We start from the raw sequence: 72,089 nt of genomic DNA, 5'->3' as shown, positions 1-72,089 counted from the left end.
TGGAAGTTTAGATTAATAAATTAAAAATAATTATTTTGTTTAACCTATATGGGTTTACACTACATAGATTAAGTCTTAAATAATACAAGCAAAAATATATTTTTCCCACACTTAAAATTATATTTTCTCATATCAAATCTTGTAATTTTGTTAACTTAAAATAAACTGATATTTTCTAAAGGAAAAATGATATTTATAAGTACTTTTAGATAGTTTCAAGCTTTTGTTGTTTTTTATATGCAATTAAAAATAATACATGGAAATTTTTTCTAAATAGCTAAATAAATTATTTCTATGAGATAAGAATAATTTCTTAAGAGGTTTAATCAACTTAGGAATTTAAAGGAAATAAATAATGATGAAGAAATTATATTACTAAATCTTTATTTTGAAAATGATAGAAATAAGCGTATAGAAATTATCGTTTTTAACGTCACTTTTTAACAACGCTCCCACGTATGCAGGTCGCATGCAAATGCACTTTTACGTTAAAAATATGTCTATTATTCAACCATATAATTTTTACTTAAAAACCATGCATGGATAATAGGTAGAATTGACATTATTCTTTTGTGATTCTATGTGAAACATGTGCATGTTTGGAAATTATGGGTAAATTGCACCATGTGTGCATGGTCCATGCACACATGAGGTATATGAGTTGGGCACAAGAAAATCTTATGTGATATTAAAGAATGTTATTTGATTATGATTATAGGCTCGTTGTGAAGTTTGTTCAAATTTTTGCCTTGCTCGGACCTGAGGTAAGGAAGCTAGATAAAATCTTTATATTTATGCTATGAAACGGTAAGGTTGGTTTGTATAAGGATAAATATATGCTATGTATGATGATGTACCATGTGATATGTAGTACGAAATGCTATTTTGAGATGATATGATGAATTTGATGAATCCTGTATTTCCTTTGTGTTGATATGATTGGATTGCATGTATTTTGTATGCTGCATGAATAAGCAAATGGTTGTTAGCGTGTTGAACGCGCCACAACAAAGGGGTTACTAAGTGTAGAGTCCCATAACTTTACTTAGCTAGTTAGATAGTAGTAGTAGTAGTAGTAATAGGTAGTAGTAGTTATAGTATGTTTATTACTGTGGATTTTGGTTCAAGCCGGGACTTAGTTGAACACTCGTAGCAACACTTATAGATTTTATAAGTTTAACCTATAGTTTAAGAATATTAATTATAACATAAGGTTTGATTAATATAGGTGATTATAAAGAAGTTATTTATTATTCTATAAGGTTTAGATAGAACTAATAAGATCATGACACTTGTCGTGTGCATGTTTATTGAGAAATTAAGCATTTTTGATGAATAGTTTTATAAAAGAAATATTTGAAAACTCTAGAACCTGCCAGCAGGTTTAAAATCGTTATAGGACTCAGTCAAAGCTATTTACCCAATTCAAATTAAGATGAAAAAGTGCAATTATGTGTAAAATGTTTCAGGGTATGCCGATATATCGCAGCAATAGGGGCAATATATCGCCACACGGGGAATACGAAAACACGTGAACTTCGCACAAACACATAGACGAACACTCGGGGCATAAGCCCAGGCGATATATCACCTACAACAGGTGATATATCGACCCTAGGGAAAATTTTCAAACGTTTTTGAAACCGAGGTCAATTTATTCCTTAACCTCTTAGCAAGCCTCTGAACGTTTTGACCGAGTCTTAAGCCTCTGCTGAACGAATATTCAAATCTTTTTCAAGTAATATTCATTATTTTTATTCAAGCTAAAAGAAGATCTTTTGACTCCTTGAACTCTATAAATAGGACCTAGTACCCAGCCATTTCTCTCATTCTTCAAGCTGTGTTCAGAGCCTTCAAGCTGCTAGGTTTACTATTGAGTGATAAAAACTTGGGTTAGGTTATAAGTTTTATCATTTTAATCTTTATAAACACTTGAGAAGTAAGATAAATAGTGTGTTTTTCTATATCGAGGTGTAGTTCGGTTCTAATACATTCAAAGGTATTCCTAATCTTAAGTTCATCCCAGTTTAATTATTTAGTTTCCATTAGTTTTCTTTACTCAAATCCTAACTCGCTGTTTTCCATTCTTGGTTTCTTTCAGTAAGTTTCATCTTGGTGGTTTAGTTCATTTCTTTTTCATCTCCTTCTTTTAGAAATACTCACCTTCTCATTGTTGGTTTCTAGGAGTGTTCCAAATCCCGTCCTTGTTCTCATATCCCGGTATTGGTAAGGAAAATAGGATAGAATTTTATATGTTTATATGATATGTTTATATGTTATGTTATGTTATGTAATGTTATATTATGTATGTTGATAGGCCTTGGGCATATGACATGTATAGCTAACAAGCCCCAATAATTTATGGGTATATGACTTACTTAGCTAGCAAGCCCCACAAATCTATTGGGCATATGACTTGTTTAGTTAACAAGCCCCAAGTAGTATAATGGCCATTGTAGTAGTATATGACATATGTTTATAGTATATGTTTATGATATAGCTTATGTGTATGTTTTATGTTTTTAGTAGATTTTCCTTGTTGGGCATTAGGCTCATTCCTTTATTTTTATGTATGCAGGAAAATAGTTATGGCGTTGGAAGGATTCTTGGCTGCTTGGGGTTATGTATTGAGGAAGAATGGATTTGGGGGACTGCGTGAACGATTCGAGGACGACATTATTTTCAGTCTTTTTAATTATGTTTCTATGTATTTTCGGCACTTGTTTTTGTAAACAATTTTAATTAAGTTAAATTTATGTTTTATTTTTCAAACAATGGGATCCCATACCCTGAATTTATGTATTTCAACATTTACTTAGAGTTTTTAATAAAGTTTGTAAATGTTTTCTTATGTATGTTTTTGTGAAAGTAGTGTCTATGTATAGTAGTTTTAATGGATCAAAGTCTTAGATTTAGTTGGGTCATTACAGTTGGTATTAGAGCAACGGTTCATTCGCATGAAGTTTTCCTTGATACACACGCTCAATCTCCGAATCTAACCACCAAGTAAGTGTTTATGTTATAGTTATTATGTTTATATGTATAGCTAACGATTTTAGCCTTTATGTTTTCAATTAAGAATGAGTGGAGCATTAACTTATGAGGATATCCGAGCCATTAAGAACTTAAAAAGAATTAGAGAACCAAGAAACATCGTAGGAGTGCTAGAAAGAATCACTCAAAAACTACTTTTATTCAACAGGGAGATAGGTCACCTCCAAGAAACTAAGCAGATCATGATGAGATCAACGGAGCAATATGTTTTAGTAATTAGACTTTTAAGAGATTATCCTATCGTAATTGCAGCTTTAGAAGATATATGGGAGACGATAGATGATGAAGATGAGTTACCGGTAGCTATGAGATACTATTTTCTCATACTTAGGTTCACTTCTAAGATGGAATTCCAATTTACCAATGAGCAAAAACATAGAATCTTTACAAATCTTCCTCGAGGGCATTTTGAGGCTCAAGATAATGATGACTATGAAGAAATATATGACGATATGTTAGATGAAGGATCAGATGTAGAAGATCCCAATTTTTATTTTATTTATTTGCATTTGTGATTGTAAATAGTGAATTTTTTTTTCCAAATTAATATCATTGTTATTTTATGACATGTATGAGTTTGATTTTCTTTTGCAATCATAATAAATAATAAATTTAATAAATAATGACTAAGTTTGGTGAGGGTAGATACAAATCAATGGACCGGGTTCCATATTGAGAGTTAGGGGGCCATAGTAGTGGGAACGATTTTACTAATCCCAACCCTCTCTCAATATGGTTAACTTTGGAACAACGACGAGTTTCGAGCCTAGGAATTAAGTCATATAGGATGATTAGAAACAGACTTAGAAAATAATAAAGATGGCTCATTTTTTTTCTAAGTATAGAAACCCACTCTAATAATAAAGAAGGCTTATATAACTTTAATAAGAAATCATAATTTATAAGTCTGAGTTATGTTTGTTTAGATTAAGTTTTTGCCTTAGAGCCTATTAGGGTAAAGTTCTAACATGTTTTTCTCAACTGTTAGAACTCTACTGAAGATGTCGCTCCGAAGGTCTGCTCGCACCAATGCTAATGTTTCCAACGCTGCTCCTGAGAGCAATGAAGCCCCTTCGATTCGCAGAAGGGGAGTGCATGCTACTTCCAACCGAAATGCACCGTCGCCACCGGTTGACAATACTATGGAAATTGCTAGACTGCGATAGAAAGTTGAGGAATTATTGCAGCAACAGTGACAACAGGCTCAGTCTCAGACTCAACCTCCGCCTCCGCCGCAACCACATCCACAGCAAATGGCTCCAGCACCCCACCAAGTTGGTCCATATGGGGGATGCCCAATGGCGAACTATGCGCCATACCCAGCTTAGCACATGGAGCCAGTTTATGAGCGGTTTCGTAAGCAACACGCTCCGAACTTTGAGGGACTACAGACCCCTTCGAGGCGAAAGAATGGCTCAGAAATGTGGAGCCAATCTTGACGCACATGAATCTCAGCAACACGGACCGTATATCCTCTATTTCATCTCTGCTCAAGAAAGATGCTAGAATATGGTGGGACTTAGTTCAGCAGACTCACGATGTCGCCACAATGACTTCGACCAGATTTGTAGAGCTGTTCCACAAAAAGTACTATAATTCGACAGTCATCGCTTCAAGAGTCGAGGAGTTCGCTGGTCTGAAGCAAGGGAGTTTATTAGTGGCAGAATATGCTCGACAGTTCGACCGATTAGCAAATTTTTTGCCGGAAATGGTTCCAACTGACTTTATGAGGGTGACCAAGTTCGTTAGAGGACTTCGACTGAAGATTGAACTAGGGGTTAAGCTAGCCAACCCAGGAAATACTACCTATGCCGATGTTCTAGAAACGGCAATAGAAGTAGAAAAGCTACAGGCGAATGTTAGTAAAGAAGAAGCCAGTAAGCCTGAGCCTAAACAGCAGAGTCAACCTCAGACTAGTCAGAACAACAACCACACCAACAACAGCAATCAATCCAGCAACAACAATAATGGTCAGAAAAGAAGGCATCATGACAATAAGCAGTCCGATAGCGATAAAAGGGCTCGAACGAATAATGGAAGTAATAGGCCGGGTTATGTAGAATACTCGCAATGTGCTAAATTCCAGAAGAAACATCTTGGTGAATGCCAGGCAACACCAAGGGATGCTACAACTATGGCCAGGAAGGACACCGGAAGAGAGACTGTCCCTAGCTCAAGTCAGAGGGGAAAAAGGAAGACAAGGTGGTTTCTGCCAGGGTATTTGCCTGAACCCAAGGAGAAGCTAATGTTAGCAATAAAATGGTTACAGGTCAGGTTCTATCCTCAATAATATATGTTCTGTATTATTTGATTCGAGAGCCACTCATTCATATATCTCGTTAGGAATGATAGAAAAACTAGACAAACCTTGTGAAAGATTTAGAACTAGGTTTGTAATAGAGTTGCCTTCGAGCAAAGTAGTTCTATCATCACGGATAGTACGAGGCATATCGATCAAGATTGAGGATGTAGAACTAGAAGGAGACCTGATAGAACTAGAGATCAAAGACTTCGACGTGATACTATGAATGGACTGGCTAGCAAGGCATGGCGCAACCATTGACTACAAGCGTAAGAAAGTGACGTTTGAGACTCCTGACAGGCAGAGACTGTGCTTTTTAGGACAAGTTTCAGGACTGCGCACACCGCTTATATCATCTCTCAAAGCCCAGAGGATGATAGAAAACGGATGTCAAGCATACTTAGCCAGTGTCACAAATGTGGAAAAGGAAACACCACGTAAGGATGGAGACGTTCGCATTGTGAATGAATTCCTAGAAGTATTTCCCGATGACTTGCTAGGGTTGTCACCGACTCGGGAAATTGACTTCACAATCAAATTAGTACTGAGGACCGAGCCTATCTCCAAGGCACCATACTGAATGGCACCTATCAAACTCAAGGAGTTAAAGACTCAGCTACAAGAACTCCTAGACTTGGGTTTTATTAGACCAAGCCACTCGCCATGGGGAGCACTAATTCTATTTGTTAAGAAAAAGGACGGAAGCTTGAGGATGTGCATAGATTACCGCGAGCTGAACAAGGTGACGATTAAGAATAAGTACCCGCTACCCCGGATTGATGACTTGTTTGATCAACTCTGAGGAGCGACCGTGTTCTCAAAGATCGATTTACGGTCCGAGTATCATCAGCTCAAGGTGCGGGGAGAGGATATTCCCAAGACAGCCTTTAGAACTCATTGTGGGCATTACGAGTTTTTAGTTATGTCTTCGGTGTTACTAACACTCCAGCCACATTTATGGATTTAATGAATAGGGTCTTTAAGGACTACTTGGATAAATTCATCATAGTGTTCATTGACGATATCTTGGTGTACTCAAAGGACGAAGTCGAACACGAGGAACATTTAAGGTTGATCTTATTACGACTAAAGGAACATCAACTTTACGCCAAGTTCAAGAAGTGCGAATTTTGGCTTACGCAAGTAGCATTCCTCGGGCACATTGTATCCAAGGACGGAGTTGCATTAGACCCATCTAAGGTAAAGGCTGTGAAGGATTGGTCAACACCAAAGAACGCATCAGAGGTAAGGAGTTTTCTGAGATTAGCAAGTTATTATTGGAGGTTTGTATAGGGCTTTTTTAAGATAGCCAATCCACTCACCAACCTGACTCGGAAGCAGCAGAGATTCAATTGGACTGATAAGTGTGAAGAAAGCTTCCAATTGCTTAAGGATAAGTTGTGCTCAGCACCAGTACTCTGTGTACCAACACCCAATGACAAGTTTGTAGTCTAATGTGATGCGTCTAAGCAAGGGTTGGGTTGCGTGCTGATGCAGAATGACAAGGTGATAGCCTATACCTCAAAGCAGTTGAAGGAGTACGAGCAACGCTATCCAACACACGATATGGAGTTGGCAGCAGTGTTCTTTGCGTTGAAAATCTGGCGCCATTATCTTTATGGAGAACGGTGTGAGATTTATACGAACCACAAAAGCTTAAAGTACTTCTTCACTCAAAAGGAGCTCAACATGAGGTAGCGCATGTGGTTAGAGCTAGTAAAGGATCATGACTGCGAAATCCTATGCCACCTGGGAAAGGCAAACGTAGTTGCTGATGCGCTAAGTAGGTAGAGTTATCGAAGTATAGCAGCACTGGAATAGAAAAGCCACTACAACAGGAGCTGATTAGTGCTGGAATAGAAGTAGTCATCGGTAAGTTGGCTTACTTGTCAATCCAGTCAAGTCTGTTAGAAGATATACGGATTGGGCAAGGGCATGATGACACATTAGTAGCAAATATGGATGCAGTTAGAAAGGGGAAGGCCACAAATTTCTCAATATCAGGTCAAGGGTTATTGAGATATAAGGACCGGGTATGTGTCCCAAATGATCAAAGGATTAAGATGATGGTTTTAGAAGAAGCGCACAGTACCCCGTACTCAGTTCACCCAGGGTCAACCAAGATGACTCACAACATCAAAGCAATATATTGGTGTCCAGGAATGAAGAAGGATATAGCAGAGTATGTGTCTAAATGTTTAGTATGCCAGGAAGTGAAAGCAGAACATCAGCAGCCTGCAAGCTTATTGCAACCACTAAGCATTCTAGAATGGAAATGGGATGATATAGCCATGGATTTTGTGACAGGTTTTCCACGAACAAATAAGCAGCATGATTCGGCTTGGGTAGTAATAGATAGACTAACCAAGTCAACTCAATTCCTGCCTGTTAAGACTTCATACACAGCGGATCAATACGCAGACATCTATGTCCAAGAAATAGTACGGTTACATGGAATCCCTAAGACAATAGTATCCGAAAGAGGATCGGTGTTTACATCGAGATTTTGGGGAAGTTTACAGCAAGCCATGGGTACTAAGTTAAGTCTTAGTATAGCTTTTCATCCTCAGACAGATGGTTAGTCCGAGTGTACATACAAATTTTAGAAGATATGTTGCATGCTTGTGTACTTGATTTCGGAGGATCATGGAATAAGTATTTACCGTTGATCGAATTCACCTATAACAATAGCTACCAGTCAACGATTGGGATGGCACCTTATGAGTTGCTTTATGGAAGAAGATGACGATCGCCGTTACACTGGGACGAGGTAGGAGAAAGGCAACTTCTTGGTCCCAAAGTTGTTAGAAAAGCTCATGAAGCAGTAGCGCTAATTAGAAAGCGTATACTCGCTGCTCAAAGCCATTAGAAAAGCTATACGGATGCCAAGCGACATGATGTAGAATTCAAAGTCGGAGATCAAGTCTTCCTTAAGATATCCCCTACGAAAGGTGTGAAGTGGTTTGGGAAGAAAGGCAAGCTTAGTCCCCAGTTTATTGGTCCTTTTGAGATATTGGAAAAAGTGGGAGCAGTTGCATATAGATTAGCCCTACCGCCAGCTCTAGCAGATAGCCACAATGTGTTCCACATCTCGATGATGCGTAAGTATGTGTCAGACTCATCTCACATCCTTAAGTACGATAGGATAACACTCTAGAAAGACTTGAGTTATGAGGAACGACCGGTTAACATCCTAGATAGAGAGATGAAGCAGTTATAGTCCAAAATTATTCTGATAGTCAAAGTCCTATGGAGCAATAGTTTTGAACGAGAGGCGACATGGGAGTTGGAGGAGGACATGCAAGCTCGATATCCGGAATTTTTTGGTAAGTAAATTTCGAGGACGAAATTCTTTTTAGTAGGGGAGAATTGTAGAGTCCCAGAACTTTACTTAGCTAGTTAGATAGTAGTAGTAGTAGTAATAGTTATAGTATGTTTATTACTGTGGATTTTGGTTCAAGCCGGGACTTAGTTGAATAGTTGTAGCAACACTTATAGATTTTATAAGTTTAACCTATAGTTTAAGAATATTAATTATAACATAAGGTTTGATTAATATAGCAGATTATAAAGATGTTATATATTATACTATAAGGTTTAGATAGAACTAATAAGATCATGACACTTGTCATGTGCATGCTTATTGAGAAATTAAGCATTTTTGATGAATAGTTTTATAAAAGAAATATTTGAAAACCCTAGAACTTGCCAACAGCTTTAAAAACGTTATAGGACTCAGTCAAAGCTATTTACCCAATTCAAATTAAGCTGAAAAAAGTGCAATTATGTATATAATATTTTAGCGTATGCCGATATATCGCAGTTATAGGGGCGATATATCGCCACACGGGGAATATGAAAACACGTGAACTTCGCACAAACGCATCGACGAACACTCGGGGCATAATCCCAGGCAATATATCACCTACAGTGGGCGATATATCGGCCCTAGGGCAAATTTTCAAATGTTTTTGAAACCGAGCTCAATTTATTCCTTAACCTCTTAGCAAGCCTCTGAACATTTTGACCGAGTCTTAAGCCTCTGCTGAATGAATATTCAAATGTTTTTCAAGTAATATTTATTATTTTTATTCAAGCTAAAAGAAGTTCTTTTGACTCCTTGAACTCTATAAATAGGACCTAGTACCCAGCCATTTCTCTCATTCTTCAAGCTGTGTTCAGAGCCTTCAAGCTGCTATGTTTGCTATTGAGTGATAAACACTTGGGTTGGGTTATAAGCTTTCTCATTTTAAGCTTTATAAACACTTGGGAAGTAAGATAAATAGTGTGTTTTTCTATATCGAGGTGTAGTTTGGTTCTAATACATTCAAAGGTATTCCTAATCTTAAGTTCATTTCAGTGTAATTATTTAGTTTTCATTAGTTTTCTTTACTCAAATCCTAACTCGCTGTTTTCCACTCTTGGTTAGGTATTTAAGTTCTTTGAACTTAAGGTTTATTTCAGTAAGTTTCATCTTGGTGGTTTAGTTCATTTCTTTTTCATCTCCTTCTTTTAGAAATACTCACCTTCTCATTGTTGGTTTTTAGGAGTGTTCCAAATCCCGTCCTTATTCTCATATCCCGGTATTGGTAAGGAAAATAGGATAGAATTTTATATATTTATGTGTTATGTAATGTTATATTATGTATGTTGAGAGCCTTCAAGCTGCTAGGTTTACTACTGAGTGATAAACACATGGGTTGGGTTATAAGCTTTATCATTTTAAGCTTTATAAACACTTGGGAAGTAAGTTAAATAGTGTGTTTTTCTATATCAAGGTGTAGTTCGGTTCTAATACATTCAAAGGTATTCCTAATCTTAAGTTCATTTCTGTTTAATTATTTAGTTTCCATTAGTTTTCTTTACTCAAATCCTAACTCGCTGTTTTCCACTCTTGGTTAGGTATTTAAGTTCTTTGAACTTAAGGTTTCTTTTAGTAAGTTTCACCTTGGTGGTTTAGTTCATTTCTTTTTCATCTCCTTCTTTTAGAAATACTCACCTTCTCATTGTCGGTTTTTAGGAGTGTTCCAAATCCCGTCCTTGTTCTCATATCCAGGTATTGGTAAGGAAAATAGGATAGAATTTTATATATTTATATGTTATGTTATGTAATGTTATATTATGTATGTTGATAGACCTTGGGCATATGACTTGTATAGCTAACAAGCACCAATAATTTATGGGCATATGACTTGCTTAGATAGCAAGCACCACAAATCTATTGGGCATATGACTTGTTTAGTTAACAAACCCCATGTAGTATAATGGCCATTCTAGTAGTATATGACATATGTTTATGACATATGTTTATACTATATGTTTATGATATTGGTTGTGTGTATGTTTTATGTTTTTAGTAGATTTTCCTTGCTGGGCATTAGGCTCATTCCTTTATTTTTATGTATGCAGGAAAATAGTTATGGCGGCGGAAGGATTCTTGGCTACTGGGGGTTGTATATTGAGGAAAAATGGATTCGGGGGACTGCATGAGCGATTCGAGGACGACGTTATTTTGTGTCTTTTTAATTATGTTTCTATGTATTTTCCGCACTTGGTTTTGTAAACATTTTTAATTAAGTTAAAGTTATGTTTTATTTTTCAAACAATGGGATCCCATACCCTGAATTTCAACATTTACTTAGATTTTTTAATAAAGTTTGTAAATGTTTTCTAATGTATGTTTTCATGAAAGTAGTGTCTATGTATAGTAGTTTTAATGGTCCAAAGTCTTAGAATTAGTTGGGTCATTACACTAAGGATATAAGACGTAACCCGAGTTACTAAGGATATAAAGACGTAACTCATAGGGTAGACACGTCGAGGTTATTCAAGGACCAGAGCCTCCTGTTTACCTTAAGATGTGACATGGACAAGAGAGGGGGCCATGTTCACAAAGATATGATGATGATGTTTATGTTGATTGTGATATTTGAATATGTTAATGATATATGATGCATGATAATGAGGTATGATGATGATGTTAAATATGATGTATGACGATGTATGGATTGTTATATTATTTTATAATATAATGTTATATTATATTATATTATAATATAATGTTTTAGATTAAATAAATTTTACAAAGAGTGTCACATATTGTAACATATAATAGAGAGATAAAATATTTAGATATATGAGAAATATCCAAGTATGTAACATATTTGGTGTTACAAATTCAGCTACAAATTTCTAACTTCCAAATTTTACCCTTTATTGTGTAAATTTGTTGTTACACAATATTGAGATGAATTTCATAAAAACCATATGTGAAATGGCTGTTAGAGATATGATTTTAACTCCAATAATGTGTTTTGAGGGTTACAAAATTATTTGGGAGGGTTTGGAACCGTTTGGAAAAACAACACATTTTCAAGTGCTAAAATTGGTCAGTGGCAGTGGCCACCAACATTCTGTGGCCGCGGCCTGTGGGACAGAGAGTAGTGGCCGCGGCCACATGTGTATTTCTGACCAAATTTTCTATTTTTCCATCTTTGTTGAATGGTTCAAAAAGCCCAAATAACTCCCAAGTCTCATTTTTAATTCCACAAAAATCCAATTAATCATTGGTAATGGCCAGGGCGCGACTTGGCCACTAGTAGCCGAGGACAGCTTAATATTCACTGAGCTCGGTTTAAGCGGGCCGGAGTCAGTGGGATAACGGAGGGTGCGGCCTGAGGGCACTAACCCTAGTTATCATATGTGATTGGGTGTGTGATATGAATTGATATGTTTAGTATGTTGAATACTTGACTACTCTGAGTGTTGATGTGATTGAGAATATGTGATGCAACATGAGATATTGACTTGTCTGTTGATTGCTTATGCTCTGTTGTTGTGTTTTCTTGCTGGGCCTTGGCTCACGGGTGCTACGTGGTGCAGGTAAAGGCAAAGGCAAGCTGGACCAATCCTGAGGTGGAGAGCTGCGGGGTTGAATGTACATAGCCATCTGTTCGATCACCATGATCGAGGAGTGGATCAGGACAGGGAATGCCTAATCGTTTGTTTTGCCTTAATATGGCTTGATATTGTATTTAAACCTTATATCTTTTGTAAACGGTCTTTAATCTTAATATTTTTGGGATCTCGTGTAAACAAAAATGTCTCTTTACGAAAAGTGTGACTTTTGAGACCAAAACGTTTTAACCCTAGTTCCTTTATAGTTTCAAAATCACGTTTTTAATTAAATGACTTAATTAGCAAGTCTAGCACTTTATAAACACACAATGTAACGGTCTTGGCTATCCAGGGCGTTACAAAAACATACATCATTTGTGGAAAACGTCTTACTTTCATTTAGTTAAAATACCCAAAAATTTATATAAAAAAAACTTTTAATTACTTAATTATTTTAGAAGCATGCGTATTGTTATCCCCAAAATTTCAGTTCAATGACGTGGAAATTTGAAGTGACAGGTGGCAATGCATGTGTACCAAGCTGCGCATTAATGGTTAATAAATATGTCAACCAAGGGAAGTGCAAAGGTTAGAAAATTACCTACTAGGCAGAGTTGTTGCATCATCAGTCAGGAAGAACACTGACTGCGAGGATGGTTTAATCTAGTCTGGAAAAACAAATATTAGTTTATCTGATCAGAAAAAGTTATAGCCGACTAGGTGTGGCAGGCAAAGAGACATATTCGACTAGATATGTTAGAGAAGGGACATAACCTATCACGTATGTCAGGAAAGTGACGTATCCGACCAGATATGTCAGATAAGGGACATAGCCGACCAGGTATGTCAGGAAAGTGACATAGCCGACCATATATTTCAGAATCTCAGGAGCTAAATGCCCAACAACTTCTCTAGCAGAATTTCAACAACATTTTTAGCCAGAATTGTCCGTAATTACCATGGGATTTTCTCAAATATCCTAAAATAATAGCCCATTTTTTTGTATTTGGAATTTGATTAATATTTTGAAAGATTTTATTAATTAAAGGTAGTTTAAATGGCTAATGACTGAGTCAAAAATCCTGCCAATTTTGTACGATCCATTAGCCTTTAAAAGGTTCATGGCTTCATTATGAGGAGGCTCTCTTTTGGACTCTCTTTGGGGACTTATGGATTTTTAGACTTGGGAGGTATAATTTAATTCTCTAGAGACATTCTGTCAAAATATTCCCTACTTGCACTTAAGAAACTCAGTAGGCCAAGGTTCATATGATATTAAGTGTAGGTTGGAATATATAGAAGCACCAAGTGGATTAGGCTATTATCAATTCTTTGAGTTGAACCACTACTGGTTATGGCACCCAGAATGTAACGCCCTGCTAATTAGGGTCCATCACCAAGTGTGTTTAAAACCAGTGCTAGACTTGCTAAACAAGTCATTTGGACTAAATGTACGATTAAGCCACTAAAGGTTTAGGCATTAAATTTTTTTGGTCAACTCATAAGTATTTTCATTAAGTTAAAATCATGTTCTTTACACGAGATCCCCAAAAACATCAGTTTAAAAGTTTGTTACAACACTCAAGTTACACAATAAGCCGACCTAGGCGGCAAAAGCTGGGTTTAACCCTAGTTCCCTTGAGCATCTTGGCCGTGGTGGTCGAGCAGACTGCATATGTACATATCACTGCTATTGCCCTCTGACTCATGGCTGGTTGAGCTTCTCTTTACCTTTACCTGCACCACAAAGCACCTAAGAGCCAGAAGACTCAACAAGGAAACATATTTAACAGCTCACAGAATAAAATGCCTATCAAGAAATAATAACTGAAGCTGGTGTGTTCATTAAGCAAACTGGTAACCATGGAGTCACACAAGTGCGTATCACACTTTCTTTCAAGTTGTTGGCATCTAAGCCAGTCAAGCGCATGTCGCACTCCCAAGGTGGCCCAGCCATGGTGACCTGCACTCCACATGCACTATGCCAATCTTAGCTTATAAACTAAGTTCTTTAAGCCCTTGACTTATAAGTCAAGCCACTACATGCCTCCAACTTATAAGTTGAAGCCTTGGGACTCTCGACTTATAAGGCGAGTCTCCCGGAGTCCAATATACTCTCAACTAATAAGTTGATCCTCACTTAACATCCTAATAACTCTCTGGTTTATAAACCAAGCTTCACGGTCACAACAGACAATCACATATTTCACATAACATACATATCAACAATTATAATGCATTATAATACATTCAAACGACAGTCATAGGCAAAATCATAATTATGCGCATTACAGTGTACCTAATAAGATATTCGCAAACATAATTATAATCATGTTCATTAACAAAGTCAAAGCCTTATTCATCTCTACATTCACCACAATAATTAACCCCTAATCATGCATTCACATAACGGGTGCAGTTTTCTTACCTTCGGTCTGTATCAAAGTTACTAGCGATGCCCCTTTGAGTACGATCCCTGATTCAAGCCCTTAGCATAAACCTAGTCACAATCATAATAAGGAAGTTCCATCAACAACAGGTAAATAAAAGCTTCCAGACCAAATATTAGCCTCCGAGACATCGAATTCCACTTAACAAGGAGGTAGAATCGATCCTGAGCCCAAATGTTTAAGTCCCCCAACCTAAAAATCCCATTAAGGCCAAAATTCCACTTAAGGGTCGCGGCCCCAAAAACCCGAGTCGCGGCCCGCCTCTAATTCCAGAGGCTCGGCCTCCCTAGAAACCAATGCTCACCACGATGTGCCCCAGAGGCGCCGCGGGCAGCCCCTGCCTCCGAGCCCTGCTAGCTCGTATTTTCCTTCACAGGCCACGGCTCACCAGAAAAGAGTCGCGACTCAGCCCCACGAACCCAGAATTTTCTGGGTTTTTCTTCAACCGAACCCAACTAAAGCTCATCCAATTTCATCCCAATCCCCCAATTCAATTCCCAGAATCTATATAATCATTCTCACCAATCAAACCCAGCTAATTATCATAGTAAAACTCATAAAAATTCGCAAACTTAACCTCCCAACTATCAAGCATGCATGAACACCATAGCTCTAGATAATTCAGCAGAACTAATCATGAAAAATTCAGATTAAAACCCTTACCTCAACTGAGTTTATCCACTTGAGCTAAACCTCTAGTTTCCCCAAGCCTAACACCTTGATTCCTAGTCTTTGATCTTCACTTTCCCAAAAAATTCCTCAAGCTTCCATGGTGCATAAAGAAAATGTGGGAGAGAGAAAGGAAGAGCTGCTGCTGTGTTTTTCTTCTTTTGATTTCCTTAGCCTTCTCAAACATTCCCAGCCCACCATACACTATAGTTAGACCAAAAATGACTATTTTCCCCTTGCCCTTAGCTTATTCATCAAGTGTTCCCAAGGGCAATTTTGTCATTTGCCTTGAATCCCGCTATCCACAATTTACATCCTATAATTCCTGCTACTTCCAATATTCTCACACGGTTACCAATAAATTTCCCATTACCCACTAGTTCCCGGTAATGTACTAAATTACTAAAATACCCCCAAGCTTACCCCGAGCCGAATATTAAAACCCCGTTGTGACTTTTTTGCTAATTTGCTCATCGGGATCGCCTCTCGTCGAGTAACCCAAATATATCCACATTATAATGTGGTCTCAATCACACAAACACAGATTTGCATTTATTCCCCGAACATGTCAAATTACTAAAATACCCTTCTTATAAGAAGCGGGCCCATATGCACATATTTAATATCTCTAACATGCAAACATAATTATATTATAATATAATTCACATAATAACTTAATTATTTCCTCCCTGCCCCCTGATCCAGGCACTAAGCCACATTAGGAAATTTGGGATGGTACACAGAAAGCCCACTCCATTGGCTTCAAAAGAAGCTGTCAGACCATAGATTCCTGCTGCTCCTCAAAATCTTGAGAATGAGCCTAGAGTCACGCTTGAGGAGAAAACACTGAGATGGAACAACTCCATAAGGCTATATGGGAGTATTTTAGGAGGAGATGACGCAATTCAATGTCTGGCAAGAGTCTTTTGGTGAAGAAATTGATAGACAGAAGGCCGAATTCGAGCGGCAGAAACGGGAACATTGAAGTTCAAAACAAAGAAATCAAAAGAAGGCAAGAAAAGACTGACCGATGACATTGCAAGGTTGCACTTTCTTAAGAAGTTGCTACATAGTTGGCCCAGGCCAATGCCCAAGCTGCACCAAGAACTGCCCAGGAAACTCAAAATGACAATGTTGGTAGGGAGCCACCTGATGGGAAGACTAACTCTCGAGGACCTGATCAAAGTTAAAGTCATCAGGCCGATCGAATGGATGATGACCTCTACTCTAGAATCACATCCACATAGAGAGAAAATTCAAGAACCCCTTCGGGAAGGCCCCAGTCGAGAAATGCTCAATCAGGAAGTCTCAAATCGGGAAATCCTCAAGCGCTGCCAGGAAACAATCAGGCTAAGGTTCCTTGAGATAAAAAAGCTTCTCGATATAAAGATGGACATGGTTGAGATGAGGCTGGCAGTCATAAGACTGACCAGTCAAATGATCAAGAAGGCAATAACCAAAGGGAAAAAGAAGACCACCCAGCTTGTCTTGAGAAGTCCCCTCGATACTTTGATCAGTAGCGGAAGGGGAAAGCATAAGGCTCGCTACATAAGCCTCCTAATAGGTAATGATCTTAGAGTTAACAAACCGCCCAAAGGACCAAGAGTACAGTTTTTAACCAGCTAGGTGGACATGCTACCTAGAAGGATCTACAAAATTTCATCAGCAACAAAAAGAAGGCCCCCTGGTCAAAGGGCAAGGTCCTGTCTGCCGTGACGATTAAGTAGAAGTAATTGACGGAAGTACATCGGTCGGTAATGCCCGACCAGGAGGTCAAGATGCTGGAACATCATTAATATCATTGGTTATTCGAGCTCATCTTGACGCACTGGCGGCTGCGGTGCAGGGCTTAATAGATCGACCAACCAGGTTGGATGACGTCGACCATAGGAGTGTCAACTCTTTTGATATACTCGAACATTGTTCAACTGGTCGGTAAAATTGGGCAGTGTTCAAGTGGTCGGTAAAATCGAGTAGTGTTCAATTGGTCGGCATATACTCGAACAATGTTCAACTGGTCGGTAAAATCGGGCATTGTTCAATTGGTCGGTAAAATCGGACAGTGTTCAACTGGTCGGTAAAATCGATCAGTGTTCAACTGATTGGCATATACTCAAACAATGGTCAACTGGTTCATATACTCGAACAATATTCAACTGGTCGGTAAAATAGAGCAGTGTTCAACTGGTCAGCATATACTCAAACAATGTTCAACTGGTTGGTAAAATCAGACAGTGTTCAATTGGTCGGTAAAATCGGGCGATGTCCAACTGGTCGGTAAACTTAAGCAGTGTTCAACTAGTTGGCATATAGTCGATTAGTGGTCAACTGGTTCATATACTTGAATAGTGTTCAATTGGTCGGTAAAATCAAGCAGTGTTCAACTAGTCGGTAAAATCGAGCAATGTTCAACTGGTCGACATATACTCGAACAATGTTCAACTGGTCGGTAAAATCGGACAGTGTTCAACTGCTCGAAAATTTTCCATATATTCCCATGTGTTTCACGAGTAATTTACCCTTGATCACTTGGGGAGAACATAAGGTATATTGGTATATAAGTTATCTCACTACAATTCCAGGGTGAAAGATTGAAAGTTCCAGGTTGACGATTTGGTCCTGAGAAAGGTGTTCATCAAAAACCCAACAGCTGGAGTGGTAGGACCAAATTAGGAGGGACCTTGACCAAATCAAGCAAGTTTTGCCTCCTGGCACTTACAAACTTTCTCGGCTGAATGGAGCATCGATCAAGAACTATTGGAATGACGAGCATTTGAGGATATATTATTAATAAATACCACTTTCAGAGTGGTAGCTTAGTTTCAAGTGTTTAACTTGTTATTTAAGTTTGTTAAGGTGATGGTCATTAGTCGACCGGTCGCCTATTATTTGGTTAAAACTCATTTTTAGACACGTTTTGCCACTTTTATATTACAAGTAATAAAAGAGACTACGTGTAGCGTGGTCGATTCTTGCTACAAATATGCATGTGTGTTAATTATTCGAATAGTGTTCAACTGGCCAATAAAATCAGACAGTGTTCAATTGGTCAGTACGTTCAAGCAATGTTCAACTGCTCAGATACTTTCCATATATTCTATGTGTTTCACGAATAATTAACCGCTCGAACAGATTTAGTCAAGTAGCATGTGACCAAGGATCTTTCAACCCTAGATCACTTGGGGGGCACATGGGGTATACAGTATATAATTTAACACAGGCAATAAGAGCACGAGTTAAGGTATTTTTTTTAGGTTGACTTGTAAATTTTTGAAGTTGAAAAAATGGCCATTAAGCTAACTTGTATGACAAAGCTTAAGTAGGCTGACTTGTAAATTTTTTAAGTAAAAATTGGCCATTAAGCTAACTTATATAAAAAAGCTTAAGTAACTTTGAATTTTTCTATTTTTAGAAAACTTGATGTTAGAAAAAAAACATTTATATGAGTATAATTATTCTACTCACAAATATTTAGATCAATAAGAGTGTGAGGAAGTATACTTAGTAAAACCTTGTGAAATGTATATAATTTCTATGTTAAATAAAACTAAGTACTCATTCGAAAATATATAAGGCATAAATCAAAGTGAATTTACTGTTATAAAAAAAAACTTATAATGTTTAAAGTCTAAAAAGACTTAGAATATTTTAAGTTCAAAAAGAAAAGTAAAGTATAAATGCCAGCAGCTCGGCCGTATGAGCAAAATATAGAAGTTGCTGAGTAGCAATTGTCTTTACAAAATTCATCAAAGAGCCATATATAAACGTTACTGGTCAGATACAAATTTCTTTGGTTGGTGATGCATACATTATTGGTTGGCTACATTCGTGCCTAGTAGGTCAACTCCGTCACCAGCATCCGGAACCTCCTATGGTCAGAACGATAAGGCAGAAGAAGAAGGCATGGTACCAGCTGGAAGAGCTGCCTCCTCAGTAACCTTAGCTTCACATTTAGCAAGCTCTTTGGACTTTTCCTCTTCGAAGAGAAAATTGAAGTTGAGAGGAGTATTCAACTTCCATATCTAATAGGAGCAGTTGAAGCATGTCTCTTCATAACAAGCCAGATCAACATCATTGTCTTATTTCAACTCCTCAATCTCTTGATGCTTCTTTTCCAGCTGGTCAGTTAGTGTCCTAATAACCTGGGTTTAGTTGCCATTCTCATCAGCCAAATCCTTCAGAGATCTGTCCCGGTCGGCTACTGTTTTCTCTGCCTGCTCAATTTTATTTTTCTTGAAGATCATTTTCAGACTTAACCAGACTTTTAGTCTTTGCCTGAGCCTCCACCAACTGATCATTCAAAACCTTGACTAGCTCCTTATTGTCTACTGCTTGGTGTTGAGCATGACTAATTGTAATGAGTCCTTGAAATAAACAACAGAAAGTACATAAAATAAGATCAATCAATAAGAAAGCATCTGCTTGTTATGATAAGATACTTACACTCATTACTTCTGTAAGGCCTTTGTTAAGGACAACTTCAACGCTCTGCCGAGGTAGATTTTCAAAGGTCTGAGTTTTCCTTTCATGGTTAAGGGTCTGGTCGAATAGTTCTCTACTGTACTCACCAGCAATGCGAAGGGGCTCACTTAAGACAGTTGGTTAGGTAGGTCTCTTCGAGGCAAGAGATGTAATAGACGGAGGAGTTAAGCGAGGAAGAGTAGCAGCCTGGTCGGATGGCCTCCCTTGGTCGGTCGGGATAGTCCTTCCGACCTTACTTTGAGGATTCACACTGCTACCTTCACCAATTTTCCTCTTTTAGGCAGAGGGAGTGTTGAATTGCTTGAACATGTCTAGATCTGTAAACAAGTAAAAAAAAATCCCAGTCAGCGAAAATGAGAAATAAGTATAAGTAAATGAAAAATTCTACAGTGAACATATGACTCTACAAAATTTCTTCACAATCATCTTAAAAGTTATCTAGGAAAAGATAAACTATGGTTACTGTTAGTAGAAAAACCTGAGTTCAGAATTTCATCGAAAATGTCATCATCGTCTTCCGATGACGAGCTGAATTCTCTAAGGAGTTCAATGCTCTTTCCTTTTACAGGCCTGGTAAGAAAGGTGGGATGACGAGGGTCCTTTGGAAGATGTTCTCTAATGATAAGATCACCCGATCAACGTAGTTGGGAAGACTCAGGAGAGAACTGGTCAGTTACTACTTCACTGTCTGCATTTGACTGGTTTGTCGTGTTTACATCATCAGCAGTACTTCCCACACAAATGTCTTGGTTGTTTTGCAATAACCCCACCAATCAAAGATTATCTAAGTTGACTAGTTGCTCAACATCCTTCTCTTCAATGGGCATGTTTGCAAGAAACTCTGCCTGGGTGTGCATCTCCCTGGTCGGGAGAGGTCGGTGAAAGGGTCCCGCATGCTTAAATGCCAAGTTGTTGGCTTTAATATCTGAAGTAAAAAAGTATCCCATATAATAATTTCCAAGATTTGATTTATGGGCAATGCCATGAAGGTACTTAATCCCTAGTTGCCTATGAAAGAGGTGGAAAAAACATGTGTTCTTATGACTAGGATTAGTCCTAAAGTCGAACAAGTAGTGTACCTCATGAGGAGTGGGTGGACTCCAGTGTGGAGATGATAAAGAATATACAAAGCAGACAAGGCTTGTATCCCATTTAGAACAATCTGAAATGGAGAAACATTGAAATAATCTACCACCGACCGAAAGAAAGGATGTAGAGGGATAGTGGCTCCTGCAGAGATGTGGTATCTTAACCAGGCACAATAGGCTCCTTCGGGATTGTTGGCTCTCTGGTAAGGGTGTAGACATATCAAGCTCACTCCTTCAAGGTCCAAAGTCTGAGTGTATCTCTCGATAAATTTGGGATTCAATTTGGAGGCTTTAGCTACAAACAAAGACAACACACGATATTCTTCTTTCCTTGGTTTGAGTACAACAACACTTTAGATTTTTGTTGCAAAAGTCTAGGCAACCTTTTCCTTTAGTTTGCTGACTTTTAAGACATGGTGGAGAGGCCTTATAGAGGCTTCAGTCTCGACTTCTTCCACTAAGTGTTCTCCCACAGAAGGTTCTAATTCTACTACCTTTTGTACTGCTTGACGAGCTACTTTGGGGTCCTGTGCTCTTGGGGAAGTCGACTGGTCTTTTTCACCCTCATTGGTTGGTGCTGATGCTGTTGCTTAAGGAATTGCTCTTCGTGAAGGAAGTATAAAGATGACTGGGGAAGGATTTTCTTGAGACGACAAAGATGGTCCTCAGGAGTACGTTTACTAGGAGATTTGGAGGAAGAATCGCTGCTCGGAGGAGTGTCACTTGACTCGGGAGATGAAGAATTAGATTCTATTTTGTTGTCACCTCCCCTGTAGTCGAAATGATTCATCTACAAAAAATATGGGGAGGTGAGTAAACCAAACAGAAAATAATTGCAAAGTAAAATTTTTACTGCCTAGTGAAAAATTTCTTTGAGCAGTGAAGACATTTTACTTCCCAGTGAAAAACATATCTGAATAGTGACAACAATATTCGAGCAATAATAAGGAAAATCCAAGTGGTTTAAGCAATATCCGAGGGGTACAAGATGTATAAGGTCACCTATAAATAACATCTAATCGGATAAGTTGAAATTTGTATCTGAGAGAAACAAAAATTTTGTGCAACATAAAGTCACATTTGGTCGGGTTCAAATGACACTAGGCGGAGTGGATTACATCCGATTGGGTTCAACAATTTCGAGCAGTTTACAAGGAAAAAAATTGACAAGACATATTACAAGCATAGCTGATCGGGTTCAACAAAATTGCATGGATGGGTGCCATGCACTCGGGTACATGACAATGGCATAGACCCGAGTAATTAAAGTTGATTCCGAACAACATAAACATGACCTGAGTGGTATTGAACAAATTCGAGCAGCATAAAATAGACCCTAGCAGTATATGAGCAAGTTGACTTAACAATAATCAAAAGAAACAATGTTTCCAACCCGAGGAGTACAACAATGAGACACAAAATGTACTGAGGTTAATAGTGAATCACCACGTGGAGGCATCTGCTAGGATATTCACTAAATCTCTGGTTGGTCATTCATTTTTTGTGGACACGCCTGGTCGGACATTTATTATTTCGTGAAAGTTACTGACCAGACATACACTTTTACATGACCTGAGTAACTACCATCTAGAGAAAAAGTTTGTCATATGAGTAAATCATATAATAAACTTGGGGGAAAATGTTATCCCCCAAAATTTCAATGCAATGATGAGGAAATTTGAAGTGACAGGTGGCAATGAATGTATACCAAGTGGCGCATTAATGGTTAATAAATGTGTCAACCAAGGGAAGTGCAAAGATTAGAAAATGACCTACTGGGCAGAGTCGTTGCATCATTGGTCGGGAAGAACACTGATTGTGAGGATGGTTTAATTTGGTCGAGCAAAAACAAATATAAGTTTACCTAGTCAGAAGAAGTTATAGCCGACCAGTTGTGGCAGGCAAAGAAACATATCTGACCAGATATGTTAGAGAAGGGACATAGCCGACCAGTTATGTCAGGAAAGTGACATAGCCGACCAGATATGTTAGAGAAAGGACATAGCTGACTAGGTATGTTAGGAAAGTGACATAGCCGACCATGTATGTCAGGAAAGTGACATTGCCAACCAGGTATGTCAAAATAAAGGAGTGTAGCCGACCAAATATTTCAAAATCTCAAGAGCTAACTGCCCAACAACTTCTCTAGCAGAATTCCAGCAACATTTTCAGCCAGAATTATTCGGAACTACCATGGGATTTTCTAAGATATCCCAAAATAATAGCCCATTTTGTTGTATTTGGAATTTGATTAATATTTTGAATTATTTTATTAATTAACGTTAGTTGAAACGGCTGATGATTGAGTCAAAACTCAGGGCACATTTTGTACGATCCATTAGTGTATAAATACAAGGCTCATGACTTCATTATGAGGAGGCTCTCTTTTAGACTCTTTTGAGGACTTATGGATTTTTAGACTTTGGAGGTGTAATTTAATTCTCTTGAGACATTTTGTCAAAATATTCCCTGCTTGCACTTGAGAAACTCAGTTGGCCAAGGTTCATCTGATCTTAAGTGTAGGTTGGCATATATACAAACACCAAGTGGATTAGGCTATTACCAATTCTTTGGGGCTGAACCACTATAAAATTTTCTATGTCGTTTATTTTCTGTTCAATGTTATTTTAGTTTCTATCGTTTTTTGCGTTTACTTGTCGTTGGCCAAAACTGTGGTACTTACTACCTGTTTAAATTCACCAGGTACTTACTACCTGTTTAAATTCACCAGGTACTTACTACATGTTTAAAAAAAATTATTGCCCAATCGTACTTGCCCTTACCACGGTCACCAGCTCGAGTGCTAGTATTACCTAGAAATCAATTAACTTACAATAGTGCGGTCCCAGTACACACACTAGATTTTCCTAATAATTAATCATCCCGGTAGCTAGCCGGATTCATATATCAATAATCCATTCACTCACAAATCGGACTCCCCCCTGAGTACCCAGGTTACAAATCAAAAGACATTCGACCCTACTTCCTCCTACACCGGTCATCAATTCATAGTCAATCGACCGCGCTTTCCCTACCAACAGACATTCGACCATGTTTCCCTGTACCCCGATCATCAACTCAAATACCAGTATTATCTAGCAATCATTGGATTTCATTGGAACATTCTGTACACTTAATAGTACCCGCTAGCCATTACTAATTCAACCCTTAATCATTCTAGTGTAAACAACTATAACAGACAATACACTAGAATGTTTCACGTTGTAGCCAACAAAGTCAAGATTAGCTTACTCAGCACAAGCACAGGAGTATATGTAACGACCCAACTATTCTAGACCTTGGACCATTAATAACTACTATACTAAGCTTAAGAAAACGTACATATGAAAACACCATAACTTTATTTAAAACTATAAAGTAAAGGTTTAAATACATAAATACTTCACTTAGGATATGGGATCCCATTGTTTGAAAAAAAAAACAAAAAAAAAACATAACTTAAATAAATTGATTACAAAATTAAGAGCGGAAAAATAATACATAGAAATCATAACTAAGAGACTTAAAAAATTCATCCTCTAATCGAACGCGCAATCCACCAATTCCATCCTACCTCAATACACATCCCCAAGCTGCCAAGAACCTTCCCGCCGCCACAACTATTTTCCTACACATATAAAACACAAAGGAGTGAGCCTAATGCCAAGCAAGGAAAATCTACTACAAGTATGAAACATATTGTAACGACCCAAATTCACTAATAAGGCTTAAGGGCCTTGATTAGTTTGCCTGGAGGGCATAATGGGAATTATGTGTTGTTTTAATGATTAAGATGCATGATTATGATTTAAAGCATGTTATATGATTATTTGAATATTTGAGATGCATGACTATGCGTACTAGTATGCATATAGGCCCTGATTAGGTTAGAAGGGCATAATCGTAATTTTGGCCATTATGGGCATAACTACTTTGATATATGTGATAATTGTCGAGACCACATTATTATGAGGATATATATCTGTGATCTGTGACTCGAGACAATCCTAGTGAGCAAAATAGCGAAAAAGCCATGGCGGGGATTTATACCCGGCTCGGTGTGAGCTTAGGGGTATCAATGGGAATTTAGTGAATATACTGGAGTTTATCTTGACATTGAGGAATGTTATTGGTGATTAATTAGGTATCGGGAGTTAAGCGGGAAATATTAGAGACACTTGAGGAGTTAGCGGGAATTGGGGTAAAATGACTAACATGCCCCTAAGTGGATTAAAGGGTTTAGACTTAATAGGGAGGGCATAATAGTCATTTGGCTTACAGAAGTTAAGTATTACCAAGGCTTTATGTTAGTGGGAATTGTAGAGAAATGTGGAAGTCTGAAAAAGAAGGAAAAGGAAGGGAAAAGAAAGAGAGAAAAACAGAGAGAGTTCTCTAGGTCGGTTTATATTTCCTTCATCTGTTTCTTGAGGATTTCTGGAGTAAAGCTCAGAGGAGAGCTGGGATAAACTAAGCATCAAGGATCCTAACCTAAGATTGAGATATTGGCAGAGGTTTAGCAAGGATTCATCAGCACTTGAGGTAAGACTTTAGAGTTCTTCAGTTTCAGTTTCTGGTTTTTGAGCTATGGTGTTTAAGTTGAATTGGATGGAACTTTAGGGAATTCAGGCCTAAGGCTGAGAAGGAGCAAGCCAAGGAAGTCTAGAGGCACCTTAAGGTCGAAATTCCACCAGAGGTATAACTTCTAAACTCCAACTTTGTTGTTCAGCTGGTTTCTGCTGAGCTTTAGTGTTTAGGAGTGGCTATGGTGAATTTTGAGTTTGGGGATGCATGTGCTTGAGTTCTAGGTATTTGGGGTGCTTGGGATGAGTGGAGAATGGTCATAAGGTTGTTTTTGAGGTTGGGGAAGATTTGGAAGAGTTTTGGTTGAGGTTGGTTCGAGGAAATCGCAGAAGGGAAAAACTGGTGTTGGTCAGTCTGTGACTAGCGCTACAGCGCTAGCCTTTGGGCGCTGTAGCGCTAGGCCAAGTTTGCTGATGGGGTTTTTCTTCTGTTTGTAGCACTGTAGCGCCCTCCCATGAGCGCTGTAGCACTACCCTGCCTTCTGAAGGGGATTTTAGGGTTATTTGCAAGGGCTTTTGACCTAGGGTTTGGGGTTTGATTCCACCACCTTGTTTGGTGGAACTAGGACTTCCTGGGGGCTCGGGATTGGCCCCGAGGCTAGGTTTTGAACTTGAGGATTGATAATGATTTTGGACCATGATTGTGTTTAGGTGAGCGCTAGGGCTCAAGGGGGATCGTGCTCAAGGAGTCGAGGGATCAAAGCTAGTGAATTTAAAGGTAAGAAAACTGCACCCGATTATATGTTTGTGATGGGACTAAGTGCTCCCTAGAATTGTATCGTGTCAATGATGGTATTACGCCATGGGACATGTAAAAGCGGCCTAAGAGTGCCGTACATAATACTTGCGCATAGGGCGCAGCTTGGCCACTGGTAGCCGAGGACAGCTTAACATTCACTGAGCTCGGCTTAAGCGGGCCGGAGTCAGTGGATAACGGAGGGAGCAGCCTGAGAGCGCTAGCCCTAGTTATCATTTGTGCAGTGATATGAGATATGAATTGATATGCTTAGTGTGTTGAATACTTGGTCATACTGAATGATTATATGTTTGAGAACTTGTGATGCAATGTGAGATATGGATTTGTCTGTTGATTGCTTATGCTCTGTTGTTGTGTTTTCTTGCTGGGCCTTGGCTCACGGGTGCTACGTGGTGTAGGTAAAGGCAAAGGCAGATTGGACCAATCCTGAGATGGAGAGCTCCGAGGTGGAATGTACATAGCCAGCTGTTTGATCGCCATGGTCGAGGAGTGGATCAGGACAGGGATTGCCTAGTTGTCTGTTTTGCCTTAATATGGCCTGATATTGTGTATAAACCTTGTGTCTTTTGTAAACAGTCTTTAAACTTAATATTTTTGGGATCCCGTGTAAACAGATGATGTTTCTTAATGAAAATGTGGCTTCTGAGACCAAACCATTTTTAACCCTAGTTCCTTTATAGTTTCAGTAACACAATTTTAATTAAATGACTTGATTAGCAAGTTTGGCACTTTATAAACTCACAATGTAACGGTCTTGGCTATCCAGGGCGTTACACATATACATACACATAAACTATAAACTATAAACTGTAACCTATAATCATATAACTATATAAATACAACATCTATTATAATGGCCATCATACTTCTTGGGACTTGCTAGCTACGCAATCATATGCCCATAAATTTACGAGGCTAGTTATCTAAACAAGTCATATAAATTTATGGGGCTGTTATCTAAACAATCATATGCCCAAGGAATCTACTATGGGGACTTGTTATCTAAACAAGTTATATATTTGTTATCTGAACAAATTATGTGTTTGTTATCTAAACAATTCAAAAACAAACATATCATACTTATAACATGAACATATATGAACAACAGAAAAGCATACAAATCTACCCTATTTTCCTTACCAAAAACCGGGATGTGAGAACAAGATCGGGACTTTGGAACACTCCTAAAAACCATAATAGAGAGGTGAGTATACTAAGGAAAAGAGATGAAAAGAATGAACTACACCATTGAAAAGATACTTACCAACAAGAACCTCAAGTTCAAGAACTCAGTTGCCTTACCAAGAATAGAAAAGACTGAGTTAGGATTTGAGTAGAGAAGAACTATAAGAATCAATACATAAAGGAACTAGAATTAGGAATACCTTGATTGCTTCTATGACCGAACTATACCTCGAAATCGAAATACACTATAACCTTACTTCCCAAGTGTTTATTAAGCTTATAACCCCAACCCAAGTGTTTATCACTCTATAGTCTCACTAGCACTTGGAAGGCTTTGATCAATGCTTAAAGAATGAATGAAAGGGCTTGGTGCTAGGTCCTATTTATAGAGTTCTAGGAATAAAAATCTTCTTTTTGGCTTTGAATAAAAATAATGAATTTAATTGAAAATATTTGAATATTCTTTAGCCAAAGGCTTAGGACTTGGTCAAATTGTTCAGAGAGAGGTTTAAGGAGTCAAAGCTTGACTTTTAAAACAAAAATAATAAAAACAAATAGAATCCTAACTTCTAACTCCCTAAACCTCGTAACTCTAAAATCACCTGCAGTAAAATCAAAATATATGGAGCTTTAGGACTCCGATGTAGACTCTCTTTATACCGTTAGAAAGCTAATTCAATTATCTATAACTTTCTAGAAATATTATTTTTCGAAATTCATAACATAACTAGGTCAAAAATAGGTCCGAAGTTACAGTACCCTAAAGTTACGAAAAATTTATTTACAACCTAATCCACAAATATATAAAATTGTGACAAATGTCATGCTCCTAACAGATTCTGGTGAAGACTAAGTCTTATATTTCCCTTATTTTATCATTAAAATAATAATTCCTTAATAATCATGCATATGACAAATGTCATAATCCTATTGGCTCTATCTAAACCTTAGGAATAGCCATGCTCATGACAAGTGTCATATTCTTATTGGCTCTATCTAAACCTTAGGTTATAATAATTGTCATATTAATAACCAACAATATTAATCAAACCTTATGTTATAATTAATATTCTTAAACTATAGGTTAAACTTCTAAAATCTACAAGTGTTACTACGAGTGTCCAACTAAGTCACGGCTTGAACCAAAATCCATAGTCATAAACATACTACAACTACTACTAGCTATTACTATTACTACTACTATCTAACTAGCTAAGTAAAGTTCTTCGACTCTACTGTATACTTAAAATACATCGGTTACTAAGACTCCCAGGAGAATTCAACATACTATCATAATCTTAATAGTTTGATTCCAGAATCATCTTACATACATGTGTCACGAGGGTTAACCGGAATATTATGTCATGGGTTTTAAGCCGGATGTCTTATTTATATCGGTGGCCAATCGAGCTTATTTACCAAGTCACCGGAGGCATCCAATGCTTGCTTACTTACTTATTGGGAGATACCCAGTTCTTTCTTACTTGATATCGGTAGCTAGTCGGGTGTCATAATCAAATCTTCTTACCAGACTTATGAGTATGTGAACCTCCTTAGGATAACGGTCTAAAGTAACCTTCTAGAACTAGTTTCTAATAGTACACTAAACTTTTAATATTTAAAATTTAGTCATATCATGATTTAGCCAAACATTCATAAGTTGTCTTACCAGTTGTCCTTAGCGGATAAGTGAGATTCCTGAGTCCATAAATAAGCTTTCCCTTGCAAATAACACTGTAATGGAATTCATATAGTGACTTGGATTAATTATGGCATTTGATTAATTAAGTTCATATCTTTAAGTTGAGCGATTAGGGATGAACTTAAAAAAATTCCAATACTTTGAAAGCATTTGTTCTTAAATCTTAAAACTTAGACTAAACCCTTGAATTTATAGCCATATCACATTATTCATAAAAACATGCCTACAAATAACGGTGCCGGAAATTTGAAAATAAATTCACAAGTACATAAAGAGACCACATTCTTAAGCCTAAAGAAAACTTTCATTATTGCTTTCTTATTTTCCTTATAAAATAAAAGTGTTAAGCGCTCTCTCTCACTTTATTAAAATTGTAAAGGAAAACGTTCTGAAATTAGAATTACCAAGTTTGAAAAATATATTATTATTTTAATAATCTTGTAAATTAAAAATGTCTATTTTTAGTAACTTAAGAAACCCATAAGTTTTATCACCCAAAAAGATTTTATTTTCTCAATTAACCAAATAAACAAATTTTAGTCATAAGTGATAATTATTATTGTGAAAAAAATAAAGTCTTATCTCACACAAGAGTACTATCTTAAGAATTTTCAATAAAATATAAAACCTCATTATTTGTTAAGTCACTTCAATCTTAACTCTTAATCCATAGGAAATCATCTTATATTTACTTTAAGAAAAAGAAACATGATTTTACTATTGAATTATGATTTAAAGTTTAAAAACTAAATCAAAACATAATTTTATTTGACAATCTTTTTAGAATAATCAAAACTTACAATATATGGGGTATTTCTTAGTCAAATCTTGCAGAACTTTTAATTAATATAAAAAATAGTCTAAATAATTAAAACCAGCTAAAAATGTTGATTTTAAACTTGTCAAAATGTTGCTCAAACAAACACTCTTCAAATTGTCAGTTTTTCAGTCCAGCTTGCACATCACTCACAAAAAGCTTATAACTTGACCTAGACATAACATTTTTTAGTGTTTCAAAATTCTAAAACCAAGCACTCTTCCTAAATAATGAAATACTAAAAGTCCCATTTGAAAGTTTGACAAATAACCTAATGGTTTGTCCGATGGAAGCCATTGTAACAACATCATCTTGCCAGCAAACAATTTAGAGAATTCATAACTCAGAAAATATAGTCAATTTTTAATTTTTTTTATAGGTTAAATATTCAATATACCAAGAATATCCAGTTGAAATTTTAGCCATAAATAATTAGTTTAACCATTCAAATCGTTGCTCAAAGTCTGAGTATTAACTCTATCAGTCAACATTCCAGATTGCATAAAAAATCCCAAAATACTCATTACTTGAGTTATACAAAATGTTTTCCAGTGGTTCAAAAGCCTAAACGTATATACTCTTCCCATATTTACAATTTAAAACTTATGTACTATTTTTAAAACTTGGTAATTCTAATTCCAGAACGTTTTCCTTTACAATTTTAATAAACCGGAAGATAGCATTTAAAATTTTTATTTTATTAGGAAAATAAGAAAGTGGTAATGAAAGTTTTCTTTAGGCTTATGAATGTAGCCTCTTTATGCAATTGAGAATTTATTTCCAAATTTCTTGCACCATTATTTGTAGGCATGTTTTTATGAATAATGTCATAAGGCTATAAATTCAAGGGTTTAGTCTAAGTTTAAGATTTAAGAACAAATGCTTTTAAAATATTGTAAATTTTTTAAGTTCATCCCTAATCGCTAAACTTAAAGACATAAACTTAATTAATCAAATGCCATAATTAATCTGAGTCACTGTATGAATTCCATTACAGTGTTATTTGCATGGGAAAGCTCATTTCAGGAATCAGGAATCCTACTTATCCGCTATGGACAACTTATGAATGTTTGACTACAACATTCTATGACTAGTTTTTAAATATTAAAACTTTAGTGTACTGTAAGAAACTAGTTCTAGAAGGTTACTCAAGACTGCTTTCCCAAGGAGGTTCACATACTCATAAGTAAGGTAAGCAATTATGATTATGACACCCGACTAGATACTGATATCAAGTAAGTAAGAACTGGGTATCTCCTGATAAGTAATTAAGCAAGCATCGGATGCCTCTGGGCACTTGGTAAATAACCTCGATTGGCCACCAATATATATAAGACGTCCAGCTTAAAACCCATGACAAAAGAGTTCGATTAAACTCCGTGACATGAAACATGCTAGTGTATTGTCTATTATAGTTCTTTAAACTAAATTGATTAATGGTTGAATTAGTAATGGCTAGGGGTACTATTAAGTGTACAAAATATTATAATGAAATCTAGTGATTACTAGATAATACTAGTATTCGAGTTGATGACCGGGGTATGGGGAAACATGGTTGAATGTCTATTGATTTATGACCGGGGTAGGGGGAAGCACGGTCGATTGACTATGGACTAAAGACCGGGGTAGAGGGAAGCATGGTCGAATGTTTCTTGATTTGTAACCGGGGTACTCAGGGTGGAGTCTAGTTTGTGTTTGAATGTATTATTAATATGTGAATCTGGCTAGCTACCGGGATGATTAATTGTTGTATTATTGTAAAATCCAGTATGTGTATTGGGACCGAACTATTATAAATCCAGTGATTACTACATAATACTGACACTCGAGCTGGTGACCATGGTAATTGGAAGAGCAGTCAACCAATGAAATGTTTAAACAGGTAGTAAATACCCGAAGAATTTAGTGGTTGTGATCTAAGAGGTGCCTGAACACCTCATTATATTTTTGTAGATCTTTAGGGATTTTTGGTAGCCATTGTAGAATGGTGTTATGCATTTATATCTTATATACACTTGCTCTGGGATTTTCTGCGTGCAGGTTTACTTAGTTATGGAATATGGTTATTAGGCATGACCATTAGTTGCTAGGACGTTCATACGTTCTTGAATTGTATGCTAGGGTTCAGTCTTTCCAAAACCTTATTTATGGTTTAATTTATGTATGATCATAGTTAGGGCTTCCTGTTTGTCTTCTTTATGCTATGTATGTTAAGTTGCTCTTACTAAGCATTTCACTTACCTAGTTGTTTCATGTTGTAGGTAAGCAAAACAGCAAGCCGGATTAGTGAGCGTTGGAGTCTGTCATGCAGAATGTACATGGGGCTTGATTGTGGAAGTCGATACGCTTTTGTCAAGTTTTAATGTATGTAAAAACTTTATGTAATTTATGTTTAAGTTGTTTTAAAGTTTCAAACACTGTAATCTTATTTTAAGCATGTCCGTGCTTCTAAACTAAGTAAGTAATTAAAAGTTTTTTTATACGAATTTTTGGGTCTTTTAACTAAATGAAAGTAAGATGTTTTCCACAAATGATGTATTTTTTTCTACAATTATATTTGTCATTTTTACTGGGTCAGTACAATTAGTATCAGAGCTCGAGTTGAGCCGGTTCTATAGACAACCCACATGTACATTTGCAGCGATAGATCGACACTCACTGTAAGTATTAATTTTCTTGTATTGTGTGTATTTCTGTATGTTTTTTACCTACTTAAATTCTATAAAGTGTAGGTTAAATGGCTAATCTACCTATGTTAGAAAACATAAAAAAGAAAAACCTTATATTAGTCAATCCACCCATAGAGTACACCTTGGAGCAGAGGATCGATATTTACGTATCATATGACCGTTTGGTTCCTCGTTTATATGTCGGAGAGGTGGGCGACTGCGCTTATGATGTTTGGTCTTATACAAACTCCACGTCTCTTTTCTTTGAGGAAATTGTTACAACCCCGAGCTTTATGGTTAGGTTAGCCAACCTATGTCTGAGGGGTAGAGATCTTCATTGGCATCACATTTTTCCAACTAACATAGAGTGGCCTTCCTTTAGGTTACCCATGTAGTTGTACCTTGGACCACCTGTGGAGAGGTCAAGGGAGTACCTGAGATGTTAAAGATTATTTGGATCATGGAATGCTCAGGTAGAGGCCATAGCAAAGGAAAGGGAGAATCAGGTGGCGACAGTAAACCAGGCGATCGCGGAGAACCCCATTAGGGTAGAAGACGGGAAAGGCTAGAAAATAGTGAAGGTATGGAATTCTATGGAGACTTCGAGGAAGGAGATTTGAAGAAGATAAAAAATAGGATCCTGAGGAGGATCCAGGAAACAAGACAGACGATGATGGCATCATCGATGAGACACCTGAGGACTTTGACGATGACCCTAATACCGACAGGGACATACTCGTCTAACTTAGGATAGTCATTACCTGGTGTTAACCTTATGTACAGAAGACTATGTTTACTTTTAACCGGATGTTCACTTTTGATCACAGTTAGGGTAGATCCAAGTAGGAAACCTTATGGTGGTGTGACAACTAGGTCAAAAACTACGTAATCTAATTATGGGTTTTCTTGGTTTTCGTGATTGATGCTTATGTTAAATTTATGCTTTGTCGAAAGCAACCCATTAGAGTAGGTATTATTATTTGTGTGTCTCATGAATTACTCCCTATTAAAGTACCAGAGTATACTGTAGTAGCTACTTTTATATCCACTAGGACTAGAGCGCGTGGGGATAAGCTCTTGAGGATAGTACCGATTGATGGAAATCAAATCCACGCAGCAAGGCGAGGATCAAAACTAGCAGAATAACTAAAAGAATTACGATGAGTAGTGAAAAGATTAGGCGCCCATAGTGAACAAGGAAAGGAGATGCAGATGTTATGACAACTCGCTAGAGTGAGGTGGTTGCAGTTACAAACTTAAAGCAAAGATCGTTGAGCATGCAAGAAATATTAAGAGATTTGACTAGTTGTTTAGGTTTGCACATGACCTAATAAACACTAAGGCATCTAAGCAGTGAAGGTTTATGAATTGACTATAAGGGATTATAGTGAAATTCGTGGAGTCTGGGAAGATTTGGTCTAGAATCTGATGCAATAAAGGCAGATGTATGATGGGAATAGTGCCCTTAAAGCAATTGTAGTTGACAAATGTTTTAAATGAAATAAATAATTAAATTGAATTATTATATATATAGACTATATCTGATATTATATTGATAATATTAAGTAAATATCGAAAAATTCCAAAGTTTATCTATGTGATCTTAATCTCATATTGGTATGAGAGGATCAAGATTAAGATAATAAACTTAAAACAATTCATAGTAAAATGAAGTTATGAAATCTTTAGACTAATTATTGCTAGTACGGTGCACTAGTATTATGAATACATGTGACCTAGATCCGGGTTACTAGTGTAGTAGGACACTTTAGTGGAGGTACTTTGCATGCTAAGAGTATGTAGAACTGGAGAAGATGTGATTTGTTAATAGTTTTTTAAACACCGTTTCATAGTATTAATCAAACACATCAAACAATGATCATATACATGTTGATCTTAATCCTGAGGTTGCTATGAACTCCTATATATGTCATATGATCCTTTGATTCATGTGTTAATGTTTGTCAGAATGATCAGGCTAAAAACAATTGTTTTAGGGACTCATTGATATATATAGTTGGGGAAGTAGTTTAACAGATATGGAATATATACCTTCTTATATATAGCTGGGGAACTATTGGGTTGGCTTTTGGAACTGAAAAAGGTTATGAGCGCCCACGTCGCAAACTTGTTGTGACAAACCTTCACTAGTAAAGTCAATGGTACTCTAGGAGCAAGATATAGCTAAAAGGGTAAAACAGTAATTTTATTCCCTTTTAATTATGAACCATTAATAGAGGATTAACGATGTATGTAATGATTATATCAATGGACACTTTATTCTTAAATAAAGTACTCAGTAAATATATGTCTATAATTATCAAGAGTTCAATCTCATATTTATAATGGAGTAATCAATAGATTAATAAATATGATTATTTAATCAACAGGCTTTGATTAATAATGTAATATATATTGAAGCTTGATATTATAGGTCCATAGGTCCCCAGGGCGGCTATATCAACACCATATCAAGGTAAGAGTTGATACAAGTGTATAACTGTAATTTGGGAATTTGAGAAGAATTTTATTCTTCGGGTCAAGTATGCAATTATATTAAGGTTGAATAATTAATTTGGAATTAATTATTAATTTTCAAAAAATATATTTATTAATTTAAATATGTAAATTTCGAATTTCATATATATAAATGAATAAATTAATTTTTGAAATTAATTATTTTATTTGAGTGGGAGAAAATAAAATTGGTAAGTCAAAAATAGTTTTGATTTAATGAATTTTAAAAGATGATAATGATGGTCATCAATTTGAATTTTGAATTTAAAATTTAAATTTTGAATTATGGTTGCCATCTTTTTCCTTAAAAAGATTACTACCTTATTTTGTGGGAGATTGATTTTAATTAAATAATTAAATAAATGAAAAATGAAAAAATTCCTGAAAAAGGAATAGTGGGTCACGCATGGCACAGTCGAGAGACTGTGCCATGCATGTACTACATATACTGATATTGAACCAATGTAGTTTTTATTTTATTTAGTTAATTATTTATTGATTTGAAAATGGTTTTTTCAAATTTGGTAAGTTAGATATTTACCTAAATCAAATCCTATCATGATTATGATATTGTATAATATTACTATTATTATTAGGAATAATAAGGTAATAGAAACATCTCTATATATATGATATAGAATAAAGAGAAGAGTAAAAGATATACAAGAACACAATATACTATACATACCAGATTCAATTCAAAAAAGTTCTTAGAATTTTTGTTAGACAAAACCTCTTTATTTCTTCTTCTTTATTATAGCCATTCTCATACCATAATCTAAGTTCTCATGTGTTGAGAAATACTTGTGATTCCTAAAAATACAAACTCATGTTCTCTATGTGGCCACACACATCTTAAGGTGTAGAGAAGACTCCGGATGATCGTGGTTTGAGTGCTTAAAGCTTTGGTTAGGAAGATCGAAAAATATTCGAAAAGGCTCAAGGACACTTGATAGGCTTCAAGAGGTAATTGTACATGTTCTTGAATTTTTTTGTGTTTATATGTTATATATAAATATATTTTATATTTATATATTTTTTGCATGATTAATAATATTGTATGTTAATGTTTCTCGATTGTTTTCTTGGTCATATAAACTGTTTATATGATTAATGAAATTTTGTGATTGCTGCTGTTATTATACAAATGGGCCCACCACACCAATTTTGATGCGTACTTTGAATGTTTTTCCAACAATGTAATGCAAATGGGTGTTATGGTTCTGCCAAGCCAAGACACTTCTCAAAGGAACACCCAAACTCGAGCAAGAAGGACAAGAATGGTAAGCAAAGGTGGATAGGAGCATCACCGCTTGTTTATGCACTCACATGAGGCGACAAGAGAGTCAGGCCATCTGAGGTGGTGTTAAGTAAAATTCCTATTGCCTGAACCTCAGTATGTTCATTAATGGATATTTAGGCTTCACATTTGTTTGTAGATACTACCTACATTAAGAACTAGATGGAGCGTCTGAATCTATAAAATATCTATAGTGTATCATTGCCTTCAAGGGATGATATGATGATTTTATTTTTGCTTAGAGTTGTACCGATTAGGGTAGTTGATCGCGAACTAACAGTTGATCTGTTAGTATTGAACCAATGTGAGTACGACATAATTTTGGTAGTTGATGGCGCAGTGGTCACTTGCAAGAAGAGGAAAGTGGTCTTCCATTTGGCAGGCGAGGAACCGTGCACTTTTCAAGGAATGTCCAAAGACAAGAAGTTGCCATGGTCTCAGCAATGAAGGCAAGTAAGATGTTGGAGGATGAAAGTATTGGATATCTAGCTCACGTTGTGGATAAGAACTAAGAGGAACATGCAGTGCATCTAGAAATGGCCCTCCAACGTTTGAAGGAACATAAGCTTTATGCTAAATTCTCCAAGTGCGAATTTTGAACAAGAATTTTTTTTTAAGCTTCTTAGGTCATGCGGTGTTGAATGAAGGGATATCCATGGATCCTACCAAGATAGAGGCAGTGAGTCGATGGACACCACCGAAAAATTCCCAGAAGGTGGGAGTTCTTCGGGTAAGCAGGGTATTATAGACGGTTCGTAGAAGGGTTCTTGTAGACAGCTACACCCATGACCACCCTTACCCATAAAAAAATGCTAAGTTCATATGGACTGTGTAATGCGAAAGGAGTTTCCAAGAGCTGAAAACAAGACTGACCGCTACCCTGATGTTAACTATCCCTGACGGGATGGAGGGATACACGATTTACAATGATGCCTAAAGACAAGGAGTGGGGGCCTAGTAGGAGCAGATCAAACACGAAGTGAGGAAGGATATGTGATTGAGGTTCCCATATCGGAAGATGGGGTGTTAGGGTTTAAAAGCAGAATTTGTTTTTCGAATGAAGTAGAAATCAAGAAGCAAATCTTCTATGAAGCACATGATGTCCCCTATGAAATTCACCCCGACACCACGAAGATGTACTAGAATCTTAAAAAGTACTTCTGGTGGCCGAAAATGAAGAAAGAAGAGGCGGAATACATGGTGCACTACCTACCGTATCAACAAACAAAGGCAGAGCATCAACGACCAGCGGGGTTGCTACAACCATTAGAGATTCTAGAATGGAAATGGGAGATGGTCATGATGGACTTTTTCACTAGCCTGCCTCTGACCCAAAAGGGGGAAGATACCATTTGGGTCATTGTCGTCAGACTGATCAAGTCGGCACACTTCATGCCAATTAAGATTTCATACTCTGCGGATAACTAGTAGATTTGTATATTGTAGAGATCGTGCGATTGGATGGAGTACCTGCATCTATAGTATCAGACTATGATGGAAGATTAATTCGGTATTTTGGAAAAGGATGCACGAAGGTTGGGGATTCAGTTTAAGTTTAGTACCACCTTTCATCCCCAAACTGACGGTCAAAGTGAACGAACTATGCAAACATTGGAAGATATGTTAAGAGCCTATATGTTGATTTTTCAGGAACATGGAATGCAAATCTTCCATTGATGGCGTTTGCTTATAACAATAGTTACCATGAATCCATTAAGATGGCACCATATGAAGCCCTATACGGGAGAAAGTGCCGATCCCCAATTCATTGGCACGAAGTGGGTGAGAGACGATTCTTGGTACCAGACGAAGTCGATCAAGTTATAGAGGACATCAAGAGGATACACAAAAGATTACAGACCTCAGTTGACTGAACGTGCAAATATGCAGATCGATGTCGAAGACCTCTAGTGTTTGAGGTCAAAGATAAAGTATTCCTAAACGTATTCCCTAAAAGGGGAACCTTGCAGTTTGGAAGGAAAGGGAAGCTAAGTCTGAGATTCGTTGGACCATTCAAAATACATGAAAGAATCAAGAAGTAACTTACCGATTAGCTCTTCAACCCACTTTAGCTTGGGTGCATGTCATATTTCACGTATCTATGTTAAGAAAATATGTGGAAGATCCTACTCATGTGCTCAGTTATGAAAAATTGAATGTAGGTCCAAAGCTATGATATGAGGAAAATCTCATTATGCTTTTTGGATTTGAAAGACAAGGTGTTATGCAATAAGACAATTCCCTTGGTTAAGGTATAGTGGTGCAGCCAACCATGGAGTAAAAGAAGCAACCTGGGAAACCGAGGGGAAGATGAAAGAATTATACTCATAATTGTTGTAAGTTTTGAGGACGAAACTTGTATAAATTGTAGGTATTGTAACACCTCGTGTTTAGGGCACCAGGTAAAATTTGAGTTTACAAGAAATTTTATTCTCAGAAATTTTATTTCCATGTATTTTAATACTTGTAAGAAATATGGTATGCCTTGTATGTAAATTATGTCTTTAAATATTGGTTATTATATAATAAGTTTGGTTATGCAATCAAAGTAAGACTGCAGTCGCGGACCAAGTCAAAATCCCTAATTGGGTAAAAATCTCGGATCTAAAATATTCTTCAATAATTATGGAAAAGAGAAAATTAAGTTGAGCATAAAATATTTATGAATAAGGGAAAACAAATAATTTTAATGAATTTCCCTGCAAAATTCATTATGTCCAAGCTATAGGAAAATTCTAAGGTGGAATTAAGACGAAAGGAAATTATATAAGTAAAATTATGTAATATTTATTTTTTTGTAAGACTAATGTCATCAAACATTTTTGGTATGAAATTCAATTATATTAAAAATCCTAAGCTCCTTTAGTTGAAAACTATAGGAAATTAAATTTTTACAAAAAGTACCATTCTAGCCTTGAGGAATAAGTAGTTTTGTTTAAAAAAATAAAAGAAAATAGGACATAAGTGTCTTTTAGAGGGGTTGGCTGGCATGTGAGTGGTAAGAGAGTCATCATATTCCTATTGTCACTTGAAGTCTTACATTAAACTAGCTAAGAGGAAAACCAACAACCAATTCTACCTCTTTCTTTTCCTCTCTACACGCCTAGCCTCTCTCTCTCTCCTCTTTCATTTTTTTTTCTTCTTTCTCTTCACCATTTCAGGAAGAAAGCTCTCCCATCTCACTAGAAAATCTGGAAAATAAATCTCTCTCTCTCCTCAGAAGAACTCCATTAGAGCACCTCCAAGCTTGAGCTCATCAAAGAGGTAAGTTCTCATGAACATTTCATGCTCTTCTTCCCTTCTCTTGGTTGAGCACCCTTTGGTGCTTTCTCATTTTGTTTGATTAATTTGGAGCTCTATCTAACTCAGATCATGTATGTTGAAAGAGTAGGAATCCATTTCAAGTAGGGAGAGGAGCTAAAAGCTTGTGCATGCAAGCCTTATTCTAAGATTTCAAGGTAAGCTTTAGGATTTCAAAATCTCTCCATTTCCTTCTTTATTCTAAAATTGGTTTGAATTTGATCATGGAGAGTTTGAGATGAGTGTTAAGGTTCCAAGAGGATAGAGGCAGGGCCGGCCCTAGGCATAGGTGGGCCAGGCCTATGCCTAGGGCCCCCAAATAAAAAGACCCCCCTTTTTTTTTAAAATGGTATTTTTTCTATACAAAAAGGTCCCATAATTTTACAAAAATACCATTTTATATATAAATATTGTAAAAATACAAAAGAAATCCTTGTGCCCCAATGCTCACGGGCCGACCCTAGAAAGAGGAGTGGTTCAAAAAGCTCAAGGACTAGGAGAAACAAAACCTAGAACTTCCAAGGTAAAAATCTTGTGTTTTGGTAATAATTTATGTTTAATCTTCCAATCTGAGATTTTTGAGATGCATGGAAGGTTTTTATATCTTGTTTTTGTTGTAATATGGTGTTTGATAGTATTAGATGGTGGATTACTACAAGAAAAAATATTATGGATAACTCTGAAAAAGTGCTATCAAAAACAATTTATAACCCTTTATCAAATGCTAACATAGCCCATGTTATTTAAAGTCTAGACCTTTTTATAATAATTTTCAAGTGTTATAAATAGTATTGTTGACCGCGTTTTTGGCCAACGACGTGAGAACGTCAAAAACGACAAAAACCTTCAAGAGAAATAAACGTCACAGATGATTTTGAAAAGAAAGTAAATAACACACGTAATTTTTATAGTGGTTTAGCCCCAATATGTTGGTAATAGCCTAATCCACTTAGAGTTGTGATTATAGATCTACACTCAAGATCAGATGAACCTGAGTCAACTGAGTTTCTTTAATGTAGATTATAAGAATACAAGAATTCTCTCAAATACAAGTACTTTCTCTCTCTAGAAAATTCGGATCAAATGTTCAAAAGACCAAAAGTCCCCTTTATGATGCCATAAGCCTTGTATGTATAGGCTTAGGATCGTACAGATGATATCCCCCATAATTGGGATATTTTATTATTCTCATGATATTTAAATTACAACAATATTCAAAATGTAACAGTACACTTAAATTTGTGGGATAAATGAGAGATTCCCACGTATGCTAAGACCGATTCTTATTGAAGCCGTTTATGGGAATCTTGACGTAGTCCTACTCTATCTAGTTGATCCATATCACCTTCAGTCTGGTCGGCCACACCTTTACTGGGCAGTCATGCACTTGACTGGGCAGTCGTGCACTTGACTGGGCAGTCGTGCACTTGACTGGGCAGTCATGCACTTGGCTGAGCAGACACGCACTTGGCTGGGCAGACAGGTCATGACTGGTCGGACATGGTCATGACTGGTCAGACATGGTCATGACTGGTCGGACATGGTCATGCCTGGGCAGACAAGGTCATGCCTGGGCAGACAAACACGTGACTAGTCAGACAAGGTCATGCCTGGTCGGTCATGACATTTCTTAAGCCAGTCAAAATTCTTCAATGGCCTACTGGGCTACTCCTAAGCCAGATCACTTTATCACAACTCTGAGGAGCCAATATATTTATTGACTATTAAAGTGTCTTTTACTGACCATGTACTGCCACTTGTCACCTCTATTGCCACGTCATCGATCTCCAATTTTTGGGGATAACAAGTATTATAATTAACTATTCAATAATAGTTTTTCTTTGTTACAAAATACATACAATATCTATTTATCAAGTTTAGAAATATTTTGTCAAAAGTGAAACATTATGCTTATTTCATGACATTTTTTTTTTTTTTTTTTGAATGTGGTATGGGTCTAGGGCTGATCGGATGCTTAAATTGCCTTGGAATTTATGCCCATTCGATCGGTACTATCCACTGCCCCTCGGACCAACCCCAACTCCTCGGCCACGCACCAACTGGCTCCTCGGAAGCACGTCGACAGCCTCGGCTAGGCACGGTCCGCTCAGATGCATCTCCAGCTGGTCGGACAGCCCACACACCACTCGGACACCATCCTTTGGACGCGTGCATACAACCATGGTTGCTCGGACATGGAGCCCCTCGGATGCGCGTGTACCAACAGCTCCTCGGCGTGTTTGTCGAGCCATTCGGTCATGCAGCTTTGGAATTGTGACACAACCACTCGGCAATATGGCACAGCTAATTAAGCATGCCTTATCCCTCTGAACACCATTAAAACACCTTGTTAGAGTTTTGAGAGATTGATTTCTCTCAATCAATCTTGGGAAAAATTGACTTCTCTTCCCAAGGACATTTTTTCACCATGTAGTATTTACTTTGCATGCATTTGTTTGATTCACTCCAGGGAAGTTGATTGGTGATACATGCTTAGCCGACCAGGGAAGTTGTATATGCTCTCCTGAGCAGGAAAACTTTGCACCTGATCAGCTAAACTTGTACCTGGCTAGTAGTTTACTCTTTATTTTTGTATAGCTGAGCTGTTGGCATTTATACTTTACTTTTCTTTGTTAACTTAAAACATTCTAAGTCTCTTCTAGACTTAAAAAGTTATAAGTTTTTTGTGAATAGTAAAGTCACTCTGGTGTATGCCTTATATTTTCGGATGAGTACTTAGTTTTCTAACTTAGAAATTCTAGACTTTTCATAAGTCCATACTAAGTATACTTTCTCACACTCTTATTGCTCTAACATTTTATGAGCATAATGTTTATTGTCACACGAATATCTGTTCCTAACTTGAAATTTTAAAAATTCCAAGTTACTTAAGCTTTGTCAAACAAGTTAGCTTAATGGCCTTTTTGGACTTTTAAAATTTACAAGTCAGCCTAAAAACAGATATATTAACTCGTGCTCTTATTTCCTATGTTAAATTATATACCAGTATACCCCATGTGCCCCCCAGGTGATTGAGGGTTGAAAGATCCTTAGTCACTTGCTACTTGACAGAATCTGTTCGAGAAGTTAATTACTCGTGAAACACATAGAATATATGGAAAATATTCGAGCAGTTGAACACTGCTTGAACGTATCGACCAGTTGAACACTGTCCAATTTTACCGACCAGTTGAACATGGCTCGGATAACTAACACACATGCATATTTGTAGCAAGAATCGACCACGCTGCGCGCAGTCTCTTTTATTACTCGTAAATTAAAAAGGACAAAACATGTCTAACAACGAGTCTTAAACAACAAAAATTGTTCAAAAATAGAATGTCTGGTTAGCAAATAACCAGCTCATAAACCAAACTTAAATAACAAGTCTAACAACTCGAAATCAAGCTACCACTCTGAAAGCGGTATTTAAAAATAATATATCCTTCGGTGCTCGCCACTCCAGTGGTTTCTGATCCTAGCACTTCCGCTCAGCATACTTCTACTTTGCTTCGTTGCTTTCCTCAGCCAAGTGTGGACCTCCACATATAGTGTCTAAGGTAAAGTCCACAGGTCCGGGCTACAAGGGTAGAGATCTTTGTCGCTTGAAACCAGAGTTGCTGCTACCTCCTTCTCCTTAGGGTGTCTCTGCCCGGTACTTCCTCAACTTGCTCGACCGGAGAAGAAATTCTATCTCGTCCTTGAGGTGATTGCATTCATTCGTTTCATGACCATAATCTCCATGGAAACGACAAAACTTATTCATATCTCTCTTCCTCATCTCTTTCCTGATGGGTGGAGGCTTCTTGTAGGGAACCTCTTCATGACTAGCAAGATATATCTCTGCTCGGCTAGTCAAGAGAGTGGTGTAGTTAGTGAATTGAGGCTCATATTTGGTTGGCTTTTCATTTGAACTCAACTTTACTTTCTTTTCCTCATGGTGGTCAGACCCATTATTTCCACGTTTCTTCCCACCATCCTTAGGAGAGTCAGTTGATCCGCCCGGATTGTTTATGCCATTCTCCTCTTTCTCGATTGCATCATCTAATTTCATATACTTGTCTGCTCGGTCAAGAAACTATTGAAGTGTTGAAATTGGATTTCTATGTATATTTTCCCACAGAGGACTCCGATAAGTTATCCCAGCAGATATGGCAACCATCTTCCCCTCGTCTCCTACAGAAGTTGCTCTATTGGCTTCTCTCATGAATCTCTGTATATAGTTCTTTAGAGACTCATATTTTCCTTGTTTGATATCTGCCAAGTGGTTTGCATAAACTGGTGGAGTCCGGGCAGTGTTGAATTGTCTACAAAACTCCTTCCTGAATGCTTCCCAAGAGGTAATGGAGTTTGGCTTAAACTTCCAATACCATTCCCGGGAAGTATCCGTCAAGGTAGTCGGGAAAAATCTACACCGATAATCATCACTTACTCCGAGCAATTCCATCTGATCCTCGAACTTCCCAATATGTCTGATGGGATCTGCCTTTTCTGTATATACTGGTAGAATCGGTGCTTTGTACTTTGCTGGTGGCTGGGCTGCTCTAATTCGAGCACAGAATGGGCTGCCACTCCTGTGGTCTACTGGATCGATCGCAAAGGGTCGTTTCGTCAGACCTTGAACTGCTGTTGTTAGCATGTCAAGCTGGGCTTGGATGGCTGGTGCAACTGATGAGGTTCCAAGGTCTTGACCACCTGGTCGGGCATTACCATCTGGCGCGCCATCGTCAAGTATTTCTACTTGACTAGCAGGGCGGTCCAAATTTTGCCCTTCGACCGGGACGGTCCTCCTCTTGTTGGTGATAACGTTCCTCAGATCCTTCCGGGAAGCATGCTCTCCTGCCCGATCGAACACCGTACTCTTCGATTTTCCAGAGGGCTTACTACGTGGGACTTGCTCTCTCCCACTACGCTGCTGGCCGGGGTGCAGTGGAGGCTTTTCGGTACGTCCCGGGCACTTTTCCTCCTTGTTGCTCATGGCCCTCCTTTTCCTTTGACTGGTCGGTGGGATGACTATCAGCCTCATCCTGACCATGCCCATCTTTGAACTGTGAAGTCCTCTTATCTCGAGGAGCTCTATTTTGCTCCGGCCCAGGTGGAGTCTTCTTACTACCCGATCGGTGACTTCCTGATCTTGAAGTTTCTGATCGGTGACTCCTGGAGGGGGTCCTAGAGTGCTCCCTTTGCGTCGAGCCAGTTTTAGATCGATCCCCATCATCTTCCCAACCAGGGGGATTACTCCTGCTTTTGTCCGGTCCACGAGAATTGGCTCTGTCAGTGGTCCTCCGACCAGCATCTGTGGTCCTTGCTCTTGGGGTGGCTGCTCCTCGTGCTGTAGCTTGGGCATTGGCTTAGACCAACTATGTAGCTGCCTCCAAAGCGAGTGCAGCCTCGCGATGTCGCCTATCGGCCTCCTCCTGCTGTCGCTTGATCTCCTCGCTCCTGGCCTCCATCTCCTGTCTCTGCTGCTCAAACTCCGCCTTCTGCCTAGCCATCTCTTCAGCGAATGCCTCCTGTCTGGCATTGAATTGTGCCATCTCCTCCTGGAAGGCGCTCATGGCTTCCTGGAGCTCTTCAGCCTCTAGGGTTACATCCTCGAGCACGACTCTAGGCTAAGTTTCACGATCTTGAAGGCTAGGACCTTCTGATCTAGCAGGCTCTTTAGAGGAGCCTGTCTTCTTGGGGGCCGCATTGGTGTTCTTAGGTGCCATAATACTTCAGGGATCGTCTGTCTTTCTCTTCAGGCTCTCAATGAAAGCACCAAAATGTTGACCGCGTTTTTGGCCAACGACGCGAGAACGTCAAAAACGACAAAAACCTTCAAGAGAAATAAACGACACAGACGATTTTGAAAAGAAAGTAAATAACACACGTAATTTTTATAGTGGTTCAGCCCCAATATGTTGATAATAGCCTAATCCACTTAGAGTTGAGATATAGATCTACACTCAAGATCAGATGAACCTGAGTCAACTGAGTTTCTTCAGTGTAGATTACAAGAATACAAGAATTCTCTCAAATACAAGTACTCTCTCTCTCTAGAAAATTCGGATCAAATGTTCAAAAGACCAAAAGTCCCCTTTATGATGCCATAAGCCTTGTATTTATAGGCTTAGGATCGTACAGATGATACCCCCCATAATCAGGATATTTTATTATTCTCATGATATTTAAATTACAACAATATTCAAAATGTAACAGTACACTTAAATTTGTGGGATAAATGAGAGATTCCCGCGTATGCCAAGACCGATTCTTGTTGAAGGCGTTTCTGGGAATCTTGACGTAGTCCTGCTCTATCTAGTTGATCCATATCACCTTCAGTCTAGTCGGCCACACCTTTATTGGGCAGTCATGCACTTGACTGGGCAGTTGTTCACATGACTGGGCAGTCATGCACTAAGCTGGGCAGACAGGTCATGACTGGTCGGACATGGTCATGACTGGTCGGACATGGTCATGACTGGTCGGACATGGTCATGCCTGGGCAGACAAGGTCATGCCTGGGCAGACAAACACGTGACTAGTCGAACAAGGTCATGCCTGGTCGGTCATGACATTTCTTAAGCCAGTCAAAATTCTTCAATGGCCTACTGGGCTACTCCTAAGCCAGATCATTTTATCACAACTCTGAGGAGACAATATATTTATTGACTATTAATGTGTCTTTTACTGACCATGTACTGCCACTTGTCACATCTATTGCCACGTTATCGATCTCCAATTTTTGGGGAAAACAAGTATTATAATTAACTATTCAATAATAGTTTTTCTTTGTTACAAAATACATACAATATCTATTTATCAAGTTTAGAAATATTTTGTCAAAAGTGAAACATTATGCTTATTTCATGACATTATTTAAGTGTTATAAGAAATGTTATTATAGACTCTTTTATAGCATTTTATATTTGTTATATTATATTAATCATAACTTTCGGTTATAGTTGTTATTTTTTCAAATTTTTTTATTTATATTATATTTTAATAAAATTTAATTTTTGTACCTTGATAACATTATTATGAAAAAAATATTACATTTACAAAAATATTAATATCATCAAATTAGGTAACTCGGTCCAAATACATGTTTCACTTAAGAAGTGAACAACTTTCAAAAAGTAAAGTTTAGAGAATCAAACTCATCATAATAAACTTTTAGCTAAAAGGTTTAGCTAAAATTTGAAAAAAACATCCTTGTTTCACTTAAAAAGTAAACAACGAAATCTAGAGATATTATGATGTTTTGCTATTTCCATTTGATTTGAAAGCCTATTGCCGAGCCCAAAAAAGTGTATCATCACCTTCCATTTGATTCCCTCTATCTGTGTCTTGGTAAAAAATGAAACAAGAACAACAATATTAAAGCACTATTAATATTAAAGGACATAAAAATTATATTCATGCATGGTTTATACTACTATAGAAAGCTAACGAGTACCAAATTGCATCATTCTTTTGTACCAAATTGCAAATGACAACTTAACAATCACAATGCCAATTAGTATCAATGCCAATCAATATTAGTATGAATGCAACTACAAAAACAATATGCTGAAACAAAAACTAAAATAATTAGAAGGTTTTTACTGAGATATATAACATTGAAGACAATTATAATGAGTGAAAATATATAAATATATATAAATTATGAAAATATATATTAAAAATTATTCCCGCATAAAACTATCATCTAGTTTTTAGGACAGTTTCGATAAAAGTAGAAGCAAGAATTACCTAGGATGACAAAGATATTAGAAGTGTAAACAGTGAAAGGATCCTATGTACAACCAAATGCTACTACTGGTATAGAATAAACCTAAAAGAAAATAAAACTTCACATCAATCATTCGCACGAGTTAATTTGTTTGTTATAATAAAATTTATAATACATGATAATGAAGGAATTTCATATAAGAATATTAGAACTTGCCTTACATTTCCTCAAATTCTAACACTGCATAATAGAATAGAGGCACTTCAGTTTCTCCAACGCACCTTCCAACATAAAAAAATTCCAATAACTACTAAGTTTAATAAGAGTAAATAATTTATATCATGAATTTGACATCAAATGTTGGATGCAAGTACACCTAATATGTGTATATAGAAAAAGTACTCATAAAAGCACTTATCACACTTTAGTCATCCTCTTCCTACTGCAAAACAAAAGTTAAGTCAAAATTTCTTATTCAGGATATCTACTACAAAATTTACTGACTAACAATACAAAATGATTATGAAAATATGTTGAGAGAGAGAGAGGTTAGAAAGTCTACCTAAAAATTTGTTCCAACTACGAAATGCAATATGGAACATTACATGACAATTGAATTTTGATTAGAGAAATGGCTTACCTTGTAGACAAGTCCAAACCCTCTCTCCCCAAACTTGTTAGTAGAACTGAAGTCATTAGTAGCCATTTTTAGTTCATCATAACTGAAAGTAAGTGGTTTAACATCCATCCCTAAAAGCTTTGCATGAAAACCAAACATAAGGTAATACACATCATATACATTTTCAAACACATTGAAGTATACTAATCTCTTTGTTACAAGCAATATTATTGCAGTTTCTTTAACATTTGGGACAACTTGATCGCATTATATTTTAGAAATATAATTTTGTACTGATAATAAGAATACCTTCATTGTTGTAGTTGTTTTGAGATTTCTTTTTTCTTTGAAGAAAATATAGAATTCCCAACACACAGAAAAAGATTGAAACCCCAATACCAACAGAAGCCCCTACAATCAGATCAATCCTCTTGTTCTTCTTGGTTGGAGATCCTAAAATCAGATCAATCCCATTATTCGTCTTGGTTGGAGGTTTGTTATTGACTGTGGGAATGAAATCTGCATAGTGGAAGCTCAATAATCAACTCAAGAATTAAAATTTTATGGGAAGAAAGCTGACTTTAAGGATTGCATCCAAAATATTTCACTACATATTACCTAGGCTGGCACTGATGGCTGAAATAGAGGGACCATAAGTACCTTGCACAAGTATGCAACAAGTTCCTTTTCTGGCCCAAAAAAGATGGATTTCAAGGTAGTTCTCTGATATTCTAACCTTATAGGTCTATGGAATAAATAAATAGCATACCTCCTTTTGCTTCCATAAATGCTTCAAATGATTTTTTTTTCCTAAGATCCATTGAATGGTTCTGAAGAATTATTGCAAGTGATTGCTGTCAAAATTTCCAATATCTATCAATCTGCAAGACAGAACTATACAATAAATCCACAAAAATTTATGTATATGATAATGGATTTAAATATTTCTCCTAATCCACTCCAACGTGATATGAAATTAAAAATCACACATACTAGCACTATTACCTTTTGAGTATAAAGAAACTAGAATTTAACTCAAAAAATAACTAAAGCATTACATAAAAATAAGTGGGAATTTAATGGTACCAAAGATTAACCATGTAAACCATACTTGTACATTTTTCATACCATTAGATTCCTCAGAGGACACCCAGGCTGAAAATTTCTATAATCTCTTTTCAGACTTTCTCAACAAATTTATAATCTCATGTAATGCCCTGGATAGCCAAGACCGTTACACTGTGTGTTTATAAAAGTGCTAGACTTGCTAATTAAGTCATTTAGTTAAAATCGTGTTACTGAAACTATAATGTACTCCGGTTAAAAGATTTTGGTCTTAAAAGTCACATTTCTTATATATAACATTTCCTATTTACACGGGATCCCAAAATAATAGGATTAAAACCATTTACAAAAGATTCATGATCTAAATACGATATTAGCCATACTAAGGCAAAATAGACAGTTCAGCGATCCCTGTCCTGACCCACTCCTCGGCCAAAGTGACCGAACAGCTGGCTATGTACATTCAGCCCCACAGCTCTCCATCTCAGGACTGGTCTAACTTGCCTTTGCCTTTACCTGCACCACGTAGCACCCGTGAGCCAAGGCCCAGCAAGAAAACACAATAACATAGCATAAGCAATCAACAGATAATCCAACATCTCACATTGCATAAACATGTTCTCAATCACATAAACATTCAGAATAACCAAGTATTCAGCATATTAACATATCAACTCATATCACATATCAATTACAAATGATAACTAGGGTTAGCGCCCTCAGGCTGCACCCTCCGTTATCCCACTGACTCTGGCCTGCTTAAACCGAGCTCAGTGAATAATAAGCTGCCCTCGACTACCAGTGGCCAAGCCACGCCCTGTGCGCAAATATTGTGTACGGCACCCTTAGGCTGCTATCACATGTCCCATGGCATAATACCATCATTGACATTATACAGATATCGGGAGCTCTTAGTACCATCACAAACATATAACCGGGTGCAATTTTCTCACCTTTAGATTCGCTAGTATTGATCACTTGACTCCTTGAGCACGATCCCTCTCGAGCCCTAGCGCTCACCTAATCACAATCATAGGTCAAAGTCATCACCAAACCTCAAGTCCAAAAATTAGCCTCGGGACCAATCCCGAGACCCCAGGAAGTCCTAATTCCACCAAACAGGGTGGTGGAATCGAACCCCGAACCCTTGGTCAAAAACCCTTGTAAATAACCCTAAAATCCCTTTCTGGAAACAGGGCAGCGCTACAGCGCTCAAAGGAGGGCGCTACAGTGCTACAAGCAGAACCAAAATCCCCCAGGAAGCATGGTCTAGCACTATAGCGCCCAAAGGCTAGCGCTGTAGCGCTAGTCACAGACAGCCAACACCACATTTTCCCTTCCTGCGATTTCCCTGAGCCAAACGTAACCAAAACTTCTCCAAACCTTCACCAAACTTAAAAACAAGCTTATTAACACACTCCACTCATCCCAAACATCCCAAATACTCAAAACCCAATCACATGCATCCCTAATCTCAAAATTCACCATAGTTGCTCATAGACTTCAGAAACTCAGCAAAACAGTCAGAAATTCAAAGTTTTAAGCCTAGAATTTTATACCTTTGATGGAAATTTGACTTTGAGTTAGTTTCTAGACCTCCTTAGCTTGCTCCTCCTCAAACCATGGCTTGAATTCCCCTAAAGTTCCCATCAACTCAGCTCAGACACCATAGCTTAAACAAGCCAAACCAGAAACTGAAAACTCTAAAGGCTTACCTCAAATATTGATGTGATCTTGCTAATCCCTTGCCAACCTTTCAAGTTTAGCTCAAAACTCTTGTTGCTCAGCCTAATCTAGCTCCCTTCTGAGTCTTGTTCCAAGAAAATTGAAGAGAAATGGTGAGAGAACCACAAACCGACCCTTTGGAAAAGCTGCTCTGTTTTCTCTCTTTTTCTTTTTCTTTCTTTCCTTAGCCTTCTACCCTTTTCTACAATTCCCACTAAGTATAAAGCCTCATAATACTTATCTCTTGCAAGCCAAATGACCATTATGCCCTCCCTTTTAATTTTAAACCTTTAATCCAGTTAGGGCATTTTGGTCATTTTACCCATTTCCCTCTAATTTCCTCGAGTGTCTCTAATATTTCCCGCTTACTTCCCGATACTTAATTAATCACCAATTATATTCCTCGATGTCAAAATAGACTCCAATATACTCACTAAATTCCCATTTATACCCCAGGCTCACCCCGAGCCGGGTATAAATCCTCGCCATGACTTTTTTACTAATCTACTCACTAGGATCGTCTCGAATCACAGATCACAGATGTATCCACATAATAATGTGGTCTCAACAATTATCATGTATATATACAGTTATGCCTGCAACGGGCCAAAATTACGATTATGCCCTTCTAACCTAATTAGGGCCTACATGCATACTAATACACATAGTCGTGCATCTCAAATATTCAAATAGCCATACAACATGCTTAAAATCATTAAATCACATATAATTCCCATTATGCCCTCCAGGCACACTAATCAAGGCCCTTAAGCCTTAGTAGCGAATTTGGGTCATTACATCTCTTGTGTAAGAGCCTCAATTGTTCGTTGATCTTCTCTTCCATCTCCAAATGAGGGCTTGTAGGGTTTTATGCCCTAATTAAAACCCAATTTCTTTGTAATCTCATTTATTATCAATAAAAGAATAGAAATCACTTTTTTGACTTGGTCAATCACTTTGCTCACATGTTTTACTTTCATGATTATTTGTTTAATATAAACTTCTATTTAATCCCGAGCATATAGCTAATCGTATTATAGTGACGTAATCACAGTGGAATATACATATGATTATATGTTCAAAATAAGTTAGTCCTAAGATTAGTCAGTGCAAAGGATTGACACTGACTTTCCAATCTATGATATGATATACTTACACATTATAGTGTTATTTTCTTTCCAGAACATTAGCAAAGTAGATAAGATCATATGTATTTGTTTCATCGGACAGGACCGATATTGATAGCTGATAGGATAAGTAAACATACCGTTATTATCTATTCTAGTCATATCATATAGTTTAGCGTAGGTCAATTCAATCTCAATTCTAAGTGGTTAGTATTCTAACTGATTGTATTATTTAAGTTCTTTGACATGTTTGTTACCAGCTTACCCTACAAACTAGCCCGTACTTACATCTTGAGAACTCGGTAGTATAATTGAGTGGGAGTGTTAATCAAAGATATGAACATTTATAGCTTCCAATGAAGAAGTGAAACGATGGTTTCCTTTTAGTTTTGTTCAAGGTGCTAAATGATAGAGATCTCATTTCAGTAATTAAAATTAGCTTATTGAAATACCATTTACAAGGAACTAAGTGTTTTAAGGATAAAACACAATGAGGGGTAAAATAGTATTTTAGTCTCATCTCATTGTAGACCTTCTATAGATGATTGAGTGACAATTATTGTTGTAACAATGGATAATTAATAACATATCTATATTTCTTACAGAATGTTCTATAAATTCAAAAGTGCAATTCTGAGTCTTTAGTGGAGTCACGAGGAATTAATAAGCTACTAAATTTATTTGTTAGATTTATGATATCTTATTGGAGCTTGATTTCATAGGCCCATGGTCCCCACTATACCTTGGATAAAATCATCTAGATAGTCTCAATTAATTGATTTAATTAACAATTAGAATTATCAAAGTTGATAAGGTCAATTTTGGATAGTTTCACAGAGTTATGTAATTTAGAGAAGAAAAGAGAAATTAGGGCACGTTTATTAATTAAGACAAATTGGTATTTAAATTAATAAATAAGTTTAAATCAAGGTTAAAATTATAAATAACTAATTTGATATATTTAAATAATTATTTAATTAATTAAATCAATAGAAAATAATACATATATTGATTTAAGTCCAATGGGCTTATAATCAAATGAGAAATTTCACAAGCCTAAAGCCCATGATAATTTCGACCTAGGTCTGTTAATTGGATATTATTTTATTGATTTTTTAATTAAATAATGACCTAATTGAGTCTATAAAAGGGGTGCTTAGAGAGAAGTCAAAACATAAGTTTAATCACTGGTTTTCTGATAGTTTTAGATTCTCTCTAAACACAAGTCCTTTTCTAAGGCTCTTATTATTCTTTTCTCTTCTTGTCTCTATATCTATCTCATGTGTTGAGATTTGCTCTGTCTAGTCTAGGTGATTCTAAGGATACTTTGGAAGATAATAGAAGATCGGTTCAGTTTCTTGATAATACTCAGCAACAGAAATGATATAGGGGTTAGAGAAACTGAAGGAATGACTCATTTATTCTGCTGCGTATACTGTAAGTATTCTTATCATTGTTTCTCTTAGAATTCAATTTTAGAAATATGTTCTAGGTTATCTCATATTAATTTGTTTAATATTAGATGTACATGAAAATAAATAAAGATCCTGTAAAAGTTTCCCAACATTTGGCCTCAGAGCCTTTGGTAGTCTTTATTTTCATCCATGAACATCTTAAAATTTTGATTTTTTGATAGGATGGTTTTCATGTTTTTATGAAGCATATTGATTTTATGTGATTAAATTTTTAGGTTATTTTGTTGTGTTTTCTATGCTATTAATTTTTATATATGCTTTATTTTGTGTAAAACATGTTAAAAATTAATTAGAAAATGATTTTGGTTTGAAAAATTGCTCAAAAAGTTTTTTGGAAATTTTTTCCACTGGCTGCCATGCACGTACGCACCCGAGCACGTCCACGCATGCGTCTCCTCACCCGTGCGCGCACCTCCTCGACAGCTAGTGCACCCTCGCACGCGCACCCCTTGCAGCCAGGCCATTTGGTGAACAGTACCCGAAATGGGTACTATTCTTCCATAATTTTTTTTGTTAAATTAAAGAAATAAAAATTGTGAAAATTAATTATTTATAATCAAAGTAAAAAATATCATATTTTTTGTTGCATTTAAAAATGTTTTTAAAATAAGATATTTTTGTTAGTTTAGATTTAAATAATTATATATTTTCTACAAAGATTCAAATTCAAATTTAAAAATAGACTAACAACTTAATTTTAAATCTTTTAATATATTAAAATATTAAAATTAAGATATCAGTTATTTAAGATATTTTCTTTTAAATTCTTGATATTTTATTAAATCTTTATTTAAGAACATAAATATATGTTTATTCTATAGTTTTTAATATTTAAATTATTTGAAATTTGAAATTTGTTAGTTAGATATTTTTATATATATTTGAATTTGTTTAACTGTTTTAAGATATTTTAGGGCTGTTATATAATTAATATTTTAATTATTTTAAAAATTGTTAAAATATTTGCTTATAGTTGTTACAACACAAGATATTTTTGAAAAACAGTTGAGATATTGATTTTAAAATTTAAAATTGGTCAAATTTTGAAAAATATCATTTTTTTTCAACCAATTTTAATAAAATATTTTTTTTAATAAATGAGATTTAAATTAACATTGGTTAATTTTTGATAAATCCTATTTAAATTAAATTAATATTTTTCAAATTAACCTAAATCAAGTTGATTGTTGATAAATGAAATTTAAATTAACTTTTGTTATTTGTTGATAAATTTCATTTAAATTGGCTTATTTTTTGTATAAATTCTAGAAAATTAATTGTGGTATTTTTGCATAAATTCATAGAGTTGCTCATATAGTAACATGATTAGGCCCATCCAATTATAACATGTTTGTTTGCACTATATGTGGTACTTTTCCAATTGGGCTTAGAATTTAATTAATTCGAATTTTTTGATAAATTCTAGAAAATTAATTGTGGTATTTTTGCATAAATTCATAGAGTTGCTCATATAGTAACATGATTAGGCCTATCCAATTATAACATGTTTGTTTGCACTATATGTGGTATTTTTCCAATTGGGCTTAGATGCATATAGTGATCCATATGTTTGCTAGATATATGGTTTTTTCCAAATAAAATATTCATAAAATGATAGGTTTTATTTGGGCCCAATAGAAAATGTAAAGTTTAAATTCCTCTCTTGTGGGTGATTCCACTTGTGAATGCCCATTTTCTTTGCATGACTATAGTGGGCCTAATCAATTAATAACAATTAATAAAACGAAGGTTTAAATTCCTGTCTTTTGGACCTTGTATGGAAGATTGGGGGCCTTTGTAGTGGGAACGACATACTAGACCCAACCCTCCTCCATACAAGCCCAATTATTAATGCCCATTTACCTGAGTTGGACTTAATTGTATAGGTTCATTATATTAGTTGAACGTAAATATTAATTAGCAACAAAATTAATTCTAAATTAATAGAATTTGTTTCAATGTGACACTTTAGAATTATTAGGAAATTATAGGACTTTTGTTTTAAAAATTCTAATCTTACAATTTTTGGAGAACCATAGTCATTAATTTTTGAAAAATAATAAAAAATACAATTTTTAATTTTATAATGAGCTTATTTTAAGTATTTTTTTTTATCTCCACCGTTGGTTTAACATAGTCAATAACTTAATGGGGCCTCGAGACGCTTTGATTTGTCCCCCTACAGAAGGTGTTCATTAGTTATTTTGACAAGGTTAGATTTCGAAAGATAGATAATTATAGGTCAAAATTCTACTAGACTCACCCCAACGGTGACTACTAGGACCAATCTATGATTATCGAAATCGTGGGTCTAGCTCATAAAATAAGAGATTTTTTTTTCTTATTTTGATCGAATAGTAGGTTGTTAATAATGGTGTCCATTATTAAATAAGTTGCAACTTTATTTAACTATTGGTATTTTTGACTCTCGCCAACCGGGACAAGGATATCGTAGATTAGTTAAAAACCTAAAGAAATAGAGATATGATTGTTTTTGGTATTTTTTCTCATATCTTACATATTTTAGTATATGTTGTGCTATTTCTTGAAAATGTGTGTGAATAGGAGTTTTATTGAGCAAATGTGATTGATTTCTATTTTATTGATAATTTGTAGTTTTAAGTTAAGTAGTGTCTGTGTCTACTCCCATCCTTTCTCAACTTTCGATGGAGAAACTCACTAGCGAAAACTTCCTTAATTGGGAGCAGAGTATCAACATAGAGTTGATTGGTGACAACTCCGAGTTCGTCATGATTGAGGCATCCCTAGAATGAGAACCATGTCCGCACGTTCGTGATGGCATCGTCAATGCTCATTATGGAACCATAAATGCTTGGATAGCACCGTCTCCACACATACGTGATGACATCGTGAATGATCGAATGGCACCGTACCTGCACGTTCGTGATCAACTCAACTATGGTCTGACGCAACTCATGAACGAGCTTCAAATTATTGAGCCTATCATGGGTGGACCTAGTAAAGGAGGAGAAAATAAGACTACTATTGTTGCTGCTGATCTAGCTAAGGCTGAAGCTAACCAAGCTTTGTCATTGAAAGCTGGAAACAAGAGAAAACATGGACAAAACAAAGACCCCAAGCCTGCAAAGGCTACAAAGATGAGTGCACAACCAAATGCATAGACGCCTAAGGGGAAGAACAAGAAAAACAAGAAAGGTAAAGATAAGTGCTTTCACTGCAAAGAGAATGGCATTGGAAACAGAATTGCCCCAAGTTTCTAGCAGCTAAAAACAAAGGTAATGATTATAGTTCATTTATCTTGGAAACATGTGTTTTAGAGAATGATAAATCTATTTGGATTATTGATTCTGGATCTACTAACCATGTTTGTAACTCTTTACAGCTTCTTGAATCGTGGGAGGAAGTGGACAAAGGCGACTTAAAGCTTAGAGTTGGGAACGGAGCGTTCGTTGCAGTCTAAGCTAGAGGAAGAGCTTGTCTGAAGTTCAGAAATAAATTTTTAATTTTAAATGATGTATTTTTTATTCTGGATTTTAGAAGAAATTTAATTTAAGTTTCCATGTTCCAATTAGAACGATTTGTTATGACTTTCACAAGTTCTAATATATCTATTTCTTTCAATGGATCACAATTGTGTATTGCATGTTTGGAAAATGGGCTTTATATTCTGCGGCATAACGAACCCCTCGCTCTTAATAATGATTTATTCAAAGTAGCTAAACCTAGGACCAATGAACGTCAAAAGACCGATAACGATAATATGACGTATTTATGGCACTTAAGACTAGGTCACATTGGCTATGATAGGATTCAAAGACTTACAAAGGACGGGCCTTTGAGGGGACTCACCTTAGGTGAATTACATGTCTGTGAATCTTGTCTAGAAGGCAAACTAACCAAGAATCCATTCTTTGCAAAGGGTGATAGGGCCAAAGAACCACTTGGACTTGTTCATTCAGATGTTTGTGGACCTTTGAATGTACAAGCCAGGAGTGGTTTTGAGTATTTCGTCACTTTCATTGACGATTACTCTATATACTCATGTCTTTACCTAATGCATAGGAAATCAGAAACATTTTCAAAGTTTCAGGAATTCCTAGCAATGGCTCACAACCAATTAGATAAAACGTTAAAGATCTTGCGATCTTATAGGGGTAGAGAATATTTGGATATCCAGTTCCAAGATCATTTAACTGAACTTGGGAATTTATCACAACGTACTGCCCCAGGTACTTCACAACAAAATGGTGTAGTGAAACACCAGAATAGAACTTTATTGGAAATGGTTAGATGCATGCATAGTTAGTCAACTCTACCAACTTCATTATGGGGACATGAAATTGAAACCGCGAACGACATTCTCAATGTCATGCTGTCTAAATCAATCCCCAAAACACCTTTAGAACACTGGAATGATCATGAACCTAGTTTACGCCATTATAGAATCTGGGGGTGTCCCGCCCAGGTCCTGAGGAAAAAAAAAGAAAGCTAGAATCGCGTACTAAAGTTTGCATGTTTGTTGGCTATCCTAAAGGTACTCGGGGTGGACTTTTCTATAGTCATTCTGAAAAGAAAGTGTTTACTTCTACGAATGCTACTTTTATGGAAAATGACTATGTCCAAAACTTCAAACCTCGTAGCAAAGTATTTTTAGAGGAGATGGTTAAAGAATTGACTCCAACCAATGTTCCATCGTCATCAATGCGAGTTGATGATGAAATTCCCACTCTTCATGTCCAACCGACGCAAGTCGATTTAAATGAAGAAAGTACCACTGCTCCTAAGCAAATAGTCACAGAGCCTCGTCTTAGTGAGAGGGTTTCTAGGAATCAAGTTCGCTATGGTTTGGATGGTGAAACTAATATAGTTTGTTGGTGACACTAGTGATGATGATCCATTGTCTTTCAAACAGGCAATGGCTAGCCCTGAAAAGGAACTATGGCTCGAAGCCATGAAAGAGGAAATGGAGTCCATGTACTAAAATTCCGTCTGGGATCTTGTGGAAGCACTTAGTGACTTTAGGGCCGTTGGGTGCAAGTGGATCTACAAGAAGATACAAGGTGTTGATGGAAATATCGAGACATATATAGCTCGATTTGTGGAAAAGAGTTATACCCAAAGAGAAGGCATGGACTATGAGGAAACTTTTAGTCTGGTAGCCATGCTCAAGTCCATTCGCATCCTCCTATCCATAGTAGCCGCTCTCGACTATGAGATCTGGAAAATGGACGTCAAGACAACTTTTCTTAATGGAAAGCTTGACAAAGTCATTTATATGGATCAGCTAGAAGGATTTAAAGTAGCTGGGCAAGAAGGAAAAGTTTGCAAGTTGAATCGGTCCATTTATGAACTTAGGCAAGCTTCTAGTTCCTGGAATCTTAGATTTGATGAAATAATCGAAACCTATGGCTTTGAACAAAATATTGATGAATCTTGTGTTTACCAACTGAAGGCAAATCAAATAGTGGTATTCCTGGTTCTTTATGTAGATGATATCTTACTTATTGGAAACAATGTTAAGAAATTATCAGATGTGAAGAATTGGCTGAGCACTCAATTCCAGATGAAGGATTTGGGTGAAGCAAGTTATGTTCTAGGTATCCAGATCATCCAGGATAGAAAGAACAAACTCTTAGCTCTATCTCAAGCAGCTTACATAGATAAAGTGCTTGAACCTTTCTCAATGACAAATTCCAAGAAAGGGTGTCTACCGTCCCGCCATGGAATTCATCTTCCAAAGAAGCAGTCTCCCCGAACACTTGAAGAGGAAGATGTAATGATAAAAGTTCCTTACGCATCTGCGGTAGGAAGTTTGATGTATGCTATGTTGTGTACTAGACTAGATATCTGCTATGCAGTGGGAGTAGTGAGCAGGTATCGGTCAAACCCAGGACCGAAACATTGGATAGCAGTTAAGCATATCCTGAAGTATTTAAGGAGGACTAGGGATTATATGTTAGTGTACAAGGGTGGTGTTTTGAACCCTGTAGGCTACACTGATTCAGATTTTCAGACTGATGTTGATGACAGGAAGTCTACTTCTGGAATGGTGTTTACTCTTGGGGGTGGAGCTGTGATATGGAGAAACATAAAGTAGTCTGCAATCTCAGATTCCACCATGGAGGTTGAGTACATAGCCGTGTCAGAAGCGGCTAAGGAAATAGTCTGGCTAAAGAAGTTCTATTAAGATCTTGGTGTTATTCCAAAAATGGATAAACCACTTATGTTGTTTTGTGACAATATAGGAGTGATAGCCAACTCAAAAGAACCTCAAAGTCACAAGAGGAGTAAGCATATAGAAAGGAAGTATCACATTATTCAAGAATATGTGAAGGTTATGAAGATTGTAACTGAAGACAATCTTGCAGATCCGTTTACAAAGACACTACCAGAAGCTACATTTGATAAGGATATCAAGGAGATGGGATTAGTAGAATTAAGGCATTAGTTTCAATCAGTGCAAGTGGGAGTTTGGTTGGGTTTTATGCCCTAATTAAAACCCAAATTCTTTGTAATCTCATTTTATTATCAATAAAAGAATAGAAATCATTTTTTGACTTGGTCAATCACTTTGCTCACATGTTTTATTTTCATGATTATTTGTTTAATATAAACTTCTATTAAATCCCGAGCATATAGATAATTGTATTATAGTGATGTAATCACAGTGGAATATAAATATGATTATATGTTCAAAATAAGTTAGTCCTAAGATTAGTCAGTGCACAGGATTTACACTAACTTGCCAATCTACGATATTGTAGCATCCCAAATTTGCTAATAAGGTTTAGGACCTTGATTAGTGTGCTGGGAGGGCAATAATTGATTTAATTATGATATTATGTGGATTTGGTAATTATGTGATTGGACATGCATGATTGTGTGTATTAATAAGCATGTGGGCCCATTTCCGTGAATAAGGGCGTGTTTGTAATTTTGGCCCGTTGGGGGGCATAAATGTAAATATGCATGTGTTGTGAGTGAGACCCCAGTGTTATGGGGATATATCTGAGATGTGTGATCCAAGACGATCCTAGGGAGCTGTTTGGCTAGAAAGTCACAACGGGGTTGAGTACCCGACTCAGGGCGAGTTGAGGGGTATTTCAGGCATTAGACGTTTTATGGGGTTATCGGGTTATGGAAATAAATATTTGGAGATATATTTGAAGATAGAATGTTTGGGAAGGAATATTGGGGAAATTTATCATTTTGCCCTCGGGGACTTAATAGGATTTGGTAAATGAATAATTTCCCTTGGGGTTACTTAGGGGTTAAGGATAGGCTTAAGGGGAAAAATGGTAAATTGGCTTTAGGAATGGATAAACTTGGTGGAGGAGAGGTCATCCACACTTTCCTCACTTAGACATATGCTGGAATCATCTTTGGAAGCTCTAGAGGAAAGGAAAAGCTAAGAGAAGAAGAGGAGGAAGACAGCTGATTTTCTTGGGAGCAAAGGAGGAATTCAAAGCTGGACTTTGGGGGCTACAAGCTGGAACTTAGAGGACTAATTTAGGGATTTAATCAAGCTCAAAGGTAAGTTTTAAACTTGATGAACAAGCTGAAATTTTGGTGGTTTTGGTTGTTAGAACTTAGGCATGCATGGGTTGGTTTCTAGGATTGGTTTTGAATGTTTGATGGGTGTAAGAATTGGTTCATGAGTTTGTTAGAATGTTTAGGTTGTATGGGTATGAATTCTGGGCTTAATTTTGAGATTGGGTGAAGTTTGGGGTGTGAGATATGGGGTTAAGCTCGGGGAAAACTTGAAGGAAAGGCTAGTTTTTCTGGGTTGCAGGTCAACCCGCGGCCCTAGGAGGGGCATGCCGCTGCCCGTGTGCACGCGAGGCCTGGGGAAGCCCTTGATTTTGGGGGACACCGCGATGCTTGGCTAAGCATGCCGCAGCTCGTGTCTCTTTCCAGGGAGGTGTTTTGCCTCTGTTTTGAGGCAAGTCGCGGCCCTTAAGGGGTTGGGCCGCGACCCTAATTCAAAAGTTGGGTGTTTTGTGGGTTTTTGGCTTAGGGAACCCAATTGTTAAGGCTTGGGATGGATTTTATCACCCAGATTGATGGAATTCAAGGTTCTGGGGATTATAATGGTAACTCGAAGTTATTTACTAGAATATAACTTGATGGATGGCTATTGTTGATGCATTGTGGCTAGGTCTTACTGCTCAGGCTCAGGATTAGGATCGTTCTCGGGATAGCTTTGGATTGTCAACTCGGGACACCAGGTAAGAGAACCGTTTCTACCCGTAGAGCTATGTGGTGTATTGTACTGTATGTATTGTTTGTATTTGTTGTGTCATGTATGTGAATATGACTGTTTGGCTAGAGCTGGAAGTGGCAAGAGCCGGGAGCGGCAGAAACCGGGATCGGGAAGAGCCGGAAGTGGCAAGAGCTCGAAGCGGCAGAAGCTAGGAGAGGCAAGAGCCAGGATCGGCAAGAGCCTGCAGCGGCAGAAGCCGGGAGAGGCAAGAGCTGAGTACGGCAAGGGGTCGGGAGCAACATTAGCACATGGAGTGCGACTTGCTAGGGCGAGACCCTAAAGGATACCTAGGATATCCTTACGGTGTGGACCATGAACCCAGGGCTTGGTAAAGCGCTTGGAACGGCATGGCCGCTATGTGTTTAGCCTGTTGGCTGCTTTAGTATATGCTGTGTTTGTATTGAGCTACTGCGTGAATATACAGTTGTATTACTACATTGTCTGGTTATTGTGCTAATGTTAAGATGCACTGCTGTATTAATAGGCGGTTATGCTATTGTTCTTTTGAGCTGGTCTAGATGTTGTGTCTTTGAGCATGCTAGTAGGGTCTAGTATTTGTTTGTTGCTCTGATTAAGTATGGTTCGCTGAGATATACTTTTGTTGCATGATATGTTTGAAGTTCACTTGCTGGGCCTTGGCTCACGGGTGCTCTGTGGTGCAGGTAAGAACAAAGAAGCTGGATCTTACAACCATGAGATGGAGGGCTTGGAGCGGTGTGTACATGTTTGGCCTGCTTGGCCACCACGGCTGGGGTGTTTTAAGGAACACGTGATAAATGTTCGCCTAGGTCAACTATACTGTCTTATGGGTTGTGACTGCTTTTCAAAACATTGTTTTGGGATCCCAACGTAATATCTTTACGAATTTTAATAAAAGACCAACTCATGTACTTAACGTTTATTAAATGAGTCTTTATTTTTTTATCCGAACACACTTTCTAATCTTAAACCTCGATTAGCGAGCTAATGGCACATTTATAAATCACTTAGTAATGGCTCTAAGGAAGTAGGGTGTTATAGATATGATCTACTCACACATTGTAGTGTTATGTTCTTTCCAGAACATTAGCAAAGTAGATAAGATCAAATGTATTTGTTACATCAGACAAGACCGATATTGACAGTTGATAGGATAAGTAAACATACCGTTATTATCTATTCTAGTCATATCATATAGTTAACCATAGGTCAATTCAATCTCAATTCTAAATGGTTAGTATTCTAACTGATTGTATTATTTGAGTCTTTGACTTGTTAGTTACCAGCTTACCCTACGGACTAGCCCATACTTACATCTTGGGAACTCGGTAGTATAATTGAGTGGGAGTGTTAATCATAGATATGAACAACTATAGCTTCTGATGAAGAAGTGAAACGATGGTTTCCTTTTAGTTTGGTTCAAGGTGTTAAATGATAAAGATCTCATTTCAGTAATTAAATTAGTTTAATGAAATATCATTTACAAGGAACTAAGTGTTTTAAGGATAAAACACAATGATGGGTAAAGATGTATTTTAGTCCCATCTCATTGTAGACCGTCTATGGAGGGTTGAGTGACAATTATGGTTGTAACAATGGATAATTAATAGCATATCTATATTTGTTATAGAGCGTTCTATGAATTCAAGAGTGCAATTCCGAGTCTTTAGTGGAGTCACGAGGAATTAATAAGTTAGTAAAATTATTTGTTAGATTTAGGATAACTTATTGGAGCTTGATTTCATAGGCCTATGGTCCCCACTGTACATTTGATAAAATCATCTAGATAGTCTCAATTAAATGATTTAATTATCAATTAGAGCTATCAAAGTTGACCAAGTCAATTTTGGATAGTTTCATAGAGTTATGTAATTTTGAGAAGAAAAGAAAAATTAGGGCAGATTTATTAATTAAGATAAATCGGTATCTAAATTAATAAATAAGTTTAAATCAAGGTCCAAATTACACATAATTAATTTGATAAATGATTTAAATAATTATTTAATTGATTAAATCAATAGAAAATAATACAAGTCTTAATTTTAAGTCCAATGGGCTTATAATCAAATGGGAAATTTCACGGGCCTAAAGCCCATGATAATTTCGACCTAGGGTTGTTAATTGACTATTATTTTATTGATTTTTTAATTAAATAAATGACTTAATTGAGTCTATAAAAGGAGTTCTTAGAGAGAAGTCAAAACATAAGTTTAATCACTGGTTTTCTGATAGTTTTAGAGTCTCTCTAAACATAAGTCTTTTTCTAAGCCTCTTATTATTCTTTTCTCTGTATCTATCTTATGTGTTGAGAATTTCCCACTCTAGTCTAGGTGAATCTAAGGATACTTTGGAAGACTGTGAAGATAGTAGACGATCGGTTTAGTTTCTTGATAATACTCTAGGATAGAAAGGATACAAGGGTTAGAGAAACTGAAGGAATGACTCATTTATTCCACTGTGTATACTGTAAGTATTCTTATCATTGTTTCTCTTTGAATTCAATTTTAGAAATATGTTCTAAGTTATCTCATATTAATTTGTTAATAAATAAAGATCCTGTAAAAGTTTCCCACCAAGGGCATCAAAACCTTTCCATGAGCCTTAAATAGCTCAGACATTTTGATCAGTGCACGTTGAATATTTGCAGCTATTTCTTTAGAATCATCCACCATATCATGTGGTAAACCCACCGTAAATGCATCCCTTCTCCATCACAATAGATAGCATATAACATAACGTGAAATAATCAAATCTCAAACCAAAAGTTAATCAAAATGAATGCTTGATAAGGGCACAATGGCCAGAGGCCAAAATTCCCAAAAACATCTTACACAACAAATACAGAGCCAGAAATTAAGAGGTTCTAAGCCCCTTAGACAATTTCATTCACTGAACAAAGTAAACAACTACACAAAGAGCAAATAATATTAACATTAATCACCCACAACCAAATTACATAGTAAAAGCCAAGCATTTTATATAAGTCATCATCACCGTCATTATTTTCCTTCCCATAATTTTATGCATCAGAAAGTTCTTTAACAGAAAATAATTTAAACGATGCCCATATTTCAGTGAAATATCCTTATGAGAGTATTGTTGAATTGCATAAGTTCATCATAAAGCACACAAAAATGAGCGGTTTTCTTTTGTTAGCAGAATAGGAAAATTTCTAATCATTATAAAAATCAAATTTAGACATTGTAGCAAAGTAAATAAATTCAGTATTTAGATGAACTAGGTTCTAAATAAAGAAGATGAAGATGAAAATTACATAGAAGGATCTGGATCTTCTTCGCTACTCAGATGAGAATAAGAAGATCGATTGGAACCAAGAAGCAATGCCATTTCAATCATTGGATCCCCCGAACCAGACGCCGATGAAGATAACAAAGCATAGACACTCTTCACTGCATCCCTATGCTTTCTGAACTGTACAGTTCGATTCTGTGTCGCCATTGGTACTGAAATAAAATATCAAAAGCTCTAATTTTGATCTAAACTCTCTTTCGCGAGCGCGAAATCGAACAATGACGAAGCCCAATATTTACTAAGAAGATGATCTTTCGTTTAGGGAGAGAGAGGGAAGGGTCCCATTTATTTTACCAAAGAACGAAGATGCTTTCTCTAAAGTGAACCTTAATTTTATTCATAGGCCCAATATTTAAAGAGCCCGTGGAGTTAGCCTAAAATGCTTGCGCAATTTTTCAATAATAATACTTCTTGAACAATGTTATTTTCTAATGTAATATAAACTCTAAAATGTTGTAGTGGATGCATGTGTGGTATGTTCATATTTTAGTTGAAATCCAAAGTTTCCTTAGGAAGTTTATAAAAATTTCTTGCTGCCAGATTTTATGTGTGACTTCCAACGAGTCAATCCCTTATTTTAAAATCTGTTCTTGTAATGCCCGGACTAATTCCAGACCTCGGACCATTAAAAACTACTAAATATAACTACTATTTTGGAGTACATTAAAGAAATAATAGAAACTTTATTAAAAATCCAAAATACAGTAGGAATACAAAATATGGTATGGGATCGCATTGTTTAATACATAAAACATAAAAACATAAACTTTAATTAATTGTTTAAATACTAAGAGCGGAAATACATAAAATCATACATTAAAAGACTTGAAACATCTACATCCTCGATCTTCTAGCAGTCCATTCAATTAGTCCATCCTCAATACACATGCCAAGCTGCCACAAATCCATCCCGCCTTCCAAGTTTATTTTCCTACACCATTTAAAATAAAAGGAATGAGCCTAATGCCCAGCAAGGAAAATCTACTAAAAAAACATATATCATAAATCATAAGACTATATCATAAAACATATGACGAAAAAACGTATATAAAAAAAACATATATCATAAATCATAAGACTATATCATAAAACATATGACGAAAAAACGTATATCATATAGGACTACAATATTAATGGCCATTAACTCATTACCGTGGTATGTGATAAAACCATCTAGGTCCTCATTCTACTATTCGAGGTAGGTTAGATCACAAAATAGTATATGATAACCCATCTAGGTCCTCTGTCTACTAATCGAGGTAGGGTAAATCATAACTCTACTCTACGATAATGATAAAAAACTTGGGGTTTGCTATTTAAGCAACTATAAGCCCCAGGTGACTACAGAACATATTCATACATATAACATATCAACATAACATATCATATCACATAAACATATCGTAACACATATATCTAACTATTTTCCTTACCAAAAACTGGGATATGGAGACAAGAGCGGGACTGGAACACTCCTAAACCCAACAGTTTCTAAGAAAAAGAGATGAAAAATAGATCTAAACCATCAAGATAAAAACTTATAGAAGAACCTTAAGTTTCAAGAACTTAAATACCTAACCAAGATGCCATATAATCAAGTTAGGATCTGAAAGAAAATTGAAGAAAATAAAAGAACTATGATGGATTAAACATGAGGATAAGAATACCTTGAATGGACTATGACTTTGATCTACACCTCGATACCGAAATATCACTCTATCTTACTGCCCAAGTGTTTATAAAGCTTATATTGAAAAGTTTTTAAATCCCAAACCCTAGTGTTTTCTCTCTAGAATAAACTTAGCAGCTTGGATGCTCTGAAAAATGCTTGAATGATGAGTTAAATGGCTGAGTACTAGGTCCTATTTATAGAGTTCAAGGAGTGAAACTAACCCCTTTTAAAATGAATATAAATTGAAAATATTTGAATTTTTGTTTCAACAAACACCCAGAACTCGGTCAAAAACGTTCAAGAACAAGTCCAAGTGGTTAAGGGCTGTTTCTAGCTCAGATTCCACGATGTTTCAAAAACTGACCCAAGGGTCAATATATCACCTAAGCCTATGCCTTGAGCCTTCATGGTTTCGTTCATGTGAAGTTGACGTGTTTTCCGTGTCTTCAGTAGGCGACATATCGGCCCCTATAGCTGCGATATATCGACATACGTTGATATTTTAAACACGTTTTTCCACACTTTCAGCATATTTGAAGTTTGTTAAAACAACTTTGACTGAGTAAAATGTAATCTTAATAGCTGCTGGAAGGTTCTAGAACTTCTAGATTCATCCATCACTAATTAATTCATCTAAAATCCTTAAATCCTTAAATAAACATGCATGTGACAAGTGTCATGCTCTTAATTATTCTATCTAAACCTTAGGTTATAATAAATAATATTTCTAGGACCAGCTATATTAATCAAACCTTATGTTATAATTAATATTTCTAAATTATAAGTTAAAATTATAAAATCCATAACTATTTCTATGAGTTTCCAAATAAATCTTGGCTTGAACCAATATCCACGAAAACTAAAATACTACAAGCTACAACTACTACTACTATTATCTAGCTAAGTAAAATTTTGAGACGCTACAGTTCTCATAAAAAGGTTTTTACCACTATTAAATACGGGAAGGTTACATAAGTTTAGGCTTTTGAACCACTGAAAAATGTTTTTTATAACTCAAGTAATGAGCATTTCGGGATTTCATGCGCAATCTGAAATGTTGACTGATAGATTTAATACTGAGACTTTGAGCAATGATTTGAATGGGTTAAACTAATTATTTGTGGCTAAATTTTTAACTGAAAGTTCTTGATAAATTGAATATTAAACATGTAAAACTATTTTTAATAATTGTCTATATTTTTTGAGTTATGAATTTTCTAACTTAGAGGCTCAAAATTGTTTGATGCCAAGATGATGTTGTTACAATGTCTTCTAACGGGCAAAACCTTAGGTTGTTGGTCAAACTTTCAAATGTGACTTTTAGCATTTCATTATTTAGGAAGAGTACCAAATTAGCCAAACATCCATCAAAAGAAGCCACAAGGCCTGAAAAGTCATCCATAAAGATCTGTATATCTTTTTCCACCATATCTGAGAAGATAGACATCATACATCTTTGAAAAGTTGCTAGAGCATTACATAACCCGAATGACATTCTCCAAAATGCAAATGTTCCATAAGGGCATGTGAAGGTAGTCTTTCCTTGATCCTCCGGTGCTATGGTAATTTGATGGTATCCCAAATACCCATCTTAGAAACAATAATAAGGATGGCCTGCCAATTTGTCCAACATTTGATCTACAATAGTCAAGGGGAAATGGTCTTTCCTGGTTGCCTTATTCAGTTTATGGTAGTCTATACAAATTTTCCACTCTGTCACCGTACGAGTTGGAATCAATTCATTATTATCGTTCTTAACCACCATCATACCACCCTTCTTCGGGACCACCTAAACAGGACTAACCCACGCACTGTCAGATGTTGGGTAAATTACCCTTGCATCAACCATTTAAGGATTTCCTTCCTTACAACCTCTTTCACTGAAGGATTAAACCTCCTCTGAACATCAATACTAATCTTACTATCCTCCTCCATTAATATACAGTGCATCACCGTTGAAGGGCTTATACCCTTGATATCTGCCAAAAGTCCACCCAATTGCTAACTTGTGATCCCTCAACACTCTAAGTAACTTCTCTTCTTCAATAAGAGACAATGAATCTGAAATAATAACTGGTAATGTGTTGTTCTCACCCATATATGCATACCTAAGGTGATCAGGCAATGTCTTCAACTCAAGAACTGGTGGCTTCTCAATAGATGGGAGAGGTCTCTCAGGCACTTACCCCAATTCCTCATATTTCTTTTTACAAATTTGCCCCGATGAATTCAACCATTTAACATATTCACTAGCTTCTGTACCATCACACTCTTCAGGACATGCAACCAAACTCAACTCAAGTGGATCCTCAATAGACTTGACCCCTTCACCTTGTTCCTCCAATACACCAACACTAAAACAACTATCACTGGCAGAAGGATATTTCAAGGCTTTAAAGACATTAAAAAATACCTCATCACCTTGTACTCTGAGCCTTAACTCATCCTTCTGGAAATTTGTCAACACTTACCCTTGGCTAAAAATGGTCTTCCCAATATAATATGCACGCCCTCTTCTTCCTCCATATCTAAAATAATGAAATTCGCTGGGAATATGAATTTATCTACCTTTACTAGATTGTCCTCTATAATACCACGGGGGTGTGTCAATGAATGGTCAGCCAATTGAAGAGTAACCATAGTGGGTCTAGCTTCCCCCAAACCAAGTCTTCTAAATACGGACAACGACATTAAATTAATGCTTGCACCCAAGTCACATAAAGCCCTCTCACAATGAAAGTTCCCAATGGTGCAAGGTATAGTAATGCTACCTGGATCTCTTCACTTTTGAGGAAGTTTCTTTTGAATAATTGCACTACACTCTTCTGTCAATGCCACGGTTTCATAATCCTCCATTTTTCTCTTATTAGACAATATCTCATTCATAAATTTCACATAACTAGGCATTCGTTCAAAAGACTCAAGAAATTTTAATGTGAAGTTTCTTAAATACCTCAAGAAATTTGGAGAATTGTTTGTCATGATTGGCCTTTCGGAACTGTTTAGGATAAGGAATCTTTGGTGTAGGCTTGGTTTATTTCGGCTTCTCTTTCCATGGAAGGTCTTTAGTAACCTCCTCTTGTGTTGGACTATAGACATGTTGATCCTCCGTCTTCTTTTCCTTGTCATCCACCATAGGTCCATCATACTTAGTCCCACTCCTCAAAGTTACAGCTTGGCATTGCTCCTTAGGATTTACCTTCGTGGAACTAGGAAAATTCACTTGATGTCTACTAGAAAGTAGTTTAGCCAACTGACCTATTTATGTCTCCAAATTTTTGATTGAGGACCTTGTCTCTGTCGTGAATTGATTTTATTGGTCTGGCTAAGTTGTTGGTAAGTTCATTGGAGGATGTGGCGGTGCATGAGATGGGCGTGGGTTTGGATCATAACAAGGCCTATAGTATAGTCCATAATTCGGTTGATGAGTTGGTTGTTGAGGTGGATATTGTGGATACTGTGGTTGTAAACCATGGTTATTTTTCCAAGAAAAGTTGGGGTGATTCTTCCACACAGAAGTATATGAATTTAAGTAAGTGTTGGGTGCAATTCTTGGAAAGTTACCAATAGCCTGTGCCTATTCCAAATGCAACGCTAGGGCATACTGTTCACATCTGTCGAACAACAAGCAGCGCTAGGGCATTGCTCATAAGAATGCGGACCCCCACAAATCTCACAACTTATTACATTTTGTACTTGCATTGCTTGGGCACCGAGGTTATTCTGGTGCAATTGCTTGGTTAGAGATGCCACTAGAGCAGTCAATAAAGCAATAGGATCTACCTCTAAGACTCCTGCCACCTATTTATTCTCATGCTCAGTGGACCAATTATAGTTATTCATGGCAATCTCTTCCAATAATTCTTAAGATTCATTAGCAATTTTTCTCATAAACGCTCCTCCGATGCTGCATCAATAATTGTCCTTGTATTTCCCCCCAAACCATTGTAAAATGTATGAACCAACAGCCACTTCTCTATTCCATAATGTGGGCACTTCCTTTGCAACTCTTTATAATGTTCCCATGCATCATATAAAGACTCCCATCTAGTTCATGGAAGTTATTAATCTCTCCTCTATATCGGGCTGACTTCGTAGGAGGAAAATATTTACCAAGAAATTTCTGAGCCAAGTCTTCCCAAGTGACTATAGAGTTGGCTTGTAATGAATTCGACCAACTCTTAGCTCTGTCTCTTAACGAAAATGGAAATAATCTTAATCTGACAGCATAATTACTCACCCCGTTCATTTTGAATGTCTCACACCGCTCTAAAAAATTGGTGATATGGAGATTTGGATCCTCGTTTGGTATTCCCCTGATTTTTACACAATTCTATACCATTTGAATGATCTCAAAATTATTGGCATCTACAGTAAGAGAATGAATACTTGAATGTATTCCCCTGATTTTATCTCAAAATTATTCGCATCTACAGTAGGAGAATGAATACTTGAATGTATCCCCCTAATAATAGGGATTACATAATTTCTCAATGGTGGATCGGCCTCAACTGCATTACCCAAATTTGCATTGTTGTTGACACCATTATTCACGCTCTTAGCCATGGAAAAATCCAGCCATTTCTTTATCTTTTGGTTTTGTCTGCACGTTCTCTCAATTTCAAGATCTATCGGTATGAGTTCCTTTTGTCTACTTCCTCGCATATACCAATAATTCTTGAAACACTATACAGACACAATCCGAATGAATATAAAATAGAAAAACCAAATCAGAACAAAAATAAACAATTAATTTTGATATTGGATATTAAGTCCCCGACAACGACGCCAAAAGCTTGATCTTTAAAATATGCACACAAGTGTACGTAGTCGTGTCAAATAATAAATTCCAGAAGAATGGATATTGTCCTACATAGACTATTCACCAATTACCAATAATTGCTCTTTACTTTATATTTGGCAAGTAAAATTAAGATGGATATATCTAACTATAAACACAATTTCAATAACTGAAATAAAAACAATTAATTAAAGGATAAAAATCAATAATAAAAAGTCCTAGGGTATTAACTTCATCAACTTTTCATTCTATTAACTTTATTAATTAGTTCTAAATTTCTTTCTTCCTATTCTAATAGCAGGTTAGCATAAATCGATTCCTATTCTTATTCAAGATATAAGATCTCATCTTATATGCAGGCTTTCTACATCTTTGTGATAAACTTAAACAAATAGCAGGCATTAAGCATAGAAACCTAATTGCTACACAAGCCATACAAGTACTGTAACACCCTGGTTACCCCAGAACAGTTACGGTGAACGGTGAACCGGAAATTTGACCCGCTACCCGAGTCCTTTGGTTAAAAACGTGCTCTAAGTGTGATTAACAGGTTAAGGTAGAAAACTAATAAAAAGGAATGGAT

The 72,089-nt window shown here is 36.6% G+C and overlaps 1 pseudogene; it reads right to left on the bottom strand.

Moving 5' to 3' along the window:
* Positions 1 to 48,044: 48,044 nt before the first annotated feature.
* On the bottom strand, positions 48,045 to 65,180 carry LOC133806404 (syntaxin-42-like; annotated as a pseudogene).
* Positions 65,181 to 72,089: the final 6,909 nt, after the last annotated feature.

The sequence above is a fragment of the Humulus lupulus genome, chromosome X, assembly GCF_963169125.1.
Source record: "Humulus lupulus chromosome X, drHumLupu1.1, whole genome shotgun sequence".
Taxonomy (NCBI): Eukaryota; Viridiplantae; Streptophyta; class Magnoliopsida; order Rosales; family Cannabaceae; genus Humulus; species Humulus lupulus.
The sequence above is the reverse complement of the archived record's forward strand: the minus strand, read 5'-3'. Positions and strand labels throughout refer to the sequence as shown.